Source organism: Chinchilla lanigera, unplaced genomic scaffold, assembly GCF_000276665.1.
Source record: "Chinchilla lanigera isolate Chin_1 unplaced genomic scaffold, ChiLan1.0 scaffold00026, whole genome shotgun sequence".
Classification (NCBI taxonomy): domain Eukaryota; kingdom Metazoa; phylum Chordata; class Mammalia; order Rodentia; family Chinchillidae; genus Chinchilla; species Chinchilla lanigera.
This window is the reverse complement of record NW_004955427.1, coordinates 20,128,090-20,189,037: the sequence shown is the minus strand read 5'-3', so window position 1 is coordinate 20,189,037 and position 60,948 is coordinate 20,128,090. Positions and strand designations below refer to the sequence as shown.

Below are 60,948 nucleotides of genomic sequence, written 5' to 3'. Positions count from 1 at the left end.
CAGCTCTCTGGAACATCTATCAGAAAACATTTTTTTTTCACCACTCACCAGGAGGAGTGAGCACTCGGCCCTGTTCCTTTCCAGCCTGTGGCAGGACAGAGCAGAAAAGCCGCTGCCACATCCCATGGGCACTAACTCCCACAGTTTCTTTTTCTAGCTAGCTTTAAATCTCTGCCTTTTGTAATAAGCCTTCTCCTTTCAAGTGGAACAAATAATTGGCTAATATTTATCTCAGGTGAAGAAGCAACCAGGCTTCTGTAAACTTTTGTAAACAGTCATGTTTAGTTAAAAAAAAAAAAAAAAAGTTATGTAAGCTATAAATTTGCTGGACTTTGTCCCTAGTAGGTCAGTTAGGCAACTCCACTGAGTCCCTCGAGTCACCTGCTGACCGGGCAGACACATAAGCTAGTGGGAACAATAAAGTCCAGACTTTGAAGAAGAAAAACCTTTTCAGCTTCATACTCTGTCTCTCGGTTTCTGGGCCTGAGTTTCCTAAAGTCATTACCCTTGCAGGAGGAGGAAAATGCCTGAGCTAAAGGTAAGAAACCATCTCTGTAGAACTAGGGGTACACCTTATTGGATATACAATAATGGACCTGCAGGGCTCTGCTTGGTTTACATCCCCAGTGCGTGCACACAGGAGCACAGAAAAGAAAAGGAATAGAAAGAAACTGTCTGGCAAGTTTGCTGTGTATCTGAGTTTGGGGGACTGGAGGGAGATACAGTGCAAAGCCCCATGTTCAAAGGCTCCAGCATGTTGTCTGTGGGCATGGCTGGGGTGATAAGGGAGAGAGGCTAAAGAGATAATGGCCATCTCTTACCTTTGTTCATTTCAAAAAGTGGCTTGGAGGAGATCTGTAGATATCCTAAGGACTCTCTTCCACCATAGACACACACTTTTCTCATTATGTCTTCCTGTCACTGTTTTCTGACACCTTCCTACAGCTTCAGCTTCCTGGTCTGCTTCCGGCCCACCAACTAGACCTGCATAATCTATTCAGTTGTATTGAGGCTCAGAATCTGGCTTGGCGAGTACAAGACCTAGCCCCTCCTCTGGGAAATATTTTCTTCCTTTTATTTAATATGCAATTGAAAAATACTAATGGGTTAGGTACTAGGTATTTTAACTATGAGTTTTCTCAAATTCTAATCCCCAGAACAAATCTGAAATGTAGATGCTCTTCTTTTTGTTCAACCAGTAAGAAAAGCAAAGCTCAGAGGAACTAAATGATGTGCCCAAGGTCTTGTCTGGTAGGCAATTGAGCCTGTATTAAAACTTGGGTTTATCTTAATCTAAAATGCAGCCCCAAAGGGAGCCTTGGTGGCTCCTATTAGGCTGGAGGAGTGTGTGTCCCCAGTGTCTAAAACCATGCCTCCTGTTCAACATGTGCAAATAGAACTGCCCAAACTTAGGCTTAAGACAGGTGGGCAAGGCACCCCGTTCCCCCATCCACAGAATGCAGAATGCTCCTCTACCCTTCCCAATGAAGGGTTTGAGCATTGCCCTAATGCCCTTCTGATGCTTCAGACATCTCCCTAATTAACTAGGTTGCTAAAAACACTCAGCACCCGAGTAAACATGTTTGTTTCTTTATGCCTGAGAATTAACTCTTACTCTTTCATTCAGCAAATATTATGTACTAATGTAAGGTGCCACAGATTACTATAGAAGACTGAAACTGAGTTTTGGATAGGGAGAGTCAAGAGACACTTCCTGAAGGGGACTGTTCTGAAGCTGAGTCTTGAGAGAAGAATAGGCGTTAGCAAAGTGAAGGACAGGACCAGGAGGCATAGCTGTGCAAAGACAAAACATACACAGACAGCCCTACATGTTCTGCCTTCCCAGTGTTTACCCCAAACTGGAGTTTCCAGAGGGACAGTCAAGTAGGGATGCCCAGGAAGTGATGAACTGTGTGGATTAGGATCTCAGGGAAGTTGAAAGGGAAATAGATATGGGGTCATCATGTCAGTAGTGGTAGTTGCAGTCTTGGAGAAGGAAAATACATAGAAAGATTTTTTGCTTTGTTTTTTGGGGTGGTACTGGGGGTTAAACCCAGGGCCTTTGGGCTGAGTTACATTCCCAGCTATTTTTAATTTTTTTTGAGACAGGCCCTTGGTAAGTCACTAAATTGCCCAGGCTGGGCTCAAACTTAGTATCTTCCTGCCTTAGTCTCCTAGTGTGCTGGGATTACAAATGTGAGCCACCATGCTTGGCTAGAAACTTTTTTCTGATAAAAATCCTATGGGGAAGTTTCCAGCAGGGATTGGAAACATCCTTACCATTTATGAATAAATTATATCTAAAATCCTGTCCTGCTGTAGTTTTAAGCAATTTAGTATGCAGGGCACCAGCATACCAATGTGAATTGCATGCTAGTCTTTGTTCTCCATTTCAAAGACATTCCCAGCCTGCTGTCTAATCTCTAGAAGGAAAGGTTAGCTCCAGAGGTCAGGAATCTAAACAAAGAAAGCCAGATTGCATTAGACTCATTCTAATGGATAAACATTATGTAACTTTTTAGAATATTTCTGATCTTTTATTCCTTCATTTTAATGGGTATGTCAACACCAAACCTCAAATGAGGTTATATTTACATAAAAGCACAATTGAGGGAGGAAAACTCCAAAAGTCAAAATAATAAATTTGAAAAGGACTATTTTATAGTCTTCAGTAAGTTGCTTCACATCTCTAAGCCTTGGTTTCCTCATTTGTAAAACGGAGAGCCAGTTTTACATGCAGACTTTGGGCCCCACCACCAGATACTTAATTTAGTAGCTTTGGGTTTATATTTAACAAGTTTCTGAAATCATTCTAATGGTTAGCTAGAGGTGGAACCCACTGGCCTACATAGTTTGTTTCCTGTTGCTGCTGTTTTTTTTTAAAAAATTACCACCAACTTACTGGCTTAAAACAACAAATTTTTTCCTTTTACCGTCTGGAGGTTGGAAGTCTGAAATTAGTTTCACTGGGATAAAACCAGTGTGAGCATGGATGGTTCTTTCTGGAGACTCTGGCAAAGTCTGTTTCCCTACTTCTCCAGCTTCTAGAGGATTCCTATACTATTTGGATTCCTTGGCTTGTTGCTCTTCCCCTACCTTCAAAGTACATAGCTCCCATCTCTGTTTCTCTCATCACATCCTTTCCTCTTTTGCATTCATATTTCCCTCTGCCTGTGGGATTACACTTAGAGTTCACCCAAATAACCAGGCGTCTCCTCATCACAAGATTCTTAATCACATCTGCAAAAGTTTCTTCTGCTAAGGTAAAAGTCCTAGGTTTCAGGGTTTGAGACATAAATGTCTTCCAGGGCCTTTAGTCAACCTACTGCAGTGGGGGGCAAACCTATGGCATGTATGCCACCAGTGCCCTGTTTGTTATCACTGAAGCCTCTAAAAGCTTCACCATCAGTGGCTTATAGTGACAAACTGCAAGTTTCTCTAACGATCTATATTCTATGCTCTTGTCAAGATTAGTAAGAGATACTGGATTCTGAACAGGAAGAAAGGGTACCAGCAGTTCTATCTCTACCCTGATTTCTGTATTTCCTTCATGCCTAGTAAAAGAAAGTGAGGGGCACCATCTGCTAGTCCCATCAGGTGTTGCCTAAGCTCCTTCTTCAGAGAAAGCATCTCATAAAACTGCTGAAAAGAAAATCATATCCTGGGGATCAGGTGAGAATTAAAAAGCTGTATGCTAGTAAGTTGCCAAAGAACTGGTGGTACTAAAGTCACATGGAGCTCAGTAACGTATTCTTTCATTTAGGAAGTATGCACACAATTCTCTTAGAAATAAAATCGTATTTTTTATGTTGGATCAAATTATTCTGAACTGCAGAAAGTACACAAACACTCTTGCTTAATGTCAGATTTTTATTTCATTTTTTGTATAAAATATATTTTTACATAATCACTGAACCAGCTGGAGTTGAATGCTTGAATTTTCACAGCTGATAAAAGAGTTCAGATGCTGTCCTTGAGCTCAAAGCCTTGAAAAAGCAGCTGCAAATATAGCTTCCTGAATTCATGCCTTCAGCAGAGAGGGACATGGCATTTTGAAGTTCTGATAAACTCGACTGTAATTTTTCTCCCAGAAGGTTAGGAAAACTAAGTGAGTCAATAATGACTCAGCAGGTCCCGTCACTCCCCCGCCCCTTCTTTAGCCAATGCACTGCGGCTAAAATGGAGAAATGGATTCAGAACTCACACCTCTCTCAACGCTTTGGTGGCTCCCTTCCAAGCCACTAGCTGTTCTTTCTGCTTTCTTTTCTATTTTTTAAAGCACAGCCTGTGTGGATGCTTCAGAATCATATACACTAACTCCTTTTTCTGTTCTGAATACACTTATAACCTCTGCTCTGAGTCCAGCAGTTGCAAAGAAAGGGGAAAGTTAATGAGTGAAATCACCCCAGCCTGCCAGAAACCTCAGCTGTATGGAGCACCTCGCAGCTCTGCATTCCTCATGCAGAGGGATACAATGAGGAGATCAGACAAAATGAAGACACTGTGTTATTCAATGACTTGAGCCACAAGCTGGTCTAAAATCCCATTTCTGGGAATTGAAGATAATTTGGGGTCATTACCAATTCTCAGCAGCTCAAATTCAATCCTGTTGATGGTGAGCATGAGGTTTATTTTGAGAGAGGAAAATTATATTGTGTGGAGAATCGTGATACTTGATGGGCTCTACCATTTCTCCAAAGCACTCATTTTAAGTTGCATGCTGCTGGTGTGAACAATGTGATTATAATATATCTTTGTGAGTTTTTAATGTGATGATAAATTTGTAAATATGCAAACAATTGTAGGAGCTGAGGGTGTAGTTCAGTGATGAAGCACATGCTTAGCATGCATGAAGCCCCAGATTCAAACCCCAGCACCCCCAAAAAATTGTGTCTGAAGGCAGAAGAATAATTTCATTTCTTTGCTTTCTAGGTCATAACATTTCACATTTAACAGTTCTTCCAAATACAGATACTGTTGGCCTGATCATTGCTCAGTGTCTCAGTTATTTTTCTCTCATTGCTGAGACACAATACCTGACACCCAAAATTAAGGAAGGCAAGGTTTATTTAGCTCACAGTTTGTGGAGGTTTCAGTCCATACTTGGCTGGCTGCAAGGCAGAGTGGTACATGGCAGGGGCAAGAGTTCATGGCTGCAGAAAACAGCAAAAGCAGCAAGAGTAGAAAGGAAAAAGCAGCAAGAGCAAGCCTCTTTCCCTCCCTTATATTATATGCAGGCTACCCACCCTAGGGTAGGTGTACCACTGATACCCATAATCCCAGCATTGGACCATGGATCAATCAAAAACTCTAGAAGCCCACCCCATGACTACATGAGGCTTTGTGGGTGTATCTAGACACAAACCATGACACTCACACATCTGAGCATGCTACATCTAGCTCATCTTTCCTCACACTGCCAAAAACTCTGGAGGGCCTACCCTCCACCCGCATCCGTTCTTCTCATAATTCTTAAAGAAATATGCTCAGATGGTAGCATTTTACTCACCAAGCAAGACAGCATTCTCCTTATCTATCCTGATCTCTCCTTATCAATCAGTGCTTAACGTATGGCAAAGGGAGTTCAAAACTCCCTTATCACAGCATATGTACATACACTTGTATTAGAAACTGGCTCTAAATGAGAAACTAGATTGATCATCAGACAATTACTACCCAAGGTGCCACAGAGGTGAGCAAGACTGCCAAAGTCCTAGCTTCATGAAACATATGAAAGAGCAAAAAAGGTAGATAGTGACAGCCCTGTGACAAAACTCACAGGTCTGTTAAGCATTGCAAGAGTAAATCTCAGGTTGCAGTTGGTGGGCAGTAACTGAGGCAAGATGCTGCTGAATTTGCTGGCTCTTTGTCAGAGTGCCCAGTGGGCCATAAGCACAATGTGTCAGAGTCATTTGAAAAGAAAATTTCAGAGAGACAAAAGCTGTTTCAGGAGGAGAGTGGAATTCCAGGGCATCACAAGGGTAGGATAGTTGCTGCCCTCCTATATAGAAACACTGTGGTTCTTACAGTTGGTACAACAGCAGGTACCATATGCCTGCTGACTGTAGACTCATTTCTCAAGAAGCAAAATTAATTTCAGTCATTCCACCAATCACTTTGGTTCACTTTCACTCACCTCTTTATGGACCAATAATCTGATAATCTGAGCTTTTCTTTGGGGATCCATACTTATTGACTTATGCTAAGTGCCACCAACAGAGCAGTCTTTCATGGAAAACAGTAAATTTCAGCATCCCCTAATTTATGTTGTTGAGAAATTTCTTAACTTTTCCCCTCTAGATATAAAGTTAACAGATGGCAATCATAGTAGGCTCCCTTGCCATTGTAGAAAAGTTTCTGGGCAGAAACATCTCCTGAAAGCTACTCCTATCTTTCAATCTCATTTTCATATATTCATATAGACACAAATATATGGACACATGCTCCACAAATGAGCCACATAATGCAAGCTTCTGCTTGCAGCAAGGCTAGTTTAAAGAGAGCAAGAATTTGGCAAGGATTTTGCTGTCACTTAGACCCATACACAACTTCCCAGTTTTTCTTTAGTATATGGAGGGAGAATAGATCCCTAAACCCAGGGAAGGTACAATCTAGGCCCAGCAAGATCTTACCTATCTAGAGTTGAGGTGATGCTGGAGCCGTCTCCCCTCTCAGGACTCCCAAAGGAACTAGACTTAAATAACTTGTTCCTGGGTTGAATGAGATAATTACGAACAAGCCTATATATCAACCAAATTCACCAAACAGTAGAAAATCTGTGTAATATCCAGCACTTTTTCTCTGATTGACTAGACATCTTTAAAATTCATACAAAACATATTGTCTTTCTTAAATGGTTTGCATGCCAAGACATAGCAAAAAAAATTTTTTTTTTATTTTAAAGAGAAAAGAACAAAAACAAAATAACAAAAACAAAAACAAAGACAAAAAAAAACACAACACAAAAACTGTAAGAATGATACAGAATTTCAAAACAAGATGATAGGAGATCAAAAATGGTTGTTGTATTACTTATTGTTATCTTCAAAGTAGTTGCTCAGATTACCAGACATAGGTATGCAAGATCGATCAAACAATTAAACATTAACTGTTCCATTCAGTAAACCAACAGAAATTAGTAGTACTCTTAGCTATCTTGTGTGTGTGTGTGTGTATATATATATACATATATATATATAACTTCTTTCTTTCTATTCTTCTTTCCTATTAAGCAGTTTCTTTCCTTTTCACAATATCTACTGTATCTTTCACTTTTATCTACTCATTCAGGTTCTTACACTACGAAGACAATATAGTGTTTACACATGCAAGTCCATTTTGCTTATGAGTATGGTCTCTCGTTGCATCCATTTACCTATAAAAGCCTCTAGTTTATCTTTCTTTATAGCTGAGTAGTATTCCATTATATAAAAATACCACATTTTTCGTATCTACTCCTCAGCTGATGAGCATTTGGGTTGTTTCCAAAATTTTATGACAAATTGTGCTGCTATGAACATGGGTACATGTATATTGCTATGGTTTTTAATTCTTCTGGGAAAATACCTACAAGGGGAATGACTGGCTCAAATGGGACCTCTAATCCTAATTTTTTGAGGAATCTCCAGACTGATTTCCAAAGTGGTTGCACCAATCTATATTGCCACCAACAGTAGAGAAGAGTTTCTTTTTTCCTACAGCCCCTCCAGCATTTGTTGTTGGTTGATTTCTTGATGGTAACCATTCTTACTGGGGTGAGATGAAATCTCAGTGTCAATTTAATTTGCATCTCTCAAATGACCAATGATGTTGAACATTTTTTCATGTATTTATTTGCCATTTGTATTTCTTCATCTGAGAAGTGTATATTCATCTCAGATGCCCCTTTTTGGATTGGGTCTGTGAAGTTGGGGGGGTCTGAGTTTTTTCAATTCTTTATATGTTCTAGATATAAGTCCTTTGTCTGAGGGACAGTTAGCTAAAATGTTTTCCACTCTGGGTTGTCTTTTCACTCTATTGGTGATTTCTTTTGAAGTACAAAAGCTTTTTAATAGGGTGAGATCCCAGTTGTTGATTCTTTGAAGTGTTTCCATGCAGTTTGGGTTTTGTTCATGGAGACTGTGCCTACCCCTATGTCTTCAAGATTTTGACCTATTTTCTCTTCCAGTAGATTTAGTGTTTCTGCTTTAATATTTAAAGCAGAAACATTTTGACTAACAAATGATCCATTTTGACTAACAAATATATTATTATAGGAGATCATACACAAAGAGATGACTATATAGAAATTCTTAACTTTGTATATGCCTATTGTGAAATTCTCTTTAAATCTCATTAATGCTGACATTTGTGTCTTTGTCACATGCAGTACATTTCTGGATTTGGAAATGAGTGTGCTTCAGAGGACACACGCTGTCCAGGTTCCCTGCCACAAGGACAGGTATGAATGAATAAAATTTTTAGCATTGAATTGTCAGCCCAGATGATTAGCTCATGGATGAAAATGACTCCATCAAATGAAGCTCTTCTATGTTGGTGGATGAACTGTCTAGGAGTTTCACAAATGATTAGGATAAGTGGGATACAAAGCAATGACAATATGAAGGTTAAATTTGGATTGGTAGTGACCTATCATTCAACCCAAATTAGTATAATTAACTGTAGGACTTTCAGGAGGAGCCTCAAAGTCCAAAGCTCAGAGCCTTCCCCTGAAACAGTATATGATAATGGTAAGAAAATAAGTTACCTTAAAAATGTATGTACAAAGATGCTTTCACAATTGTTGATATAGTAAAACTCTGATAAAAAAAAATTCCAAAAACTTGAAGATATTTTATGGCATAAAAAAACACTTATACAATAGTATTTTCCTAAAAGAAAAAAGAAAGTACTCATTGTTACAGCATTACATGCATCACAGGATCCTGTATTAATCACTTTCTTACCACTGAGAGAAAATATTTGACCCTCACAGTTCAAAGAAGGAGAGGATTTATTTTGGGTCACAGTGTCAGTCTGTGGTTTTCTGACTCCAAGGCAAAAACAGCAAGGCAGAGAGGCATGGGAAAGGAGCACTGCGGCCAGGAAGCAGAGAGAGAGAAGGGAGGAGCCAGGGACAACACCCTTCCAGGGTACGCCCCCAGTGATTCACCCACTCTGATCAGCTCCTACCTCTAAACATGAGACTTTGGGGGACATTTTAGATCTAAATCATAACATTTTGCCCCTGGCCCACAGAAAATATATATCTAATTCACTGTGTGAAATGTATTTAGTCCACTGAATTGTTTCTCTGGTGTGAGAAACCAAAAGTATAAATAAGGACCAAAATGTATACTATTGTGAAATAGGAAGAAAATGTTCAAATGGGAAGGGGAACAAGGGAGCTGGGAGGGGGAAAGGAAGGAAAGGAAAAGAAAAAACAAGAAAAGAAAGAAAAAATGGAAACTAAGCTTTTGTAAGTAAGGAGGGAAAAAGGGTTGAGGGGAGGATGAGAGAATGGGGAAAAAGAAAAGAATCAAGATATATCATGTGAAAAAAAAAAAAAAGATATATCATGTGCAGGTACAAATTCCCTATGATGAATATGATCCTTATGTATACCTAGAATGTACCAATAAACTTAAATTAATTAAAATATTTAAAATGCATTTACTTCATCTGGTAGAGTCACCAAAATCTTAACAGGTCCAGCATTACTGGAAAGTCCAAGTTCAAAGTCTCCTCTAAGACTGAAGACAAATTTTTAGCTGTGAGAAAAGTTTTATTTTATTTTCTGAAAATAAAGAAACAAAATTAAATACTTCCAACATACAATGGCACATCCCTATTCCAAAAGGAGGGAGAAATAAGGAGATAAAAAGGAATGGATGAAAGACTGACACCCAATAACACAAACATTAAATCCTTAAGTTTCATGCCCAGGACCTGGGGTAGATTGTAGGGAGATGTGCACTTCAAAGAGCCTAAGCAGCCCACTCTGTATCCTTCCTGTTCTAGCCCATGTGTCTTCTTTCTTGAGCTGGCTCTGCTCACTGCTTGCAGCTTTCCTCATCAGACATTCCATGTTCCTAGCATCTCTAATTTCCTGGAGTCTTCACTGCACTTTTGGCTTCATTCCAAAACCTTCATGCACTGCCCTTTCAGGGACTCCTTGCCTGGAATCTGGATGGAATCTTTCATCATGCCATAACTCTTGCATTTTGCATCTCTGAAAAACTAGCATCATGTGGATGATACGAAGGTCCATGCCAGCTTGAACAGTAGCCAGGCCCTCTTAGGCCTTGCCTGAAGTGGCTTCTAAGTGCCTGGGTAACTGATTATGGTGAAATAAATCTCAGAGAACCAATTCCTTTGAGCAAAGGGCCCAAGAGTTCTCTTCTTAAATTAAAAGTTTACATTTTGTTCAGCTTTGAGCCTATGATGAGTGGGTTCTTGCTGACTCCAGAGAGCTCTTCAAGCCATATTTCCTATTGCCTGATGCAAAGCACTTGGCTTCCTCTTAATACTAACTTTTTAGCAATCATGTTGTTCTAGCTCTCCTCAGACACAAATTTACAAGTGCTCTTTTTCTCATCAGACTGCAAATTTTTCAAATCATTCAGCTTTGCTGTTTTCTCCTGGTTCTCATTGTATATCTGGCTAAAAGCACCCACTGGTAACACCCATACCACAACTTGATCATTTGGCTGTCTTGAAATTTCCTCTAGCAATTTTTCTGTCACTGTTAATCTCAGTCTCTCACAAAGTCTCAGCACATGGGGAAAAGGTGGACAAACTTTTTGCAGAGTGCAACACACATGGTCTAGTTCAATTTTCAATAGAGTCCTCCTTCCCACCTCATAAGCCTAGCCTTAACTATCAATATTCTTGGCTTCTGAAGTTCTGACTCCAATCACCCATCAAACTCTGCTTAAAATATTCTCTAGTGGGCATCTCTAAACCTTTCTAACCTTCTTCTGCAAGCCAGTTCCAAAGGCTTTTGAACAACAATGAGGTATAAGTCATGATAATGACCCTTCTTCTCTAGTACCAAGATCTGTATCAGTCACTTTCTTATCACTGGAAGAAAACACCCAACAAATGCAACTTAAAGGAGAGGTTTACTTTACCTCAGAGTTTTCATAAGTTTAAGCCATGGTCAGCTGACTCCAAGGAAGAAATGGAATGGTGGAAAGAAGTGACAGAGTAAGACGCTCACCCCATGGCAGACAGGAAGCAGAGAGATAAGGGAGGAGCTGAGGAAAACAATACACCCTTCCAGGTTGTACACCCAGTGATCCACCTTCTCTAAGTTCCACCTCTGAACACAAGACCTTTGGGAGATATTTTAGCTCTAAATCATAAAAGATCCCCATTTTGGAGGTTAAAAATGGAAGAAAATATACAAATATGTTAACATTGAATGATTTCTGGTTGATGAGATAATAGATAATACATATTTTATAAATGTTCTACTTTTTTATAATCTGGGGGAAACCCACATGAAATGTATGTATGAGTTGGGGATGGTTACATGTAATGGCCCAAAGTGTGCCCATTGAGGGCAGGACTCCTCCACTGAGTTAGTTGGTGGGCATGTGGAACACTTTTTGAAATGATGTTATTTATTTCCTCCTTTCTTCTAGAATAATCCTCAGGTCTGCCCCTACAACCTGTATGCTGAGCAGCTTTCAGGATCAGCTTTCACTTGTCCCCGGAGCACCAATAAGAGAAGGTACAAGGATGATTAATTTTGATTTGCAGACTGAGGGCACTATGACCAGAACCTCAGGTTTCCTCATGTACTTGGACCACAGCATCCCAGGGCTGCCCACAATCCTTCTCCTGACAGGCTGTGTTCTGGGCTACAGTCAGAGTCCAGGCCTTGTTCCCAGCTAGAATCAAGTGACTGAGAAGAGAAATTGAAGTAATACAGAGCTTGGAAAAATCACAAGGCCAATTTCATTTGCAAATTCTAATCAGCATTCAGAAGAAAATGTTTCTAATACTCTGGTCTTCCTTTAAGGATTGTCTAGCTCACCGTTGGGTTTTGATTTACTTGTTTGTTTGTTTGGGGTTTTTTTAGTATATAATGATTCCTCACAATTATAGAAGATTCAGAGAAATATCTTTCTTAGCTGAGTAGGAGCATTATGTTCTTTGCATGAACATGTTGGATAATCCAAGATTGGATAGTTGAAAGGCCATGTGCTATGGGCCCTTGTGGTTTGAATTAATAAGGTTTTTACTCTGGAATTTGCCCTTGCTGGAAACCAGCACATTTGTTAGCACAGTACATCATGTTCATGCTTGCTCTAATCCCACAAGCAGGGTCAGTGAACTTGTTCCTTTGATTAACTTTTCTAGGGCAGGTTGGATGCAGTAGATGTTGTGGCAGTAAGATTTGTAATGGAAAAAAGGAGGCAGTAAGTTTTGTAATGTAAAAAGTAGTATCTAACTGCAGGAACTTCAGTCTGTGAAGGCATCTGTGAACAGGGATGCTGCTGACATTAGAGATTTGTGTAACAGGGCAGGTGGTCTTGCACTGCTGAGAGGGAGGGAATAAGTTTATCTCTGCAGTGGCCTCCTGAGAAGCAGTGAATACAAAAACACAAAAAGGACCACACAAATGATAGACATTTTCTCTTACTAGTCAGTCATTCCCACTTTGAAGTCAGACCCCCCGAATTTAAATGCAAGGTCTTTCTTCAGCCATGCGACCTTGGACAAATCATTAAGCTCTCTGAAGTTCTAGTTCTTCTTTTGTAAAATAGAGACTACTGTGGCAGGGGCTATGTTACAATATCAGTATTAATGTTGTTTTTCTCTTCATAGATATGTATATGGAGGGACAGAGGAAGAGGTGGTTTCCATACATGTGAAAAATTGGGGCTTATTTCCACTGTTACTTAATCAGCCAGTGCCCCACACACACCCATACAGATAGGGTAAGGTTAGCACACAGACAGTTCCTATCCTTTCTAATTTATGACAACCAGGCTTCTGTGACTGTGTTCTTGATTTTGTGGCCCATCCACTTCCCGGCCACCTGGTCTCCGGATTCAACTGCCTGTCCCCATTATTCAGCAATATCTTCAGCCAGCAGGAGCTGAGCTCTGTTCCAGGAGGCTGAAAAGGAGCTGTTGGCATTTCATTAAGGAGCTGGCAGAGTTCCTTGAATCAGAATTAAATCTTTGTCCAGAGCAGTGTAGTGCAGCCTGGGGAGTTTTATAAACTCAGCTAAAAAATAAGGGACACTAGGCATGGCTCACCCATCTGTTTAGAACTCTCAAATGGTACCCACAAGAATTTTGTGAAAATGTTCAAAATCCCCTATAGGAAGGCGGGGCCAAGCCCCATCCACAGGTAGGCTAGCCTGAAATTCTCAATCACTACTCCCTTAATTACAGAGTGTGGGAAACCACAAAACTAGTAGAGATTCTATCTATCTGAGGGATTAAACTGTATTTGATTAGTCACCTGACCTCTTGGGTTCTTATAAGGTGAGAGACGGGACAGAGAATGTGGAATTTGGACTGTGGTAAAAACCCTCAGGATTAAGGAAAGCTAGACAGTTGAACAAGCACCTAGCAAATAAGTACCTACTATGTGCCAAGCACTTTAAGTATGAAGACTCTTTCAGTTTTCACCACAATCCTAGGAGACAAAGATGAAGAACATAGGATCCAGGAACTTTAGTAACTTTATCAGAATCATGTCTAAGACATGCACACATCGTTTCAACCCCATGTACTACTAGGTGAGGGAGGTGCTTAGCAAGTCTCTCATCCGAGTTTGCATCATCAAGAGCTGGAGGAATAGGATGGAAACAGAATAAATCTAGTCCATTTATCTCTTAGACAGCTCAGAGATGGACCTGGTCCACTCCACCCCCTGCGGCGGATTATCTGTGGGCTTGAAGGGCCAGAGTCTGTTAAAATAGACATGGTCTTTCACTGTCAGAAGTCAGGTCTTTCTTCTTTCTGTACCCTCTAAGGGTAAAGAAAAGACTTAGTCCCTCTTAGTGACTTCCAGTGTCCCTCTCTCCTTCTGGAAAGTTCTCCTTCTTCAGGATTTCTTCATCTGACTCTGTCCCTTCCCAGCGCTTGAGATCTGGTCCTTAGAGGGAGATGCTTGGTTCAGGCCTTGACATGTTCAGACAGTAAGATTTAGAAAATAAAGTAAAAAACAAGCTATGAATATACCATAATAAAAGGTGGACACATACTCATATACTTTGGACTAGATATGCTCATTTTAAAAACGTTTACAAATTAATAGCAAAAGTAACCCAAGTAAAAACAGTATAGGACTTGTTAAGTAATTCATACAAAAGTTATTTAACTAATAAACGAATCAATTCCCAACCTTACTCATAATAAAGAGAAGATGAAATACAATAAGATACTGTATCTCACCTATAAAACTAAAATTATTAATTATATGCCAGACCTGGTGATCAGGCACTCTCACACATTATTGGCATGAGAATAAAATTGCACAACAATTTTATATATAAATTATATATACATCGGAGATTATGGCAGAGTACATATGAAAACTGTTAAGCCTGATGCCCTTAAGGAATAGTCTTGCAGAAACTGGAGGAGCCATTTACTTCTCACAACCTTTTAAATTATCTCAATTATTTTTACCACTGGCATGTATCACATTTTTGGTTTGTATTTTACGTATTTATGTATGTATTTATTTATTTATTTTGGTACCGGGAACTGAACTCAGGACCTTGCGCTTGCAAGGCAGACACTTGTACAGCTGAGCTATCTCCCTGGCTACTTTTTGGTTTTTAAAGGAAAATCTCCAGGTGGGACATGAAAAAGATTGATTTGTTTTTCAAAAATAACAAAGATAAGGCCAGGCTTGGTGGTTGCAAGAGCACTCAGAGACTGAGGCAGGAGAATTCCTGTGAATTCAAGGCCAGCCTCCACTACATAGAGAGTTCAAGGGCAGCCTGAATTGCACAGTGAGACCCTGTCCCAAAAAACAAAGAAACAAAGCCAAAATAAATAAATTATAAAATTTTTTTAAAATAACAAAGATAAGCAAGTATGATGGTACTTGCCTGTGGTCCCAGCTACTCAGAGGCTGAGGCAGAAGAATTTGGGCAATTTAGCAGGACTCTGTCTCAAAATAAGAAAAAAACGTAAAGGGACTAGGCAGTGTAGCTAAGTGGTAGGTCTGCTTGCAAGTTCCAGGACTGCCAAACATTAAAAAAAAAACATATTCTCTCAATCTATGTAGTATTCATTATGTTGATCTTTGAGAGCAAAGATTAATATCCTTTGATGTAAATAGGTTACAGTTTTTTTCTATGGATTTCCCTCAAGATACCACCTCTTTTGTTATAGGTGTTGAGAATGAATGCTTTCTTTTTGATTCTATGGGAATAACCAGGAGCCTAAGCCTAATCTGAAGAGTGAAACATGTAGTGCCAAAGAGAGAAAGGACTAGAGCTATGAGTGGCAAGTGGCTGGTAAGAAGTGGTAGTGTGTCATTGTCTTTCATAGTAAAGCCTACGGATTGTTACTGAATTGAGTGTCTTCCAGAGGGGACCTTCTGAAGCAGTCCATGTATCACCTAGCATTACCCTAAGGCTTGTGTGCTCTTGTTTCCCCTAGTTGGCTGTACAGGATTCTACCTTCAGTTTCTCACAAGCCCTTTGAGTCCATTGACCAAGGCCATGTCACTCACAACTGGGATGAAGTTGATCCTGATCCTAACCAGGTAACTTGGTCCTGGGAACATACCACACATCCAAACCTAGAACAGAAATATTTAAATCAGGGCCAGGGGCTTTGAAAAACTAGACAGCTTTTAAGAATAAATGCTAAAGCATGTCTATATTGGGCTTAACCTTGAGTAGAATTAGTTGATGGGTGTGTGTATGTGTGTGTGCACATGTGTGTGTGTGTGAGCTTGTCTTTCTAGCCCAGTGATGGTAAGTCTTTTAGAGATGAGCACACAAACTACAACCCAAAACCCACTTATTTATCGCAAAGTGTCCACACTGCAATTAAACCTGGATACTGAGGTTTTCATTTAGGAAAAACAAACAAACAAACAAACTCATCCATTAGCATCTTTTGCTGTAAGAGAAACACATGATAACACATGTGCCATAGGTTCACCACCACTGTAATCTAGCCTAATATGTCCAGGAATGGTTCAGACTTGGTAGCAATGCCCAGGTGAATTTGATGAGTGGGAATTATGCAGGCTTGTCAAAATACCTACATAGGTATTTTTGTTTTAATCTAAACATACCACAGAATATGGAAAACACCTTCAACCTTGCCATCCTTGAAGGAAGGCCTCTGAAATCTATAAAGAGATAAGAGTTTTGTTGTCCGAGTATGATTCTGTAAGTCTTGTGGTGACATATTGCTTTCACATTCTCTTCAGATCTAGGAACTTCCAATGTTTGCCAGAATTTTCCTCCTTTTTGCTCTAGTGATGAGTGGGCTTTTCATCTGAGTGTCAGTATTATTTATATACTCTGCTTCCAGCAATGAGACAGGCCTAATACTATAATGAACTAAGGTCTTTTTTCAGTGAGACAGGCCTAACACTATAATGAACTAAGGTCTTTTTTTCTTAACCTTCTGAGAACCCTAGTATAGTGCCTTTGTCTCAGAGATTAAGTACGTATCACTGATAACAGGCTATTTTAGTTACTTTCATTGCTGAGACAAAATATCTGACACTCAAAGTTATAGAGGGAAAGGTTTATTTAGCTCATAGTTTGTAGAGGTTTCAGTCCATAATCAGCTGGCCCCAAGAAAGGGAGGTATGGCAGAGGGGCATCAAAGAGGAGAACCAGTTCACCGCAAGCAGAAGACGGCAAAAGCAAGCACGGAAGCAAGACAAGCCTCTCTCTGCCCCTTATATTGTATCCGGGCTACCAGGATTAGGGTGGTGCCAAAACAATCAGCGGACTGATTCAGTAATCACCCGCCCTTAATCCCAGCATCACACACTCTAGATCCAGCCACCTCTGAGAAAGCCCTGCCTGTGATCACATGAGGCTTTAGGGGTACATCTAGACCCAAACCATAACACAGATAGATAGTGCAAAAACAGATCTGAGTTTGCATCCCTCGCCCCTCTCCTTCCCAGCTGTGTCCTTGAGCCATGATTTTTCACTTATAAAATGTGATAACCCCATCGGCCTTGCAGTGCTATTGTGAAGATCACATAAAAAAAGAGGTGTGAACATGCTTTGTAACTGTGGCTGGCATGTTGTTGACGAGAACTGTGACTCTGATACAGCCATCTTGAAATATTAACTTATAGGCAATGGCAGTACCTATCAATCTTGGAATTTATATTCAGGTGTATTTGTTACATATATATATATATATATATATATATATATATATATATATTCATGTTCTTTTCTTTGAGGACTCCGTCTGCCCTTTTTTCTTTCTTCTATCCTCAGCTGAAAGAAATCCCTTACTCCTTACTCCTCCTTGATTTATCAAGACATTTTGTGTATACCTGCATGTCTACTTCCCCTCACAAACTTCTTATAAAACAAAAGCCAGAATTATTCCTTGTCACCTTCGGTTTCCTGCCCTGCTCATTTCTTCCTTTAATTATAGAAATTTCAAAGGACTAAACAGAACTCGAGCATTGCCCACCCCTCTCCAGAAGAGACAGAAAGAGAGGTTTTCAGGGTAGAAAATAATGTGAGTTAGCATCTTAAGGATTAGCCACCTCATAGCCATTTTGAAAGTGGGCTATTTTGTCCAAATGACTAACCCTCAAACTTGTGTGAGTGTTAATGTATTCAAGGATGGCCATCCCAGCCCTCCACTGGCCTGTATGGTGCCTTTGAGCATACTGAGGAAAAGGCAGCCCCTCCTCCACACAGCTCCCCTACTCAGCCCCATCCCAGGCACACAAAGCCAGGCACTCAGCTCCTGCTTCCCTTTCCTTCAGCCCGACAGGGGCCTTGGGCTGTGAAATAACTTGCACAGTTAACCTGGGAATGATGACTTTACCTCATCCTAGAGACTCTGGCTCCTAACTCCATCTCATTTTCCCACCTTTCCTCATGCACTGTGGAGTTAGCAATGCATCTGACCACGACAGACCGTCTTCCCTTGACCATTACCTCCCCACTCATCTGACAAAGGGCCATGAGTTCTCTCCTCATTCTCTGCAGACCTGTGTGAGCCCTATGCGGGCCTTGGGGACCAAGTGAAAGCATGAACTAATGATAATAGAGAGATTAATCAGGGAGAAAGGGATACAAATTTATTAATGGATAAATTACAAGAGAGTACTAACTACAACCCAAGATGCTTCCATACCCTTCTTCCCAGCACGAGGAGAATGGGGAGGCAGTGGCAGGTCACTAGGAAGGTGAGTGCCCAACTTCACTGTGAGCAGATTGCCTCGTCATGCAGGTAACTTCTCAGAGCTGCCCTAAGAAGTGATGCAAACCGGTCAGGTGGTGATGATTTCTAGTGTCCTCTCTTGTCATGCAGTTGATCTTTGATGAGATTCCTGGGAAGGAAGTTTAAGACAGTGACATTTTTTGGAAGATTTTCTCTCTGATAAGAGACCTTCAGAGCATCCCCCCCGGAGTGGAGGAGAAGCTAGGGATTTAAAGGTGTTTGGATTCCAAGACTATTTTTCAGCTGGTATGTCAAAACTTCATACTTTGGAGTTGTGCTTTCTGAGCCCAAAAGTTACATCTCAAATTCTATAATTTCTCTCTCAGAGTTGCAATGATCATATTCACTTATTTTTACTTTAAAAGGGGATTTTTTTTTAAAACCTAACATTTAGGAAAAGGTATGGTGCAATTTCACTATGGGATGTGTAACTGCTTAATAACACAACTCCATCTTCGACTAGAAAATATAAAGGATGAATATACATGCTTTCATAGCATTCCCAGTCAGGTTAAATGACAATTAAAAACATTTATATACTAGTTTTGGAAGATTGAGAGGTATTCAGACCACAGTAAGTTTTCTAGTTCTTCTCTTTAGGTGGCAGGGAATCCTCAATTATGCTTCTGATAATTCTTTCAAGTAGAGTCACATCTTATTTTACAAAGGAATAACTGATTATAAAATCAGCAAAGAAGGCGAAAATTAAGACAAATTATCTCTGAAGATCCCTTTAATTACCTATAAAGTATACAATATGTGGTTTTGTGTGTGCTACCCAAGATGCTAATCTTTCTGCACACCAAATTTGAGAACCACTGAATTAGATTAAATGAAAGATCATGGGGAAAAGTCCATAGGCAGATTTCAGGAATTTAAATCATGTGGTCTTTAAGATAACAAGTAAATCAATACTAGAAAATGGGATGGGATAGCAATTTTCAGTACCTCTATCTGCTCCGATTGTCCCTAGCAGTTGTCTCAACTTTCAATCCTTAATATACCTTCATAGACTGTCATTGTCAGGGCAATTGTGGAGCCATATTTCTTTTACATAGTCTTATTTGGAATGGGGATTATGTTTTAAGCCTAATCTTTAGGAAAAAATGTGATGTTATTTCACTGTGTGATATGTAATACATCCAGGAATATACTGTTATTACATGTTTTTTGTTATTACATGCTATTTTCAAGATTACTATAGCTGCCTTTTGTTTAACATGAGTACAACCCTTCTTAAAGGTTATTTTGAAATACAAGTGGCATAGCCATGGAAATTGTGAAAACAAAATTCTAGAAACTAAGGGATTTCTGAAATAAAAGGGTTTACTGAGCCATTACAGATGCGAATCAGAAAAAGAAGAGTAGGTCCTGGGGTACGTTCCCACAATTACCAGCAGTGGTACTGGACGGCAGTTGGAAAAGGTCTGGCAGATCAGAGCTAAAAGCACATAAAAATAAACTGGGGTAGGAAGTACTCTAACAAACACTGGCTATAGCTAAAAGGGTTGGCAGAACAATGAACTGAAAAGCTTTGAGACAGGAGGGCAGTCCAAAATGATAATAGTTGCTGGTGGATCAGTTGGGTTGACAGTCCTAAAAGTTTGTATGCATACAGTGCAATGGTCCTGGTGCTTACTGTGATGGAATTTCTAGTTTTAGTTTTTTGAGGCATCGCCATACTCATTTCCACTGTGGCTATAATAGTTTATACTCCCACACTGAGCAAGAGTTCCTTTTTCCTCACAGTCTCACCAGCATTTGTTATTGGTTGATTTCTTGATGGTAGCCATTCTTTCTGGAGTGAGATGGACTCTCAGTGTTGTTTTAGTTTGCATCTGCTGAATGACTAGTGATGTTAAACATTTTTCATGCATTTACAAGCCATTTATATTTCTTCTTCTGAAAAACATCTATTCATTTCAGCTACCCATTTTTTAATTGGGTCTTTTAAGTTGAGAGGGTCTAATTTTTTGAGTTCTTTATATATTCTATATATTAGTTCTTTATTTGAAGAATAGATGACAGAATTTTTCCCCCATTCTGTAGGTTGTATCTTCAGTCTGTTGATCGTTTCCTATGCTGCACAGAAGCTTTTTAATTTGCTAAGATCCCGTTTGTTGATTCTCAGTGCTATTTCTTGTACCATTTAGGTTTCTGTTCACAGTCTTTGCCTATACCTATGTCTTCAAGAGTTTTGCTTATTTTGTCTAGCAGCAGATTAAGTTTTTCTGTTTTAATATTTAGATCCATGATTTTAGAACATAGCAATTCTTGATTTTTTCCAATTATACCTAAAGCCTGTGATTTTTCAAGGTGCCTCCCTATTCCAAAAGCTCCTCTGTTTACCCAGGCTGTGGCAATGTCCAAGCTGAAAAGTGTCCCTGCTCAGGCCAGTAGATAAGGAAGGTAGTCATACCCCAGATCCATGCTGGATGCAGGCTGTAGGGTAAGGACTCAAGTGCTCAATGCTGACACTGTCAAACACAGAGCAACTCAGGCAGACCTGGTCTTTGGCTGTGGGGAGTGGGGCCTGTGTCCTTCCCAACCTGAGCTCTAACCCCTCAGGAATTCTTTTTCCATCTGCTCCCTGGCTCCTTGTCTGTGACCATCTCTCTCCCAGTAACTGTAGGAAGCTAACACTGGAATCTCTAAAATGAAGTCACCCCATAGCTGTCCTGTATCCCAGATCCAAACACTTACTCTTTCCCCAGAATGCCCTGCACTGGGATCCCTCCCAGTATTGCTTGCCATGTGGAGGTACCAGTCATCCAAGCAAAACCCTGTACTGACTCTGAAGGTCACAAGTGCCAGTCCAGTCCACCACTGCCATTTTTTCCTGGAGCTTCCTGTGGCCCCCAGCAGTCACCCTGCTTTGGCAGAGTCAGACCAGGGACAAAGTCCAAACCATTTCTTCCCCTTCTCTCCACTGTGGTCCATCAGTTCCACTGCGCTGTAACCTTTTCAGTTCCTTACCAGTTCCCAGGGTGCGCTCTCTCTCTCTCTCTCTCTCTCTCTCTCTCTCTCTCTCTCTCTCTGTCTGTCTTTCTCTCTTCTTTCTCTTTCTTTCTCTCCTCTCTGTCTTTCTCTGGTCTCTCTCTCTTCCCCTTACCCTAAGTTGTTATATTTCAGTGTCTGGATTCCAAATCTCAGAGAGGCTGAATAGCTGCTGCTCACCACTTTGCTATTTTAAAAATTCGCCTTCCTTTTCTTGACTCTACTTCTTACGCAAATCGTATCCTCTTACCTGGACTATTATAATGGCCTCCTAACTGATCCATGTGACTTCCTTAGCTATCCTTCCCCCTGCTGCCAGATTCAGCTCACTAAATTACCGTCTCAAAAATCTACACATTCTCCCATGACTCCTCCCTTCTACTGCCTGGATAGTTCTGTACAGGCTCCCAAGACAGGAGATCAAGATTCATAATTCACTGTCATGGGCCTTCAAACCCTCCACTTCCTGCCATCTCTCCTACCTACCACTCACACTAGAGCCATCGCCATTCCAGGACAACACCATGAATTCTCCTGTCTTGGTGTTTTATGCTCTTTCATTTACCTGGAATTTTCTCATCTTCCCTGACAAATATCCACCCATTCAAATCCTACCCATTATTTAAGACTCATTTTAAATACCACTTTCTTCATTGAACTCTTTCAGTATTTCTCAGAGGGTCTGAGAATAAGAGGTATATCTCCATCATTTTTATCTGATCTGCGGTACCCAGTATATACCTTCTTCCAAATAGTAAAATTCGCAAGTATTTGCTGAAGTTACTCCCTGTAGCTCAGCCCTCACCATCCTATAAATAGACTGGATTGCATTTCCCTAAATGCATTCACTGGCATTTGCCAACATTGTAGTGCACGGTGCCCTGTTCAGCCCTTTTGGACAGCTTGCTAGGTCTTTTTTATAGTACATATCTATCAACTTACATTTCACTCCTTGGGAAGATATTGGAGCTGTCTGCAAGCTAGATGATTTCATTACTTGAACCTCTTATTTTCCATGTATAAGATGTTAAATAGGCCCTGTGGGAATATTCCTGTTTACATTTTTCTTCCAAAGGCATTTTTATTATCCATTTTCTTATTTTCTATCAGGAAGATGCCATACATCCAGAGTGTTCTGCAATAGCTTCCCTGAGGGTGGAGACTATGCCATGCTCACCCCCAGCACCTTGTATAAAATTTGGCATACAGAGAGATTCAGTAGGTATTGTCTGAGTGAATTAACATAAGGGTATTGGACAAGAATGCTGACATTAACCTTAGCAGAGGTATGGTCCCAGGAGTAAGAGAGGACCAGGGGTCACTTAGCAGTAGAGGAATAGTGAATAAGGGAAAGAAGAAATGTAAGACCATTAAATGTAATTTAAACCTGGGTTGATTAGGAATGGTTTGAGAAACAGATGAAGACAGGCTGAGATTGCTGGGTATGTGGTGTAATCCCAGCACTTGGAAGGCTGGCAAGAGGGTCACCGAGAGTTTGAGGCCAGCCTAGGGTACAAAGTGAGTTCAAGACCAACCTAAACTGGATAGCAAAACCCTGTCTCAAAAAAAAAAAAAAAAAAAAAAAGACTGAGATTAAAGTACTCAGGGCATTTAGGTACTGAGAGAGTAGAGAAAATTCAAGTATGTTAAATCATTAGTTTTCTTCCATAAAAAATAATAATCATAGGTTCCCAGAGGGTTGTGAGAATTAAATTATCCAACAAATATTTTTTGAGTAGTAACTATGTTCTATATCTATGCTAGGTCCTGGGCAGCTTAGTCCATTTTTTTCTTCCTTCCTTCCTCTCTCCCTTTCCCTCTTCCTCTCCCTCTCCCCTCCTCCTTCCTTCCTTCTTTCCTTCCTTTCCCTCATGGTGCTGGAGATCAAATCTAGGGCCTCATTCATGCTAGGTAAGTGCTCTACCACTAAGCTACATTTTCAGTCCTGGTAGTCTATTTTTTTGTTATTAAAACAAGATACCACAGTTGGGTAATTTATAAAGAATACTAATGTGTTTGTTTCAGGGTTCTGGAGGTTGGGAAGTCTCAAAGCATGGTTCTAGCATCTCTTGAGGGCCATCTTACTGCAACCTAACACAGCAGGAGACATCACAGCTGACCCCTAGCAAATGTGTGAGCTCAGGTCTCTCTTCTCCTTACAAATCTAATGCTATCTAATGGCCTCTTCTAATCCTAATTATTTTCCCAAAGCTCCACTTCCAAGTACTATTGACATAAGAATTCGGGGATCAAGTTTCCAACACCGGAACTTTGGGATACGCTTTTGCTGTGGTTTGGATGAGTGTAGTTTCCAACACCGGAACCTTGGGATACACTTTTGCTGTGGTTTGGATGAGTGTACTCCAAAGGTCCATGTGTTAACAGCCTGATGTCCAGGGCAGAGCAATTGGGAGATGGTAGAACCTGGGAGATGTAGGAGGTGGGCCTTATGGGAGGGCCTTAGGTCACTGGAAATGTGCCCTCCAAGGGAATTGTGGGACCTCATTTTCTTCCTCTTTCTTTTTCTTCCTGGGTCATGAGGCAAGCAGTTTGCTCTGCCATGTGCCCCTGCCATAATATGTCTCTCTCATCAGAGACCCAAAGCCACCAGGGTTACTCAGTCTTAAACTGGAACGTCCAGAACTGTGAGCCAAAATAAACTTCTTCTCTGTCTATATTGATTGCCTCAGGGTTTTTTTAATAGTAATGGGCAGCTAATTAACATTTAAACTATAGTATTGGATAATGAATACAAAGCTCTTAGCTTTGCATTCAGGGGCAAGGCCAAATGGGAATGTAGGTTTCTATCCATGACGGCTCATTTTTTTTATAACCTCATGAAAGGAAGACTTTAAAAAGTCTAAATAGATTATTGTGACTTGTATGCTTCTTATTATCCATGCTCTTGTCTATTACCTCAAAGTGTGGATCAATCAAAGCAAGCATGATTTCTCTCCACATAAATCATGCTGCCCTTTCTCCTCAAACTGCAAAATCTGCTGAACAGTTCAATGAACCACTATTTTACTGTGCTCACCTTTTCCTTCCATCCCTGGACTGAAACTTGGCACTAGCAATTACCCTGGACCTCTCTCAGCCATAGCTGTGAATAGTTGGTAGAATCTCGTGATCTCTACTTCATCCACAAGTTACTTTACTTCAAAATTCATAGGTAGATGATACTGCCTTGTAATGATACATCTATCACTAGCCAGCCAATGTTGTTAGAGCATCCAGTCAGTCCAGTCTAGCTAACTTCATGGCAATTTTGGATGAAATCTCAGAACATCAAAGAATGTTAGTGTTGAGAGGGATATTCACATCACCTAGCCTAACTCCCAGTTTTCTAAGTTTGGAAACACTTAGGCTTTTCATCTGTGAGTATGAATTTTGATCTCAGTTACTGAAGGTTGCCAAGGATTCTCTGTCTTCCTCCTTTGATAATATCGAAGAAGTTTTAATTCTGACTTTGGAAACCCTTGAAGGTATTTTTCAAATTATTTCTTACCACTTCATTTATAATAAGTAGTAGCTTATTTTCCGACAGAATTTGTGAACACAACTGCAAAATATGTCAACCAATGATAGAACTGAAAGGAGAAATATACAAATCCACAATTATAGTTGGAGACTTCAATACCCCTCTCTCAGGAGTTAGTAAAACAATTAGACTGAAAATAAGAATGGATGTAGTGATGAATTTGCATATGCATGAAGAACTGTGTCATATTTTGGAAATAGTATTTGGACTTTCAGAATTGCTTGTAAATTTGCTAGCTATTGCCTGAGCATCATTTTGCTTTCAAAACCTCTCACAAATTTACTGTATTCTTGTTCTTTGAAATACAGTGATGTTCTCAAGTGCCTTACATTTATTCTTCCACTCATTCAATAAATATCGATTCCTGTTACAGTCAAAACACTGCATCAGGTGTTACAGTGGATGACACTGTTTTTGAAATGTTTAATAATTAAATTCTCCATAAGGGGGGATATTTGACAGTAATATATAGTATTAATAAAATAAACTTTAAAAGCTGTAGGATAATATTAGGCTGATTGGTCTGCCATAATAAAATACCACAGACCAGGTGATTTAAAGAACAAGAATTTATTTTAGGGATGGGGATTTAGCTCAGTGGCACAGGGCCTGCCTGGCAAATGTGAGGTCCTGAGTTTGAGTACTGGTATCCCCCCAAAATTATTTTATCACAGTTCTAGAGGCCAGAAGTCCCAAATCTAGGTCCCAGAAGGGTTGATGTATATGGTAAAGGCTCTTGTATATGACAACATTCTCACTACATCCTTATATGGCCTTTCTTCCGAGTTCATGTAGACAGAGTAAGGTTGCTTCATCGTCTTACAGGTCACCAGTCTGATTGGATTAGAGCCCCAAATTTATTACTTCGTTTAACCTTAGTGGCCTTTTATAGACGCTGTCTCCAAAGCAGTCACACTGGAGTTTAGGGCTTCAACATATGAACTTGCAGCAGGGCACAATGCAGTCTTTAGTGAAAATTAAATCAGTTAATAAGCATCCTTTATTTCTTTCAGAAGGAAGAGTCTTACAGAATTTAAGTTCTTGCCAATATGCTGTTGTTATATGTAAGAAAAATGAGGAAAGAGAAAGAGAGACAGAGACAGAGACACAAAGAGACTTTTCTGAGGTTACAGTAAATGTAGAGACAATAGCAGAAACCAAGTCTCTCAGTTCACCCCCGTGCACTGTCCTCTTGGTCTGCCCTGGGGCACAAGAGTTACTGCTCCACAGCACATGTACAATTCGGGCCAGCAGGAGTCGTTTCTACCCTGTTGTCATGGACTCTTCCTGCTTATCCTCCTCTCCCTAAAGCTCCCTCCTCTCATTCACCAAAATATTACAGCAGAGCCTCCCAACTCCGAAATCTTCCCAAGCTGGCTTCCTCTTGTCAGTATGGCATGTATCGGAACTGCCTTGGGGTTTTTATTATCCTTCATAATTTGGGCCCTATGTAATCTGAACATAGACTCTGAACAATCTGATGCCACTGGACCAACAGATAAATGATTCTTCTTCCTTTACCATTTGTCATTTGAAGGGAATCATTTTTTTTAATGAAGGTCCACCAAGATCATTGCTTTGCTTAGAATGTGGACCCTGTTGAAGGCATACTTCCTACACGTGATTGCCTTTTCTTGTGCCACTTCAAGCCCTCCTTCTTCATGACTTGATGGCTGATGTACTACAGAAGACCTTAAAAACTGGCCAGCAGACCTGGCAAGCCATCAACCCCTCTGGTTCAGTCTTTCTCATTCACAGAAAAAGAATCTCTCTGAGAGACAGAATTTGATTTCTATCCACAACAGGTATTTTAACTTCAGGGTGATTACAAAGGTGTGGTTCAAGTGCAACAAAGGAGAGAGCAGTTTCCTTGCTGCTTTTTCTCTCTCTCTCTCTCTCCATCCCTCCCTCCCTCTCTCTCTGTATCCCTCTCCTTCTTTCTCTCTCGCCCCTTTTCTTTTCATTTTTCCTTTATCCTCTCTTTTTTTCTTTTTCTCCTAGATTTGTAAATCCTTAGGTTTGTATTATTTGGACCACCCCCACTCTTTTGTAACTGGCATTACCACTACCACATCTGGCCCAAGACACCACATTTAGTTGACTTATTGCTTGGTTAGCTGGTTATTTTGTTGCTCAGGCAGTTCACTAGGTAGATTTTTCTGAGCATAATGTTTGTTTCAATCATAAAATCTCTGACTTTGCTGTGCTGATTCTTAAACTCTGGCTGCACATTAGAAGAGTGTCTTACAAAATACTTTGCGTTGGCCTCACCTTCACAGATTTTGATTTAATTTGGCCTTGGTTTCAAAGCCTGTGCAGGTGATTCTCATGGGTATCTAGAGTTGAGAATCTCTAGTTAGAGAGTTAAAAGGTTGCCCAGGCAACCACTGATCTGATACTCAAATTTCTTCCTTTGGGAAATGTAAAATGGTGACTCTTTTTCAGACAATTTTCCTGGGTATACAAACTGCATTACTACTACAGAAAGAAGTGGCAAAGTAATGATTAGCATTAGACCAGAACCCTTCCTCTAAACTTCAGCAGTACTCATGGGTTTGGAAGTAGCTCACTGGCAGAGCATCTGATAAGCATTTTGAGGCTGAGTTCTATAACCAGCATAAACACACACACACACACACACACACACACACACACACACAGGATTCAGCAGCAGGTGGCACTTCCTGAGGTCAGGGGACTATCCTTAGGTCAGTAGTTTTCAGTGAGGAGACATTTGGTCCTCAAGGGACATTTAATAATGGCTGGGGTTATTTTTGGTCTTTACAGCTTGGAAGAATGCATTTTAGTGTGTGGAGATCAGGGATGATGGTAAACATCCTCCAGTTCACAGGACAGCCCCTATACAAAGAATTATCCAGCACAAAATGTCAAAAGCAAAGAAAGCTGGGAAACTCTTTCCTAGATCCTTGCTCTGAAAGTCTCTGCCCCCACACCAAGAAAAAACATTTTGAGGGAATTAGTTCTGAAATATTTCTATCTTTCTGAAGAACAGTTCCAAAGGTCTTTTTCAAATCCCCCTTTTACTTGCATTTTAAGTAGTCTCAGAATGTGATGCTCCTGCTTTGCTTTTAAGAAATGAAGTCTGTTGTTCGACTGTGTATGTCAGAGAGGCAAAACCATCCCTTTTCCATTCGCAGCTTCCTTTCCCATCTGGCTGTGCTTCTGAATTACAGAATGAACCAAGCCACAGGACCAGATGGAGCCCTGCCCAACCGGCCTCCACCAGGTGCTGCAGTCAATAGAGGCAGCCCTGGGTGAAGGTCACTTCTCGAGACATGCACTGGGAATGCTGGAGGCATCAGCCACCAGCCTGGGCAGGTCACACCTACTGCCGTGTTGATTAATAAGTGCTGGGCTGACACTTTGAGTGGAGCCTGAACCTGCTGACTCTTCTCTCCACTTCTTTAGATCAGTTTATTATTAAATTAAAGATTGTTGTGATTTAAACGGAACCGTCAGGCAGCCTGGGGATAAAAGCAAAGTTTGGTGCAGAAACCGAATCTGGTACTACATTTACCAAATCTAATCTCAGCTGGGTGTGTTTTCTTTCTCTTAAAGAAATAATTCAAAACTCCCAAGGCTGGAAGTAGAAGCAGAACCTTCCCCTGTGGTGTCAGGAGCCCACACAGAGAGGCTGGCATGCCAGGAAAGAGAGCTGATTATAAATAGCATGAAGAGCAGCATCAGTCAACACTCACTGATGTGCCTGAGCAAAATGTTAAAAGAAACAAATAGCTTCTGCAAGAGGAAGCAATGATTTCTCGTTATTTTTACAATTGAAAGTGCAAAGGAACAAAGACGCTTAAACATTAATGTATGTTGACACACATGTGAGCACACAACATACACACGACATGCATACACACACACACCAACAGAGCCCCTTTAAAAAAGGATAATCACTGATTTTAAAATAACAAAATCACAAGTAGTGCAGCTGTCCTTTTTGATGTAATGTAATGGATGCTACTTATTGAGAAAGTCTATGGCTTCCCCTTATGAAATAATTTTCCCGTGTGTGTATTTTTTTTCTCCAGCTTAGATGGAAACCATTCGAGATTCCAAAAACCTCTCAGAATAAAGTGGACTTTGTGAGTGTAAGTCAATACTCTGCACCTTCCCTCTGCCCACCCCTTCTCTGTGGTGAGTGAGCTGACCATTTGCAGGCCGAATGCCAAGCAGAAGCAGCCTGATCAGGAGGCAGCAGAGACAAAAGCACCTGCATATGCCCTGGGGCCTGGCCAAGAGATGTCTTACTTACAGGCACCAGACAGCTCCTGACACCAAAGGGCACTCTGGAGCTATTTACATCTTAGAAAGACCAGTGGAAAGCAAACATTTTCCTTTTTTAATCTCCCTTTCTTCAGATTAGAACAGAGGATCTTAACTATTTTTGCTTTAAGAGCTGCTTCGATAGTCTGGTGACACCTGTGTTTTTAAATGTAAAACATAAATTACATTAGATTACAAAGAAGTCAATTATATTGAAATACAATGATAAAGATACCCTTAAAACAAATTTTGTTTGGCGTGTGGTCATATATTATAGGTTTCCCTTGTTAATGTCCTAAAACAAAGAGCTATGGAAAATATAATAACTATGGTATGAGTATAAATGATATTTTGAGATATCTGTAATATATGTTACAAAAATATCCATGATTTCTGTCACTGGTAAAGTTATGGACACTTCTGATACTGCTGTGGTTTGCTGCCTGCATTCATATAAGTCAAAGAAAAATATAAATTTCTCTCAGAGATTAGTGAAAATAAATATGAAATGTTTCTCATCCAAATTCATGAACCCCTTGAACTGGGGGTTAGACTAGGCTCGAATAGCATCAGCTCAGGGCAGTTCTAGTTAGCATGGTGGTGGCAGGCAGCTCTGCCTGATAGTTACAATTCTGGGAATACTGAAACACTTGTGCACAGAATAAGGGCTATGTGGGTGAAGGAAAGGAGCTAGACAAAGGTGAGGTTAAAGGAAGCAGAGGCTTCTGCAGACTAACGCAGCTCATGGCTTACTGAGGGACAGTCCATATATCCAGGGATCACATTGTTAAGTCATCTCGAATTCTTTGTTCTTACTAAGTGCTCTAAACCTTATACATATTCACTTCAATAGACTCCACATTTGCAAACAGTTAAAATACAAAGAGAAACCCATCCTTCCTGTATGAAATACAGATCTCTGAGAAGCAGGGCTTCCTTCTTTCGGGCTTTCCCTCTGTACGTTTGGGTGAAGGCTGTTTTGGCAAGGTTCACGTTAATGGTTTCTCACACAGTGGATCTTCTGGTCGCATAGCTGAGAGAACTAGTCAGCCAGAATGCATTGTGCTGGGGAGATTAGGCTGACCCTCTTTATGAGCAGAGGGTCGTCCACATAGTGGGGTGACCTCGAAGGTCATTAACTGTCTCCTAAAGCTGCATCCTGCCTCCCTGAACCTCCAAGATATCTGATATCACCTCCCACACAATCTCTCCTCCCAGCTGAGTTTGCGCATCAAACTACTAAAAACATCACTTTTGAATTCTTTTAAAGTATTAAATGTGTGCTTTGTAAATTCATGTAGCCATGATGTAGCCATTAAGACAATCCAGATTTAGGCCATGGCTGTCAATGAGAGTGAGACAGCCCAACAAATATTCAGTGAATTCCAGGTCCCCCAGAGGCAGTCTAGACCCCAGATATCCCACTGGTCCCAGAGAGAGAATTGTGCTAGATCCTTGCCTCATGACATCCCTCAGGGGCCGGAGGGAGGGCTAGTCTCTTGGGCGCTACCCGTATTCACCATTCTCTTCCAACCCAGGGTCTGCACACTTTGTGTGGAGCTGGAGACATCAGGTCTAACAATGGACTCGCTGTCCACATTTTCCTGTGTAATAGCTCCATGGAGAACAGGTGAGTAGCATAGTTCTGGGGCGGAAATCCCCGTTTCCCAGAGGCTGTTGGCCAGAGGATAAGAGGTTCGCTTTATAAAATCACGTATGTACATACGCTGTTGTTCTCATTGTTGTGGTTTTTGTCTCAGAAGAGTATCAATATATATTTATTAATAATGTTAATAAGCATTTCTATTTTGATTAACTCTTATGACATATACAAGAATGTAACAATACCAGTGCAAAGAGAAAACTGAGGATGGGTCCTGGAATAAAGTGTCCTAGAGACACTTTGGCTTTAGGTAGGTTTGAGTTAAAATATTCTCGATTTCTAAGGTCCCTCAGTCTTGTTCTGAAGGGTAAAGTCATACTGCACCAGCAGCCATTAAGGCCACCTGGTGGCAGTAGGTCAGGCTAACAGCACTGGCTCTGGGTAATAACTTTGTGTGAGCTTAATGTTTCTGAGTAAAAAAGTTTATGTGCTGGCTTTTTTTTAAATTAAAAAAAGTAAATGGCGTTCTTGCCTTTCTTTGAGATGAAGACCATCATAAGAGCTTTGTGCATGACCTCTGAAACCTTGATTCTGTCTCTAAACCTGAACTCCAGTCTTGACAACTGAATAAACGGTGTAAGCTATTAAACTTCTTTGAGCCATGAATGAAGACCAAGATCACAGCCCTATGCCAAGTCAGTGGAGATCTCCCTTTGGGTCCAGTCCTCTATCTGGGGACCACCTCCCCTCCACTCAAGCTGCACTGGCCTCCAGTCACTTCTTTCAACCTGCCACGGCCTTTCTTGCAACAGAGCATATTTGTATGCTGTTTCTTTTATCTGGAATGTCCTCCCCTTTTTCCTAGATAATACCTTCAGATCTTGGGTCATATGTCCCATCTTTAGGAAAGCCCTTGTTGTTTTCCCAGATTAGCACAGGTTCCTCTTTTCTCACTCTCCCAAACTTGATTTACATAGTGCCATTACTGTTTGCTATGATACACAATTCTTATGACTTTCTGGAGCAGTTCTGGAAGTCCCCTTCGTGAATGTCTTTACAGTGTAAGGTGTGATCAAAAGTACAGTGAATGCTGCCATCAAGGGCCATCCAACAGAAAGACAGGCTCATGAAAACATTTCCATGTGTCCTACCTGCCTTATTTACCAGATCTAGAACCCTGTGCTTTCTGTCTCTTCCCCAAAGGCAACCATGAAAGATAAATATTTTCAATTAATTCAGGACATCAAATACAACTAGAGGTACTCATGAAAGGAGATTTCCAGAACTGCTTCAGAAAGTGTCAAGGATGATGTGTTTGAAGTAAGGAGGGTATACAGAGGAAAGGTTAATGTCAATGTGTATTTTACTATAATCATTTTTTTAAAATTTTTAAATATTCACTGTTGCTTTTTTTCTATCATACCTCATAGTTCTGAAATCTTGTGTTGCTCTATGAGGGCAGAGCCTGGGTTGTTCTGTTCGGCATCTTATGCCCAGCACTGAGCCTGGTACACAGTAGCCCTAAACAGTAATTTGCAGAATGAATTAATTTACCTAGACAGTGTTAAAGCTGAAAATCACAAGAAATACTCTATGTTTCAGATGCTTCTACAATTCAGATGGGGATTTCTTGATTGGTAAGTTCTGAGGATTTCAGACTCCTTGATCCCTAGCCACAAGTCACATTCTAAGTTTTCACCCATTATTTTCCTACATTCTCCAATCTGTTTTATTACATTCTGTGCAATCTGTAGCCTGAGGTCTAGAGACCACTGGTGGTATGGAAAATGTGTCTTATTCACCTCTCTGGGACGCAGTATGCATCACCTATAACTTCAAGGAAGAGAGGTTTATTTTGGCCCATGGGTACAGTCCATGGTCAAATGGTTCCAAGGGAGAACAGCATGGCAGAGAAACATCACAGAGGAAAGCTGCTCACATCTTGGCCCCAGGAAGCAGAGAGAAAGGGAGGACAGATATAGCCTTGCAGATGACCCGCCTCTAACCAGGCTCCACCTCTCAGTGGCACACACAACCACTGAACTCACCAGTGGAAGAATCCACACAGGGGTACAGCACCCCTATGACACAGTCACTTTCCGAAAGTCTCATCTCTGAACACATGAGGCTTTGGGGGGATGCTCCCGATGTAAGCCCTAACAGATTCCTACCACACCCCAAAGCTCCTACTCTATTTCTGATCTCTATTTGCCTTTCTTTTCTGGGTCTTTCTAATCTGAGAGATAGGAGCAGTTTAAATGAAATGAAGACTGATACTGATGTGATTAGCTTATCTTAAAAAACTCTAATTGTCTTCAAATTTGCTCAAGAAAAGTCCATCTGTCACTGATAAGTACAATTTAAATACAAATTTTCATGAGACTATTCAAAATATAAGGTCTAGCAGAAATTTTACTGGTATATATTCCCATCCCGCTTGGTGGTTTTAATATTGATATTTTGGATTCAACATTTTGATGCAGACATTTGATGTACAAATCCTAGCCTCCTGCTGGAACTGTCAGAAATGGGTGATTTTCGGTCCTATTTCTGCTACGCTTTTTGATCAATTCACAAAGTTGTGTGGATACAAGCACCTCACCTGGCAACCATTAAAAAAAGAACAGAAAAAGAAAAGAAAGTCATTTTTTATTCGTATTCTTCCAGACAGAAAAACAGCTAACTGAAATTGTCAGAATACAGTATACATTTCCCCCCCAAAGAGTCACAATAAAGCTCTTTTTATTTGGAATAAAAAGAAAATGCAGCCCTTCAGCATGCATGAAATGTTTCTTGCACAAAAAGAGTTGCTCACCATTGTCCTATCTTTTTTTATTTTTTTGTCAGTTCCCCAAAAAGGGAAGCTCCTCATTTACACTGAATTTGGCAAGATGTGCGTGCAGCCCAATGAGATCTGCGTCATTCAGGTTGGTAATGTGCCCCCTCTCTCCCTGCCTCTCCCTAATTTGGGAGCAATCAGATGTTTCAGCTGCTGCTATTTCCAACTCTAAAATGTCTCTGTCATGTCTAGGCAATGGGGAGGACTTTGAGCTACACAGAAGGCTTTGTGAGCAGAAGTGCAAGCAGGCTTAAGTGCCTACTTTTGGTTTAATATAGCATGCAATCCAAAGCAAAAAGCACTTGTCATTTCATTTTCCTAAATGTTCATAGCTGTTCTGGAGAGACTCTGTTGGAGGTAGGAGACCATGACATGTTTTTGTTTTGATTCAAATGTGGTTAAATCAGGAACACTATTGTCTGTGGGCCTGATAGGAAATTTGACTTGGGTCATGACTATGATTAGGAGCCAAGTTTTTCTTCTAACTGATATTTGATCTGGGAATCTCCCAAAGATAGCTCAACAAACTATAGCTTTAATTTTGTAGGTGGAACTGGCTGCTGGGACAACTTCCTTGTAATTTCAGGTGTGATTTTGAAAAGCACAACTGTGTCTCTGTCCATTCCAGAGAGGAATGCGGTTCAGCATAGATGTCTTTGAGGAGACCAGGGGCTATATCCTAGAGGTCTATGGAGTCCACTTCGAGTTACCTGACCTGGGACCCATTGGTAAGCCTTCACTATAAGCCTCTAAGCTTCATTTGAGATACAGAACACAGATAATTGCATGAAAGCTAAACATACTTCTCCTCTCACTGTCTCAAATTTCAGCTTTCCTATCCAGATAACTTCTCTAGACCAAGTGTCTTCCTAACTGCAGGCATAATCGAAAATGACTCAAGGCAACCCATTATAAATTTCTCTCTAGAATAATACATTAGAAAAACAGTGTGACAGGTTCTGTATGCAGTGTACACCGCAAAAGATATGTAAGTTTGGTTTCCTATCACCAGGGCCATCGAGAACACCTTCACAGAAGAGATAAGATTTGAGTAGTTCTTGATGAAAAGTTGAGGAGATGTAAAAAGGAAAGGCCATACACGCAAAGGCATACAAGTGGGGATGGAGCCTGTGAATAATCCTTTTTTAAGTCAGTAGGGTCTATGTAAGTGTGGAGAGCCATCAAAATGGCCCCGATGGAAAGGGGTAGTAGACACTGATGACATGCACTTTGTGGACCTCACATTCCTACTAGCACATTCTCCCAAATCCACAAACTTAACAGTAAAGAGGTAGACCACTCAGTGCCATGAAGTAGCTACAAGCAACGGCCCCCATGAGTCAGAATAAACTTCCAAAAGTGAGCCAAGGTCCCCTGGTCCCCGTATTTGGAGGCAGGAAGTGTAGGAAAAAGTGGAGGTGTTAGGAAGAGTTGCTCTCACAACCTCCCGTGGAGTAAAAGGAAAGCTGAGGAAATTGGCCCTTGATTTCATCTTTGGCCATACCTCCCAGTTCTCTCCTCCCTGTCAACAGCTTTTCAGAGCAAAACAGGGACAGCCAGCATGTGCCTTCTGGTCACTCCCTTGGGGGATCCAAATATTCAGAAGAAGGTGGGAGGCGGCAGAGAGGCAGCTGGAGCCCTGGTGGGCCTTCTGTCATCCTGCTCACCACCCACTCTTCCCGCTTTGGTCTGGCTTCCTGCTGCTCCCCAGGCAGCAGCGGCGCTGGGTTCCACAGAACGTGTACCCTCTGGAAAATATATATAATTTACTAACCAGCTGGGGGCTTATTTTTTTTAACCCCAGGAACTGGAAATGCTAAAATACTCCCCAAGTCTGTCCTCTCAGAGTTAAATTATGTTTTTGCACTTATGCTTTTCATATTTGGTCTTTGGATTTATTTTCTTTCTCTAGAGGAATCACTCCCTTCTAAGCAGGGCTGAGCAGGAAAGCCCTGAATACTTCTTTCTCCCTGAATGGCAGGCAGAATTTTCAGGAAGGAGAGTTTCACAGACCTGGATTCTGAGGTCTGTCTAAGGAGCAGTAGCCTGCTTTGGACAGCAGTATATAGCCCTTCCTGTAGTTGAGATCTACAGTACTTAGGTCTTCTTGGAAAAACAAAGGTCTAATATTCTGCCAGATCTTCCCTTTTCCTCTTTTCTGTTTCCTTCTGTTCTGTCAACTATAATGATGAAATAATGCATGTAAAATGGCTTTGTCACTCTACAAATTGAAGAGATGATATTGATAATGATACTGATGAGTTTTGTGAATTTTTTTCCAACCAAATTCCTTGGATCCTCCTAAAAACATACTAGACAAGATACCCAGTAAGTCTTGGAGTAATGAAAGCAATTTGTGGAGTATTTTGTTGTTGCTGCTGGTTTTTGTTTTTGTCTTTTGACACAGGGTCTCACTATATACTTCAGGCTGGCCTTGAATTTGCTATTACTGTGTTCTAGGAGCTAATGGCTTGGCCAATCCTCGTGATTTCTTGATACCCGTTGCCTGGTATGAAGATCGTCAAGTACCAGGTGGTTACACTGTGATTAATAAATACCAGGGCAAGCTGTTTGCTGCCAAACAGGTAAAGCAAGAGGTTTGAGAGCCGGGGAGGGAATGAGCAACTCCTGATGGCCAAGACCAGTGTTAAGTACTTCACACACATCCTTTCGTAGTCATTCATGAAAACAGACCAGGTAGGGATAATGTACCACTGTCTCAGCAAGTGGCGGAGCCAACATGCAACCCACATCTAACTCAAAAGGTTGTGCTATTTCTATTCACCAAGCATTGAAAACCTTGCAAGACACAGGTCTCTATAAATGATGAGAGAAAGTAAAGTACAGGTAGTGTAATTTGTTCTAAAAAAGAATATGAATTAACAAAAAGATCAATCAAGATTTATATTTCCCAATGGCCACCCTGTTTTAAATACAAGTCATGCTTGATACAAAGCAAGTAGAACTCAGTTAATCAGCTTGTCTTGGTTCATACCACCAGCCTGATAATCTCAGGACATAAGCAAAGGCATAGATAACAATAATTTTTTTTTCTGGGCCCAGGAATCGAACTCACGACCTTGCACTTGCCAGGCAGGCACTGTGCCGCTGAGCTAAATCCCCAGCCCAACAATAATTTTTAAATGATAGCATAATATATGATATATAATATGATATATTAATATACATTATTATTTAATATATTGAGCATATGTTAGAATGAATTAATCATAAGCTAAAAAGAATCCAACGATCGCTTCTGTTGCCATTATTGTTTGCTTTATGTTGTCTGTCTGACTTATTGCTTACATTTGCCAAGGCGTGTTATTTCCTTGAACAGCATCTAGAGGTCATGCCAACCAGCAGTGGCTGAACAACTTGGCACGTAAATTAACCACTGAGGCAGACACACTCAGGGTTACAGTTTCTCAAAAGCGGCTGGGGGCCATTTACATCAGAAACTCTCAGAGAGGCCTGTTTAAAATGCAGATCCTTAGATGGTTCTCCAGCCTGGCAAAAATGATAACCTCTGGGGATGAGAGGTGGAAATCTATGTTCATTCAAAACAGGTTGCCCACTTTCTTCCGTATCTACAGCTGTCCGAGAACTATGATCCCATCAGCAGTCAGCAGCAGCTCTAGAATGGTTTCTGCTTCCCACTTGGACCTTGTTATTATCCTCTGTGTGAGCCCCAGAGATCCATTCTTGCTCTGCCATGCTCTGTGCCTGGCACTGTTGGCCTGCATAGACGGTATTGCCTGGGCACCTTACACTGCTGCCTTTGTGGGGAGTTCAAGCCACAAGAAATTAGAGGGCAAGAGAAAAGATGAGTGGGGTTATTTCTTCCCCACTTCCTTCCTATCTGAGACTGTTTTCTGGCAGTAACTGCATTCCCCGCCGTCTGTCCCACTCCCTCCCTGGGCACAGGTGAGTAATCCAGTCGTGTGCTGCAGCCAGCTCATGAAAACTCACACACGCTGATATGCACACTCTTCATAACTGTGTGCTTGACAACCTCACATTAGTAGCTCAAAAGTGATCATGATAAGGGCATTTACACCTCAGAAATCAGCGTATGCTGTACATCAGAGCTTTTTGCTTTCCAAAGAGCTAATTGTCTGTTAACTATTTAGCAGTATACCCCTAGAAATGCCTTCTCTATGTTCTACCTCTTGTGGAGTGCTATAACTTTATTTCCCCCTCTGTTCCTCATGCCTAAGAGTAGCAGTGCCTTCTCAGTCTTGTGAAGCTCAGATACCTCTTCACCTCTAGTCATTCCACTTAACCATAGATCACCTCAATGAGTAGACTATGCATCACAGCTCTTAGAACATTCTGAGTTGGATCTTCTTTCCTAAGTACACCTATAGTGGCCACCTTCTTATAGCAGAACACTGATTCCCCACAACCCCAGGAAGGACCTTAGGCTCACTCTGAATCGCAAATCCTTGGAGCTGGAATTGGTAGAAGTCTTCTCCCCTCTCCTGTACTCACCAACTCAGGCACTTTGTCTGCTGGAATCTTCTATGGGCTGCAAAAACTTGCAGAACTGTCATAGTAAGCGCCTACTGCATCAGGAAACAGGGTAATCCAGGCTGTTTGAAAATTGCTGGCATCCATAGAGTCCCACAGCTATGTTTAAAAAATGTTGAAAAAGCTGTACTTAGTGACTGTGCTATGCTTCTACTGTGCATGTGATAGAAAGCAACTGGAGCTCATGACCTGAAAAAAATAGGGCTGTGGCTAACCCTAGGGAAGGTGGGTGAAGCACCCACAGAATGAATAGGGCTATACTTCTCCCGAAGGATGGTATACTTAGATTTCCAACAATATAAAATAGAGAGTTATACCAGTACATATGGTAGGATCACAGCCACAAAAACATTGATCCTAAGACCCTCCTCTCCTGCTTTGTGTGATTAGGCTGTCTCCCCATTCAATGTTGTGGCTTGGCATGGAAACTACACCCCCTACAAGTACAACCTGGAGAACTTCATGGTCATCAACTCAGTGGCTTTTGACCATGCGGTAAGTCTACCTTGTAGGGGCCCTGGTGGTGGGACAGCCCTTGCATGGGAGAGGTCCACGGTGGACTATGGCATTTGCACATTGAACATTTCCAAGATTTCCCTTGGAAGGCCTATGCATGGTCGTTTGTCCCTTGGTGAAGAAGTACATAACGTAGCTAGTGAGGAAGCCAGTCCAGATATTCAACATCCATCCAGAAACACAATTTAATTCTCTGCAGAGTAGTCACAATAACGCTTAGATGGATAAAAACTTTAAAAGAAAACCCTAACCACCCGCTAATGTTAGTGATGGATTCAGAGGAAGAGAACATTTACGGCTTTGGGGAGGTCTTTGTCTTCACAAATCCCAGGAGTCCACTCTGCTTGCTCTGGTTGCCTACCTGGGTGCCTCTAGTTTGGGGTGTTTGGCACTGACGGAGTGAACATCTCTCTTCTGCAATTACTCATAACGTTCAGTGTTTGAATTCCAACCAAAGAACTTCTAGTGTATGAACTCGGTCATATTTTTTTAGTCAATTAGCAGCCACAAATAGGTCCCTGATCTACACTGCAGGCCCCCAAAGCCCCACATTCTCCACAAAGTGCTAATTTTGAGATCCTGTGGGAAAGTTCATTTTGCAGCCTACTTTATAATAGATTAACTTAACCCACAAGCTGGAGGAATAATTAGGGCAGAAGCCAGAGAATCAGAAACAGGAAGATTACTCTAAGCCATTTGGACTTATCTCTGGGGGGACAAAACTACCTTCCTGAATAACTGCAACTCTTAATAAAACCAAAGGAGGAAAGAAAATCAAAATGCCAAGCCCAAAACAACTTGTAAAAGCATCCTGAGACTCCGGTAAAGCTGTATTTGAGCCTCACTACCATTCCTTAAATAGTTTCAGAGCATTTCCCATGACAGATGAAGAAATGTTAACTCTGCCAGCAAGAAGAGTTGCTTTTTTTATTTCATTAACACAGGTTCAATCTTCTCTGTACAGCTGTTATAGTTACCTTTCGGAAATTCAGATCCAAGCACTCTCCCAGCGCATTAGAAAACCTTTGCAAGCTCCCTGTAGTCTGGGATTAAGTCTGAGCTCTGAAGCGTGTTGATGAATGCTCTTCGCCATCTGGCCCTGGACTCCTTTCCCAGCACCACCCTTTGCCCCTCTCCCTTCTGTCAGTGCACCCTGGGTTTCACCTTATCTCCTCTGCACAAAATCTCTCTGCACTTTGATGTTTCTTCTCTTTTCTGTGATAGAATGCCTTTTTCCTTCTTTTCTTCCTTCCTCCATCCCTCCCTTCCTCCCATCTTCCTTATTTCATCTCTCCTTCCCTTTTATTTCTCCCTCCCTTTTTTTCTGTTCATGTATCAAGACCTAGCTTAAATGACATCCCCCTTTGAAGCCTGCTCTGGTCTTTTCAGATAAAAATTACCACTTTCCTCTCCCCTGACCCCACCGAAGGCTAAATGTCCAGGGAAGTCATCTTCGACGCCCCAGATGCAAACCTGGAATCTGAAATTAAACACGATTGTTGATTTCAGTTAAAGCAAATCTCAGTCTTTCCACTAAAAGTCTAAAGTTTTTTGAAAGCATAATCTTGTCCCTCAAACTACCCCCTCTATACCATCACCGCCAAGACTGGCGGAGTGAAATGGTGTGTTTTAGATGTGAGAGTCAGTCAAGTGTCAGAAACAGGAAAACACTGCTCAGACTTTCTTGCCCCTGCATACCATCTGGATTCCCCCACAGAGAAGCATATCTGCGTCTACCCCAGAACTGTATCCTATTAGGAACTATTTTCCCACCTTACTCCAAGAACCTCTCCTGCCTGAGGCTCTGTTGAAGGCAGCACCACTGCTATCGGAGCCGTGGGGTAGCAGGGTGGGTGTAATGTGGACTCAGCAGGGTGAACAAGCAGCTCAGAATCCTCTTAGCCAGTGTGAATTCATTTTGTTTCAAGCACAGCAAGAGTCAGCTGAGTGATTACTGAAGCCCAGAAGCCCAGACTTCTAAGCTGACCTGTGTCATTTGATCAAAAATTACTGTTACTTGAAAACACCTTCGTGTACAGGTGACGTGTGTGTCCTTGTCCAGTCACCTCCCTTGCAACCTGCCTTCAGTCTCTCCTTGTGCATTCACAGGACCCATCCATTTTCACAGTGTTGACTGCCAAATCTATCCGCCCCGGAGTGGCCATCGCTGACTTCGTCATCTTCCCGCCTCGATGGGGGGTTGCCGCTAAGACCTTCAGGCCTCCTTATTATCACAGTAAGTCTTTTCCCAAGTCACATTTGGAATTCAGGAAGCAGGGCAGTGAGCACTGCACGTCAGGAATAAAGCCCAGATTGTTTCTGGGCACTTTGCTCTGCTCTGAGCTCAAGATCCTGCCCCCTCGGGCCTGATGCTGCTCCCCAGACTTTAGGCGGCTCAAACCTTACACCATCCACAGGGATGGCAGAATGCATAGACTTCGAGCTTAGATCTCTCTTTTTTCTCTAGCCCTGAAGAGAGGTGGAAAGACAAGTACAGTGCTGACAAGAAGTTTATGTACATTGCAGATCTTGCTTTTAAAGGACAGAGAATGGCAGCAACGTTGTTAGTTAATTGTTTGGGGAGCTTTGTTTCCTAAGTCTGGTTCAAGTGCCAGGATGATGTGTCTTCTCCAATTAGTCCAGCAACACACAGCCATTCTTGATCTACAGTAGAGGAGAGATTGTATTCTGGAAGAAGTTCCTACAGAGAACTTATTGCCTAGAACAGGACCTTAGAAACCTACGGTTTTTATTTTACTAATATTATTATGAGTAACAACTAGTGATTATAGGCCAGTTCAAAAGGCACTGTTACAAGTTCTGTAAAAATATTAACTCATTTAATTATTATAACAGCTGAAAGAGATAGGTAATATGATTATACCCCTTTTTATTTACCAGCAGATGAAATTGACTCAGACGAATTAGTTGATTCTCAAGGACTCACAGCTATTTAATGGAAGAGTCACACTGTCTGAAGGCAGAACAGACACTACAGCCACTAACTAATATGGCTAGCATAGTGGCATAGTGCCTGATTCATAATATGCACCTAATATTTATTCAGTAAGTGACTACATCACCAAAAATGAATCAAATAGGTCACAACTATATTTAGTGAGGTTAACATTTTTAATTGCACAATAAATAGGTGAAAACAAAACTTAAAGGTTGGTATATAATTCTGCTACCCAGATGTCATAGTTTGGGGTTTTTGCAAGGGGAACAATATAATGCAGGACACATATTTTATAAGATTATTTTATAATGGTCACCCAAAGAATCATATACAAAGAGTGCAGGAAATCTGTCCACATAGTAAAGACCAAAGAATCCAGCTGAGGGCCTGGATCCCGTGGTAATGTCCTGCATGAGTTCAGCTGAAGACCCAGAGCCCATAACAATGCCTCCTATGAGTTCAGCTGGAGGCCTGGAGCCCATGACAGCGTGTCATGTTTCGCGGATCTGTGTGTAACAGCTCCCAGGCGCCAGGGCTCTCCGGCGTACAACATCACACCGAAGGAGCCATGACGACGTTTGTGAGGTGAGGACTAAAGCCTCAGGATCAAAGAAGGCCACTTCCTGGTTAACTCCCAGCATCCCCTTTTCCAGTGCCACGTCGAGTGTCTTTTAAAAATAATTTATTCTCAAGGCCTATCCCCAGAGAGTTTATTTCCTTGGCTTTGAGGTAGAACCTCAGACTTGCATTTTGAGCCAGCAAGCCAGGGGACTGTGACGCAGAAGTTTTACAGACTTTATATTGAGAAATCGTGACCTTGAGTTTGTCTCATCACCTGGGCAGGGGGTTAGCAAAGCAGAGTGACTTGGACAAGTTGGGCATTGTGCTATTGGCCCTCAAACCACTCTTTCACCTTCGCTTGTACTTTAGCCCACCTGAAACAAATGACCTTGGGAAATGCCCCTCAAACTTTTCAAATGACTCTCAAAGAACATTTGGATAAATTTCAGAAAGCTATGGATGTCCTGAGTTGCTTGGGAAAAAAGGACAGAACCCCAAGTTAAAAGTAGTTTTATCAGAGATATTAAAAATATTGCTTTAGCAATGCTCAAACTTTTGCCACTTTAATGTGACTTTAAAAGCAAAGTGGGAATTTCTGCTGTAGAAATATTGCCTCCAGTCATTTTAATGCACCTTAGTCAATGAGATTCAGCTTTAATCAGAAAGGCAAGGTCTACCCTCCCACTGTCCTTTGAAATATTGTAAGTGATGTAGAAATGTTATTGCCAAACTCCCTGCTACCTAAATTCATATTCAGATCAAAGCTGAATCCTGTCTTGCTTCTTTCTTAAAATTGAGCTGTGAAGGTGACCTGAAGGACACATGCTAGAGTGAGGAGCGTGACAGCAAATTGAAGTCATGGGCAGAACTGTTTTTAAAATACAGATACTTTGTGCTTCCATTTGCTTCTTTTCCTCTCTTTCTGCTTTGTGGAGAAACAAATAAAGATATGATTTTCTGCAGGGGCTGTCACACCCACACTCACTTTGAAGGGCCTGTTTGTTCTGGGACCAGGGTGAGTGTGGCTGCTGAGTGGGTTATGGAAATAGTTTGACACTTGCTTACACTTTATGTATAAGGAAGAAGGGCAGGCATGGACCCATACCAAGTGTTTGACTTTGCAAGACTTTACATCTCTACTCTGCCTGTGGTTTGTTTTCCACATTCTCACAGGACAGGCTATGAGTCCTTTTAAACAATCTCCTATTGCTCTCTGTATCACAGCACTCAGCACAATATCTAATTATTTATGTTACATGGGTGGACAGGCCGATGGGTGGAGTGGGTGGAGATGAATGGAGGGACAGGTAGATGGGTGGATGGAGATGAAAAGGCACTTCAATTTACTGAAGTGTTATATTTCTTTCATTCTTGCTCTAAAGGGTTTGTTATTCTAATAAAGAGCTTTATTTCATTAGAAGCATAACTTTGAAAGATTACCAGCATGATAATTTTTGTCAAATTTTGTGTGACTCCAGAAAGTACAACTAGGACAAATAAATTTAACTTATGGGGAAAAAATTTACATTTAAGATAGAAAATAACTGGCTAACACCCAGAGCTATTCATTAATATGGTAGAAGGTATGCAGGAAAAACCCAGGAGGCAACCTGTCAGGAATGAAACAGAAAAATCCTTCCACAATGAATGGAAATATGGATCATTTCTAATTTTAAGATGTAGGATTCTAGAAGAACCAAAGAATAAGATTATATCTGATGCATACACAGGAGATATTTGTTATGATAAATAGTATTTATAGTCTGTGTTTTACAGAGAGCAAGATTCTGCCACACAGATTATCATTTGATAATGGACCTTAAGGCCAGGTTTCTTCATATTATGTCACCTTTCATCAGTACACACACACACACACACACACACACACACACCACATCAGCTTTCTAGACTGCGAATCAGAAATGCACAGTAATGTCATGTATTATGGGATAATTTAGAGGGTTTCTTTTTTTTTGTACCGGGAATCAAACTCAGGACCTTGTGCCTGCCAGGCAGGCACTTTACAGGGTTAACTTAGGAAGAGGTTCTGATCTGGAAGAGAAGCTGACTTTGATATGGGACTTAAACATTTTGAGGATAGAATTCTTCCTTGTTTATTATTATTTGCATTTTTATTTTTTCTTCTCTAGGCCTTGGTTTTCTTTATGTCTAGCTTAGTTTTTTTCAAATAGTAGATTTTGAAACTTCCCAATCCACATGACCATGGAGTACAGTTTAGCCTACTGAGAATTCTACACCATTTTGTGGTAAATCCATACTCTTTTATTATCAATCTATGTTCTCTACTACTCCTATAAAATTTATCACATTCTCCTATCTTCTTGGCATTCTGTAGAAATAATGCCAGAGGGGAATGGATTTTTTTTTTTTTTTTGTCTTTCTTTCTATAATAAAAACAGTGCTGCTTCCTCCTTCCCAGGGAACTGCATGAGTGAATTCATGGGGCTCATCAGAGGTCACTACGAAGCAAAACAAGGAGGCTTCCTGCCGGGTGGAGCCAGCCTGCACAGTGCCATGACCCCTCATGGCCCTGATGCAGACTGCTTTGAGAAGGCCAGTAAGGCCAAGCTGGAACCAGAGAGGATTGCTGATGGCACCATGGTAAGCAGCATAAATGCCACTCCTCTGTGCTTCATTTTCCCGTCTGTATAATGGGTGTGCTATCCAGCAGATGGTGGTGAGTTAACCCTATGGACTGTTCTAACACTGCTCAGGTGTAAGAGAATACAACTAATTCTATGGGAAGGATCTCACTATATCTATATGCAGCCCTGTGAATATGCCCTGTCTCAGAGTCTTCTGCTTTCAGAAGTAATCCCCTAAGGCTGCAATAGCAGGCCAGCTGCTATTCTTCAACCAGTTTCCAAGCCAACCAGGGTCAGACAGCCTTTGCCTCCCTAGAGTCAGGGCTTATAAGCAGCAATCCTCAGTTGTTTTCTTACTTTCCTTCACTCTGCTTTGGCATGGGATGAAACCAGTGGGATTCAAAACCTGCTTTGTGTTCCTTTGGTGTTGGGCTGTAAACATGGAGGTTGAACACAATTGTAGCTGGCCACGGTACTTGAGTTTATCTTCTCTTTGTATTCTTGGAGCTAGAGTTAAAGGGCCACGAGAAGTAATGTTATGCTAAATCATATGCAAAGTTGCTTTACACTTTAAAATAAATGTCTTCATTTCTGTTTGGTTTCAAATCTGTGACAGAGAACTGCTTGATCCATGCCCTGTTTGTAAACTGGCTAACTTCTGAGCACTAGCTATCCTACCCATGCAGTTTACTTTCAATCCCAATCCCAAAGGTAGAGGTGGTGGAACTTTCTGGAGGAAGATGAGCCAGAGTCCTTTGCATTTTCTTGGCCTGTCCTCTATTTCCCCTTGCAGGGGCCTCTGTGGGGTTTCTACAGGACCCCATATCCCTATGAGACATGGTTTGACAATCTCAGTTAAGCTATTGCCTCTGAAGGCTCTGGGAAATGCACGGGCTACTCCAGGTTTCCCCTCAGTAACCTCTGGTGCCCTAAATTGGCTTCGGGCTGTCAGTGTTCTTGGGGAGCAGTGTCTACAACAGTGCGGCACAGAATAGGGCTGTTTTTGTTAGGAACAAGACTTTCAGTAATATCTAGGGCCTGGTTACAAGTGGGAAAGAGCTCTCCTACTTAGAGGTTTAGGAACATGGGAGACACTGGGTGTATGGAAGTCCAGAATACTTGGAAAGGGAGAGGATTGCTTTTCCTAGACCTAATTTTGGGTCTCCTTTACCATTTTCCATTTTATAATTTAGACCCAGGTCAATCTATGCGCCTATCCTTATCCTCATTTGAAATGATTAACCTGATACAATATTGTCTTCACAGCCCAGCTGGGAGGGGGCTTTTGGTACTCCTGCCAGACAGTGAAGCTCCACAGGAGGAGTCAGAAAAGATAATAGCATAACAGTCATCCTTGTACCTAAATAGTGCTTTATATATCACATAGCACTTCCCTATGATTTCATTCAGTCCTCACATGAAGCCTGTCACAAGAAGTCAAGCAAGAACATGTATTCACATTCATTTAGGCAGAAAGAAACTAATGTATATGAGACATCAAACATCAATGCGAGTGCTCTGGGCTGTGTCACAAGAGTTATGTAATTTTCTTTCCACCTCCGTATATTTTTTAAATTTCCTACTGTAAGCGTATGAAAATTGCAGGGTTTGGTTTTTGTTTTCATTCTTATTTTTTAAAAGCCATGTGGACAGGAAAATGAGTGATTGATGAAACTGAAATATCTAAGATGCACAGAGGACTGTCATGTTGTTGCTGTTGTGGATGAAAACCTCCAGAACACAGTGGTATATCCACCACTCATGCCCTTCTGGGCGATGGCTTTTTAAAGTGTTGCTGCTGTTGCTGTTATTTCCTATTTCCCTCCTCCTCCTTTTGACCATCTCTTGGTCAGAGTCTTGAAAAAGAAAGCTCAAATCTCAGCTCTGCCCTGACTTGCCACCTTCGACAAGCTGTTTCCCAGGCCTGAGTCTAAATTTCACTTGTGAAATAGGGACTGTGCTCTTTCCCACAAGGATACAACCACCATAGTAATGGCTCCTGGGAAGAAGAATATTCTTGGTCCTAACAAATTTAGCTCCATAGTGCTATGAGGACAGTTTAGGGTATAAGCTCCCAGTTCTCCTTGGCAGAAGAAACATGACACACTGAGTAGTTAAAGATCTTGCTCAAGAGCCAAAGCCCAACATTTAGGGTTCCTCTGTTCACCACGTCAGGACACACGATTTATTAGGCCAAGATCTGCCTACCATGTCTTCTTTCGACATCTGTTGAAATCTAATTAAATGTGCTTGATTGTCTACCTCACCCTTCATTTTCACCTCTATCCTCATTTCCAACAGGCATTTATGTTTGAATCTTCCCTAAGTTTGGCTGTCACCAAATGGGGACTCAAGACCTCCTGTTGTTTGGATGAGAACTACTACAAGTGCTGGGAGCCCCTCAAGAGCCACTTCACCCCCAATTCCAGGACTCCGACAGGACCTAATTGAGACCAGGGCATCTCTGCCATAATTGAGAATGGATTTGTCTGGTCTCTTTGAGAATCTCATGTTCTTGGGTACCATAAGGTGGGGAGGCTGGTTAAAATGAGAGCTCACTTTTCACAGTCAAGTAACTCAGAACATTTGTGGGAACATATTTGGAAAGTTCTATGACTATCAGCTTAATTATTCAATAAATACTTTCTGGTGTTCTGTGAATGCGGCAAATGGTCGTAATCAGGTGTTGACGAGGCAGACCTATGGAGGCCACCATTAGTGGGCCAGGTAAGGTCGTGAGATTAGAACAATGGGAGGGCCCTTTCCCCTATGCTTGTCCTGAGGGCCTTTGTTCTAGCAGCCAAGTGCAAGTAACTACCAGAAACTACAATATCAGGAAAAATAGGACAGCATTGGGACCCTGAGCCAAAATGAAGCCAAGGCTAAGCTCTTAGGGATCAATCCAGTCCTGGGGAAGTTCAGGTCAGCAGAGCACAAATCAGCCTGCTGTTGGCCTAAAATAGATGAGTATTCAGAAAAACAGGCAGTCTAATATAAACCCAGCCACCAAAACTAGTACAACCACTATGGAAATCAGTATGAAGAGTCCTTAAAAAACTAAAACTAGAAATTCCATTTGACCCAGCTTCTAAGTATCTTCCCAAAAGAGTTAAAGACATCATATTACAGTGATACATTTGTGCCCATGTTTATAGCAGCACAATTCACAACAGCTAAATCTGGGAAGCAGCCTATATCTCTATCAACAGATGGATAAAGACAATGTGATATTTATACATACTAGAGCACTACCCTGCTATAAGGAAAGATAAACTTTAGTCATCTATAGGAAAATGGATACACCTTGAGACCATAAGGATAAGTGAAATAAATCAGACACACAAGCTTAACTATCACATGGATTTTCTTATATGAGAAACCCAAATTATAAATAAAGAACAGAATAAAATATAGATAATAGGCAGTACAGAGATAGTTCTTTCTCAAAAAGGAAGGGGATTCAGAAGTGGAGGGAGGAAAAAGAGATGAAGAAAAGAATTAAAATGTACTATGTACATGGACCAACTCCATACAAGGAATGTAACTATTATGTACTGCAAATGTAGCAGAAAAATAAAGAAACCCAGCAACCAAAAAGAAAGAATAATTCACTTACTTTGGATCACCAATTGCCCTTGTTTACCCAGGCTTGCACTCATTTTGGCAATGAAAGGTTCGTATCCCAGGAACTCCCCTAGTCCTGGTCACATGGGGACCATTGTCCACTCTACTATTCACTCATTTCTCAGTCAATTTGGCAATCATGGTTGAATCCTTACTACCAGCTCCAGAGCAAGCTACTGGGAAGGAGGGTTGAAAAGAACAGATCAGTATCTCTCCTTAAGAGGGGTTTCTCACCGGCTGGGGAGAACAAGGTAAAAGAGAATCAAGATCCTTCAAGCACAAAGACATAAAAAATGAGGCAGTACAGCGTGGACAGCTGTATGTAACAGCTCCCTTCCTGTGGACTGGAAGCATCCCTCCCAGAGCACTGGGCTATCCAAGACAGGGTGAGTCAGTAGGTTCTCCTGGCGTGAGAAGACACACAAATCAGACAGAAATATGACGAGAAGTAACATTGGCTACTGCTTCTGTTCTGTAGTTTTAAGACATTTCCCCCAGTTTGTTGTCATGGTAGCAATTTTTATACACTGCTACCAAATTTTCATTCAACAATAGGTAATGAGAGACAGCCACCTGCCAGGGCCTAGGAACCAGAATTACTAGATAAGGGCCAGGGATATAGCTCAGTGGCACAAGCGCCTGCCTGGCCAGCACAAGGTACTGGGTTCGATTCCCAGTACCAAAAAAAATAAAAAATAAAAAAAATCAATAAATTTAGAATTGCTAGACAAAATATAGGATATTCAGTTAAATTTGAATTTTAGACAAACCACCTATAAGTTTTAGTGTCTATTCTATTCAATAGTTGAACATCATTGTGCTAAAATTTTATTCATAGTTTATCTGAAACTCAAATGAGAAGCCTATATTTTTATTGGTTAAATTTGGCAAACCTGCTAGGAATATAGAGGTTAAGGAGATAGATTTTTATTCTTTTGGTTTATTAATACATGTTTGCCATACATAAGGTTTGCATTCCTTGTGGAAAGTTGATACAATGTACATAAGACACCCCAATTCCTCTTTTCCATCCCTTATCATCTCTCTCCATCTCTTGGCCTCATCAAGGAGACAGACATTGTCCTTGCTCTTGGAGAGATTGTATTTTTGAGAGGGAGTTAAATGAAATAAATAAGCAAATTAATCACAAACTTTGAAACACACTGAGAAGAAAATAAATAGTGGTTGAGATGGGTCGACACAAGGAATGGGCTGGGCAGGATCTTTCTTCAGTGAGGAAGGTCTTCAGTGAAATGACTTTTAGCCCAACAGACCTAAAGAATGAGACGGGGCAAGTCTTCGGGAAAGTGTGAGAGTGGAGTGGGGTGGGATGGAGGAGGATATTCCAATAAAATGCTGGGGCCTGAAAGAAGAGTGGGTATGGGGATCCCAGGAGGAGGGTATTGCAATAGCCCAGGGAAACAACGACCTCATTTTGAATGAATGAGGCAGCAACAGAGACAGAAGCAGATCCATTCTGAAAGCTTTGGACCAGAACTGGAAAGGACTGGTTGGATAAGGTGTAGGCGGTAAGGGAAAGACATCTTAAGGGCAGAACTGGCATGAGTGCTGGATTTCCGGTAATGGTATTTCATGGTCTTAAGAAAAAGGTGAATGTATGTTTGAGGGCGACAGAAGTTTGTGGGAATTCCATTGTCCCTTAACATCACAGAGTCCTTATTAAAAATCAAATTTCTTAACTATCAAAGCAGTTAATATCTTTAAATAGGCCTTAAGGATGACCACTGCTGTAGAAACTGCCAGCAGGCCCTTGGAATCCCATTAATAATCACCAACAACGGTCAACTGACTACGTTCAGCTGCCGGCACCCACAGTGTTGCCTGAGGACAAACCAGAGCTCAGCAAGTACTATAGATGAAAGGCCCTGGTCATAGGCCTTGGCCATGGACAAATGAGAATTTGTGAATAAACATGGCAGCTCTCTTGCTCCATACTTTGTGTGTTCTGCCCTGGCTCCCTGCCGCTTCCAGAAGGATTAAAGCTCCATGTATTCGTGGTGGCAACTTCTTACTAGTGCAACAATTATTTCCTCCTCCCTTTTCCTCCCACTTTCGCACTTTTGTGGTTCTTCCTTGACTGTTCTCTAAATTCAGAGCAAGACAACCATTAAAACATTGTATTCCCCAATCCCACTTTCCTGTATGAACACACCTAGCCTTATGCTTATGCTCATAGGCCTTCCACTCTGACTCATTCCGGCTCACTCTCTTACTGGTTCAGTGGTAAAGCTTTCCTAGGTCTTCTAGGTTTCCATGCACTTACCCCCTTGTACTTTGTCTCCCTACTCCTGGCAGCAACTGCCCAGCTAAGGGTGATAGTTCACCCAGGCCAGAATGTTCACGCTAATTAAAATAAGAAGACTTATTTTCCCTTAGTTGTGCCTCAGGTCCGCTGGGAAGATGTGTATCATTTCCTTAATACCCTGTTCTCCAAGATACCTTCTTCTACTAGACTCCCCATAAATTTGTTTATTTTCCCATTAGAGAAGTGTGCAGTAACAGCCACCTTTCTCTTCTTCCTTCCTGAGAGATCTCTTTCCCATCCCAGGCTACTAGCAGTGGTTTAGACCAGTGCTTCTCACTGGGAGCCATTGTTCCCTCCCACCCACTGCAAGACATTTGGCAAAGACTAGAACCATCTTGGGTTGTCACAACTGGAGAAGGCACAGAACAGGACAGTCACCCATAACAAAAAAAAACTATCTGGAACCCAGTGTCAACAGGTGCAAGCAGCTTCAGCTGTGCATTGGATCTCGAGGCAACTCCTTGAACTCACAGCACTCGGGTGTCACAGACCAACTACATTAGAAACTAGAGTGGTGCCCAATGAGGAGATCATGTGCAAAACTCCTAACACAAGTGCAGTGCACCAGCAAGGCTGAGACCACTGAGTTAGAACTTTGCATCTGGTAATGAGCTTTGCAACCTTGTTGCCAATCTCAGATCCTGGTCCAGTTTAGGGTTTTCTACAGACTACAGAGGAAGTTTAAAAAAAATATCCCCAACACTCCCCATGCTTCAGTAAACATGGCCTGGCATGATGATGTGGAGTGAGGGATTAGCCAGGAGGAAAAGCAGGCTGCAGACCTTCCATCAGAAAGCACGCGCTCTGCAGGAGCGCCCAGCTGGGGCACAGGGAGAAGTGGTGATGGACAGAGGGAAGGGAACACAAGCTAAGGCCCAAAGGTAAACTGTGAATTAAAAGTTTACTCTGGGAGGCTGAGGTGGGAAGATTGCAAGTGTGAGTCCAGCCTGGGCAGTTTAATGACTTAGTGAGACCCTGTCTCAAAAATTTACAAAAAAAAAAAAAAAAAGAAAGAAAGAAAGAAAGAAGGAAAAAGGAGATGCGGCATTATAACTCAATGAAGGCGCTGGGTTCAATCCCTAGTACTGCAAAAGCAAAAAGTTGCCATGCAGCTCCTGTATTATGATTTTCAAGTAATGCAGAGATGGCTTGGTAAGTATATGAAAGAGTTCTTCCTACTGAACCTGAAGGAAATTTTGTTCTTCTGGAAAGATATTTTACTGCTAATATTAAAAAAAAAATAGGCTTAAAGATTTGAGTGCTACTGTTTAAACTTTGTTGTGACATTCAGTGGCCAGCTATCCTTCAATTTGATAAAATTAACTTTATATAACTACATCACAAAATCAGAGATATGGCCAACATTTATGCTTTTATGAAGCAGTGTAGTGTGTGGTTAAGAGCGCAGATGATAGAGCCAGACTGCCTGGGTTCAAATCTAAATTCTGCCATCTGTTGGCTGTGTCACCCTGAGAAAATTACTTAACCTGTCTGAGCCTTGGTTTTTTAGGTATAAAATGATTATGCCTACCTCATAGTATTAGTTAAACTAAGCTGCTTAGACTAATATCTATCTCATTGTATAATAAATAGCTATTATTTGGGGTAGTTTTTTTTTTTTGTATCTAGCTCTTGAAACAGAAATATTAGTTTTTTAAGTGTACCTAGTAGATACTAACATAATAACCAGTATACAGTTCTGCAAGACAAGAAAACATTTCTAATAAATTTTAACTTCATAAATGGGTGATATCTTGTAATATGAGTAGTACCCAACATCCAGTGTCACATAATCACAACTGAACCAATGGTTCTTTCTCTTTCTTCTTTCTTTCTCCAGGATTGTGGGTGATTTTTCTCCCAACAGGAAGAGGTTATAGAGGAGATCTTGTTTGCAGAGGAAAAGGAGAAAAATGTGGAAGAATCCCTGACTTCAAATGAGATCAGGGAGATGTGTAAAATGTGGGAAACAGTGCCAAATTTTGTAGAAAAGCACCACCCAAATAAGGCTGTAGCAGTGCCAGTGGTGAATCTGTTTAACAACAATCCAATGTCACATTTCCACAAAATCCTCAAAAGAAGGGAAAACCAAGTGTTATTGCATAGGTTCCTTGTTAAAGTTGCACAAAAAGAAAAAAAAAATTCCATTGAGCTAACAGATATCAGTGATTCTGTTAGTGATGGTGAAAGTTGTCCTACACAATAACCCTCCTCTCTCTTGGCTCCCACACTGGCCATGAAAGTTTTCAAATGTAAGTGCAGGTTAATTTGTTTATTTTTTCTTTGTATTTCCTTTATTATTTTATATTACATTACACTGCTATAATCCTTTTTATATGAAGTTTGGGGGTTGTGGAATGAATCATCTGAGTCTCCATTATTTCTTATGGGGAGATTTGCATTGATGTACAAGTGCTTTGTAGAAGGTACCTGCTTAAATATTTATAAATACTTAATTATAATTTATGTTATAATTAATTATAAGTATTAAGGTCAACAATATTTATTTATATTTAATTACATATTAATAGTACTATTTTATAATTCAACACACCTTTTATGAGCTGTAACCGACATACTAAGTGCATCCATCTGGCTGACAGTCTTAACTGGGGCTCATTTTGTGGGGTAGGGCTTATGTTATGAGCATCCTGAAAAATCATGCTAGGGCTTTTTTTCCACGTAGGTCTTATTTTCAGGGAAATATGATAGCTCCTTCCCCTGGGTGACTGTGGTGCCATCTACTATAGGAGACACTGGAGTGATTAAGCTGAGATCATTGTCCCCAAATAAATTAGCATGTAGCTAAAGAGGAAGGCATGTGCCCTTCTAAAGCAATAAGCAACTAATGTCCAACTAATGGGGGGAAAAAATTTGGGTGTGGTGGCACATTCCTGTAATCCCAGCACTCAGGAGGCTGTTAGGAGGATCCTTGTGAGTTCGCAGTCAGCCTAAACTATAGCCTAGACTACAGCCTGGACTACATAGTAAATTCAAAGCCAGCCTGAACTGCATAGGAAGATCCTGTCTCAAAAAAAAGTATGAGAAATGTAGAAGTAGTTTATCTTTTTTGTTATCTCTAGATCTAAGAGTTAGAAAACCATGCTGAAACTTAATTTGAGATCTCAACAATGTATATTAGTAAAACGATCGAAGAAGAAGTTAAGACAGAATTTAAAGTGGCTTTAATGAAAGCAGTTTCCATGTGACAATCTATGGAGCTTTTATTTTTTCCTAATCAAGAGGGCCCTTGGGGTGTCCACTAGCATAATTTAGGGTTTTAAAATCTGAAATTCCACAAGAAACTTTCACACAGCTAGAAGAGAAATTTAACAAATCAGGTAGTGTTGTTTATTCATGAATGTTTACTGCCTCCATTTTGTATTCTATGAATAAATTTAAAATCTGAAGAACAGATATATTTTATGATAGCCTTTAAAAGGGTATGCAACAGCTAGCAGTGTATTCAACCACAAGTATCTGAATATCTAGCATTAACTTAACAACTAGAGCTTTATCTTATCAAAGAAGTCGAGCTGAGTCCTATAATCTCAGCACTTGGAGAGGCCCAAGTAGGAGGATTGCAAGTTTAGGTCTAGCCTGGGCAACTGACCAAGAGTTTGTTTCAAAATAAAAAATAAAAATGGCTGAGGATGATGCTCAGTGAAAAGGCTCTGGGTTCAATCCCTAGTACCACAAAAGAGGGAGAAGGAAGAGGAAAAGGAGCAGAGGGCAGGGTGGACTGGAGGAGGAGGAGGAGGAGGAGGAGGAGGAAGAGGGTGGAGGAAGAGGAAGAGGATGCTTTTATGCCCACCACCCCCAGAAAGGACAAATCTGTTGATACTGGTTTTACATACAAAATGCTTCAGACATCTTCCCAATTTCACCCCAAATCATTCCCTAATAAAATGTTTTTCAGCCTTGTTCACTATTAATTCCTCTGAGCCCCATCTAGTCTTCATATTCAGATCCTCAGGGCTACCAAGTGACAGGGCTCATAAGCAACTAAGCAATGCAGAGGAGACCTGCAGGCCAGTGCCTTAAGAACTCAATAGGACACAGGCTTCTGTGCTCAAGTGTCTCCAGAAAAATCATCCATCCCCAGGATTTGCAGACCAATAGCAATTCATCCTTCTTGCAGTATGCACTGATATCTCCTTCCAAATGGCTGGAAGAGCCAAATCATTTCTGGGCCACTCTTCTGTAGAGCATGTCTCTGGAGTGGAAGCTCCCTGCTTAGCTTGTAAAACATGGCTTCATTGACCAGTCCTAGCTCCATCTGCCCTCCTCCCAAGTCATCTCATATAAAATTAATAATGATACTCTTTGATGTTTTTCCACTTTACTTCCTTTTTTCACTAGTATGTGTTTGTGATACATAATAAATGCATGATCATGGAGAGTCAATACATACAGTACCTTAGGCCTTTTGACTACCCCTTCCCTTATCCTTCCCATCTCCCCCACCTCCAGATCCCTTTCACACCTTCATGGTCTACCTATTTCCTGCCATCTATCTTTCATTTTGCTCTTTAAATTATTTATACTTCGGATTTCTTATGAGAGAAACTGCAATATTTAAGCTTCTGTGTCTGACTTCACTTAACATTATGGGATCAAAGTGTACCATTCTCCCACAAATGATTCACATTTGTCCTTTTTATAGCATATATCTATATAGATACATATAGATAGATCACATTTTCTTTATTCATTCTCCTGTTGATAGGTGTATAGGCTGCTTCCAAGATCTAGCTATTATGACTTTTGCTGCTGTATACAGGATATTAATGTACCACTGTGATATGATGTCTTTAACTCTTTGAGGGAGATATGTAGAAGAAATATAGTGGAATTTCTAGTTTTAGTTTTTTGAGGAATATCCATATTGATTTGCATAGTGATAGAGTGATCATACTGGTTTATATGGCCATCAACAATGTAGAAGTTTGATTATTTTCCCACAACCTGAATCCACATTTTTTTTGTTTTTTTTTTTTTTTGAGTTGTTTATGATAGCCATTCTTTCTGGAGTAAGACAGAATCTCAGTGTTATTTTGTTATGTATTCATTTAATGACCAAAGTTGCTGAACATGCTTTCATACATTTATTGACCATTTGTACTACTGACAAGTGTGTATTCATTTTAATTGCTCATTTTTGATTGGGTTTTTATTTTGAGAGGTACATTTTTTTTAATTCTTTATATATCCTAGATATTAGTCCTCTGTCTGAGCAATAGCTGGAAACATTTTATTAACTAAATCTTTTAACTTGCAAAGCATCTTGTGAATTTGCTTAAGTTTCTTTTTTGATCTCTTCAAACATTTTGACCCTTTGGTTTTTTAAATCTTTGCCTTTAATGTTCTCTACTTTGAAGGTCATGAGATCAGCTTTTAGGGAGTTGAGTGTTTTTGGAGGCATCTTGTTGCCTTGTCTTCTTATGTTTCTATTGTTTTGTGCAGCAGATTGAAGATCATTTAGGGATTAAAAACTATCACTACTGTGGAGATCTATTTAGCTAGAGTCCATCCTCCTGATATAGGGGAAAGAAACTCCCAAGCTGCTAGATATCTGGGAAGAATTCATGTTCTCTAAAATCGAAGAATGAATTTCAGGAACAATGAAGGAGGTTAAGAGCAGAATATATCTACTGAGAGAAAGAAAGCTTCTGTCCGAGAGAAAGACAGAAGGAGACCCAAGTGGGTTGCCAAGGAACCTGCCTTTTTGAGAGATCTTTACAGAGCAAAACCATGACGAGAGGCAAGTCCAAGATGGAAAACATGGGAACTGGCAAAATGGGCCTCAGGTTGGATAAGACTATGGTCAACCAATAAGATACAAGCATAATTGCTCAGGTAAACTTAATTAAATCAGGATCAAATGGGGAAGGAAGTCATGTAGCAGATGAGCGTGAATACAGAGCAGGGGCTTTTCCTGTAGGGGGTTGAGTTAGTGGCTCTTCCTGACTTTCTCAAGGTGATAGAGACCTATTTAGAATATCCATCCCTGATGTTTATCCTTAGGGAGGTATGTGGGTGCATTTGCTTTATCTTTTGTCTTGAGGTCTGGCCCACAGCTGGCGGTGTCTGTCTCTCCCACAGTTGCAAAGTATCTTGTCTTCCCCACTGGCTCCTTTGAGGGCTTAGCCCTATCTGCCTGCCTATAATATTTCTATCTAACTCAGTTGCCTACAACACTCCTATGATGTGACTTATGTTTGATTATGTTTTGGTGTTTATACCCCTCTTCCACCTACCCAATGCAATGAAGCCAATCCCAGCTGCTGCGGTGCAAGTAGACAACAATTGCTGGTGACACTAGCATCTCCAGAACCAAATATATATCAATCATAAAACTCAAAATTTGTTCTTACAATTTCACACTTTTTTCCTCTTTCAATAACTCGGGAAGCCAATGGATTGAGGCTGATGACAAGTAGGCTGGGATGTAGAGAATGAGAGAGTGAGGAAGAAGAAAAGAAAGCAAATAGTTTAGAAAGAAGGGAAGGAGAAAACAGGAAATGAAAGTAAGGAGATAGGACTTTGGTGGTGATACTTTTATATCTGAAGTGGAAAGATTGGAAGGGCTTTAAGAGGTTGTCTCTGGAGACTGGGGAAAGAAAGAAGAGGGAAGCAAGTATGATTGACCATTGGGGGAAGCCATAGGAGATTAGGAATCATGAACTGACAGAAAGCTTGTATTTGAGTCCTATGTACACAATTTTTGGTGGGGGTGACTCTACTCTGATCATAAAACACTAATTAATTCTTATTCTCTGCTATATATAGTGCAGAAATGCAAAAGCATAGAGTCCTTTCCAGGGCAACAGCGTTCTGCTAGCTTTCAGTTGTGCTTCTGTGGGTGTGACTAGCCAGATGTTTGTTTTCAATTAGTTTGGAGCAGAGGGAATGGAGAGCTGGGATGGTCAAGCATTTCATCTTCCAGATTTCTGTGTGAGGGTTCTTTGTTCCCGGTCCCTTTCTCTCTGTGGCAATCCCTGCTGCTGTTTACTTCTGCTCTCTCTACACCTCTGCAGGTGGCCAGGCTGTGCAACTCCCTCTCATCTAGGCCTTTTCCAAATTCTGCCTACCTAGCTCATAGAATGTCTGTTCATCCAGGAGTTTAGTGGTGCCTGGAGCTTGGTGTGGAAGAGCCCTTCCACATGAGACTCAGCAAAGTCAAGAAACCAGTGTGAGGGTGCTCACCTGGGCTTCTAGCCAGTCATTCTTTGTGGCCAGAGGGCTCGATCACACATACGCACTGAATTCTTTGGCATTTGGGAAGCTGAGCAGTGGGGAGGAGGGCACAGAGTTGTATGGGATTTGAAGTACAGGTGGGAATGTGTCCACTGTACTGGTAGCACAACTCTAGCGTCTCTTCTGCATCCTCGGATCACACGCCCCTGCCTGTTCCTCAGTCCCTACCCAGCACTGAGCCCTTGTTTCTTTCCTTCCCAAGGGCTTGTTGGTCCCGACTCAATTGCCACCTTCTGATTCATTTTCTGGCTCCTCCCTTCCTTAGTACCCTAATTTGAACGGTCTCCTTCCTGCAAATATTTTGGTTTCTGAGCCCCATCTCCCAGCGGGAAGGGAGTTCATCAACACTGCCTAGGTCTAATTCCCACCCCCAGAGTTCGAATTGCAGCCCTCGGGTGTCAATGGCAGCTGCCAGAGGCCCTGTATTTCACTGGACTTCTCCCCTTTTCCCTTAGCTTCATATCCCAAGGGTTAGACACTTCATTGGCTGGAGCTGAGCTGTGAGCAGTCCCAGTGCTGAAAGACCCTGTTTTTCCTTATAGGCAGGATATTGTCTACTGTGTTCCTTATTTAAATTGCCTTCTCATACTTGGATTTCCCCACCAGCACCACCAGCACCACCACCAGTTTATCAGTACCTTCAGATCCCAGCAAGTGATCTCCAAGCAACTCATGAATACGACTGGCTCTAATCTGCCACCCTTCATCTTATACAAAATAGGAATAAAACCCCCTTTAGAAAACTCTGTTTTAAGTTGTATGAAATATACTAGCTTTTAAAAAGAGTGCAAATGTTCAAGCATTGTCCTCTGCTATTTCCTCCTCTCCCTTTCCGCCTCCCTTCGGGAATGTCACAGCCCCAAGTCTCCCCTACATTGACTTCTGGAACAATGTCTGCCAGTTTCCTCCTCTGCCCAGTCCCAATATTCTTCTGGAGCCTAAGTACAAGAGATGAAAGATTTAAATGCAATTGGTGGTAGAAGTAAAAAATTGACTCCAAACTAAGGTGATGTTCTTTGTGATTATGGACAGAAAGTAAACTTGAACTCTAGTGACAGATTTGCTCCAGAAATCTCAGACATTTCAACCAACCATCCATCTCCAGGGAAATTCAGAGGCCTGAGGTCAAATGTTAAGCTTTCTTCAATCCCTTGACTAAAAAATTTGGCCATGAAATATTGATTCACACCGCACTTTCTTGGTAACTTGAAATGAAGAGTCTCTACACAGGGGATGAGGCTTGGCGTTTCTCCAGGTCACAGTGAGTATTGGCCAGATGAGGAGCCTCAGTCTCAGCCAGAAAAATGCAGTCACCAAGCCGGGGAGAAACAATTGGAAGTATTATAGTCATAGCTTCAAGTACAAATGGTTCCTCTAAAAGAAAAATAGAAACATAAAAACTCTTTTTGTTCACACAAAGATAGAAAATGGTGGTGGAAGCTTTGAAAATCCAGGCCCCATTAATACCGTGTTTTTAGAATTTTATTTTTAGTAATTCTAAAGTGCTGTCCGTATTTTGCAATCATGCAAATTTGATCAAAATAGCCTCTTGTAGACTTCTAATGTCTTCAAGCACCCCATTAATTATCCTGAAGAATATCAGAGAGAGACAGTATGTATCCCAAAGTTATGAGTAGACTGAGTCAGGTATCAGTAGGAATGAGAAAACATAAAGTAAATCAGGAACTGGACCCAATGAGATAATGAAAACAGGAATGATCTTTTTTTTCTCCAGCAGGACCTATGCTAAAAGACATAGTACTTAAACAAACCAGCCTGCTGTGGGAGCAATACTATTCCAGAGAAGGAAAAGGGATGTCTTAAAGGGTAAAGAATTAATAATGGCTCCTCATGCATTGCATAAAGAAGAACTAATCGAGGTAATATATTTAGATTTTCATAAAGCTTTTGACAAGTTCACATCCAGTGACTCATTAGGATTGGCAGGGGCTGCTTTGTTCTTCACTGAAAGCTGTCCCAAAAATTGCACATCATGTTTGATTGATAACAGCATGATTACCAGTCTTCCTGCAGCCTCTCTTGCCCTGTGATCATATCCACCCAGGAACCAGAGTGATCTTCCAGGTATGCAAATCTAATCGGGTCAGTATTATATAATGCCTTCAGCGCTTCTCACTGAAATTACACTGAAGTCTCTCTTTATGTGACAAGGCCATATGATCTGGTTCCTGGCTGCCTTCTTCATTACTGTTATAGTTTTGGGGTTTGCAATGATAACAATTTAATAAAGGACACATAATTTATAGGAATATTTTATAATAGTCACCCAGAGTCAAATACAAACAAATACGGGAAATCTGTCCATACGCTAAAGATCCAAAGAATCCAGCTGAGGGCCTGGATCCCATGGCAGTGTCCTGCATGAGTCCCCTAAAGATCTAGAGCCCATGACAATGCCTAGAGCCTATGATAATGTCTCATGCAAGTCTGTTTCACAGATCTGCACTGGGAAGGCCCAAAGATCAGTGGTGGAAGCTAGAAAGTCTGCACCAGAGGGATAAAGGATCTGTGCTAGCAGGCTGAGGGATCTGCACTGCAGCCAGGAAGCAACACTCAGAATAAGGACCAGAGATCCCCTGAAAGGTACCACAGCCGTCCTCAGCAGCAATAAGGTCCTGAGCTCCTTTGATGATGAGAACAGCCACTATAATTACACTTGTCGTTTTTTAGATGCTTGGCAGTGTGGGCTTCAGTGCCCAGGTCTAGCAGCATCAGCCAGACAGATGGCAGCATTTGGAGCCCGGACAAGGTGGCAATTGGTGTCCTCATCAGATTACTTGGTGTGACTTGGAACACTACTGTTGACTGTTAATAAAAAACTTTTGAAATTGATTACATCCTCTAGAACACTCTGGTCAATAA

The 60,948-nt window shown here is 41.1% G+C and overlaps 1 protein-coding gene across 1 annotated transcript; it reads left to right on the top strand.

Annotated features, from left to right (window-relative positions):
• The first annotated feature begins 337 nt into the window (after positions 1 to 337).
• Hgd (homogentisate 1,2-dioxygenase) lies at positions 338 to 47,516 on the top strand. The gene is made up of 14 exons (XM_005386468.2): positions 338 to 538; positions 8,369 to 8,440; positions 11,628 to 11,716; positions 15,621 to 15,726; positions 29,004 to 29,063; positions 30,777 to 30,868; positions 32,444 to 32,478; positions 33,689 to 33,768; positions 34,309 to 34,408; positions 36,141 to 36,265; positions 38,604 to 38,708; positions 40,839 to 40,965; positions 44,690 to 44,871; positions 47,157 to 47,516. Exons 1-14 carry the CDS (start codon positions 524 to 526, stop codon positions 47,304 to 47,306), a joined length of 1,338 nt encoding a protein of 445 aa, XP_005386525.1. The 5' UTR covers positions 338 to 523; the 3' UTR covers positions 47,307 to 47,516.
• The last annotated feature ends 13,432 nt before the right edge of the window (positions 47,517 to 60,948 follow it).

Bases quoted from the DNA above. Each gene is read 5' to 3' on its own strand.
- Hgd (XM_005386468.2), top strand. The intron at 32,479-33,688 runs GTAAGTTCTGAG...TTTTTTTGTCAG, and splicing joins AGATGGGGATTTCTTGATTG to TTCCCCAAAAAGGGAAGCTC. The intron at 40,966-44,689 runs GTAAGTCTTTTC...CCTCCTTCCCAG, and splicing joins CAGGCCTCCTTATTATCACA to GGAACTGCATGAGTGAATTC.